This window comes from Dipteris shenzhenensis, chromosome 18 (assembly GCF_047967505.1).
Source record: "Dipteris shenzhenensis isolate YYH24624 ecotype China chromosome 18, Dip_SZ_1.0, whole genome shotgun sequence".
Classification (NCBI taxonomy): Eukaryota; Viridiplantae; Streptophyta; class Polypodiopsida; order Gleicheniales; family Dipteridaceae; genus Dipteris; species Dipteris shenzhenensis.
The window spans coordinates 32,879,841-32,951,929 of NC_141613.1; the positions used below are offsets into that span (position 1 = coordinate 32,879,841).

At 42.5% G+C, this 72,089-nt stretch overlaps 2 protein-coding genes across 2 annotated transcripts; one reads left to right on the top strand and one right to left on the bottom strand.

Moving 5' to 3' along the window:
• The first annotated feature begins 8,458 nt into the window (after nt 1-8,458).
• On the top strand, nt 8,459-38,613 carry LOC147891132 (AP-1 complex subunit mu-2). The gene is made up of 12 exons (XM_087389489.1): nt 8,459-8,608; nt 9,158-9,344; nt 19,049-19,195; nt 19,352-19,414; nt 19,573-19,749; nt 20,722-20,825; nt 32,311-32,418; nt 32,534-32,630; nt 32,931-33,028; nt 35,062-35,203; nt 35,313-35,435; nt 37,816-38,613. Exons 2-12 carry the CDS (start codon nt 9,216-9,218, stop codon nt 37,912-37,914), a joined length of 1,287 nt encoding a protein of 428 aa, XP_087245615.1. The 5' UTR covers nt 8,459-8,608; nt 9,158-9,215; the 3' UTR covers nt 37,915-38,613.
• On the bottom strand, nt 10,057-18,503 carry LOC147891133 (uncharacterized). The gene is made up of 3 exons (XM_087389759.1): nt 18,444-18,503; nt 15,930-16,443; nt 10,057-10,202 (listed from the first exon to the last, which is right to left on the bottom strand). The coding sequence occupies exons 1-3, from the start codon at nt 18,501-18,503 to the stop codon at nt 10,057-10,059; spliced, it is 720 nt and encodes a 239-aa protein (XP_087245885.1).
• Nucleotides 38,614-72,089: the final 33,476 nt, after the last annotated feature.

The following is a 72,089-nucleotide window of genomic DNA, read 5'->3' on the forward strand; positions in this document are numbered from 1 at the left end:
CGGGGGGGGGGGCACGAGGTCTGTTACAAATGCGTAGGAGCAGTTTTGCATGGCATCGCACAAAAGATGTGCAGGGGCAATTTTGCAGGTGCGGTCGACCAAAAGATGCATGGCACCACACAGAAGATGCCCAAGAGCGGTTTTACAGGCACAGTCGACCATAAGACACGTGGTGCCACACAGAAGATGTGTGTCGCCACACAAAAGATGCGCAAGAACCGCAAGTTGAAGGCACAGAAACTGAGAAGTTCTGTAGCTGTAGAGATGGAGAACTATGAGTAGAAGACACGCAGATTGGAGGCGCAGAAGCAAAGAACTGCACACGAGAGGTGCTGTAAAACTACACAGTCGTAGGAGTAACGAATTTTATGCAACTAGCCATGGAGATTTTGATCCCATCAACCACACCATTTCCATTAATTAGAAAAGAATTCAAGGCATGATGTTAGATGCGAGGCATGGTGACGCTTGAGGGCCATAGAGAAAAAGGGAACGTGAGGGAAGAAGCATTAACATAGGTGGGGAAAAAGGATTAAGAGGGGTGGGAATGAAGAGAGGGACTATGCCACAAGGGGGAAGAGAGGGGGGGAAGAGGAGCATGTACATGATGGGAGGTAGAATGTAGAGATGGAGACATCAAGGGAAGAGAGTCATGCTTTATTTGAAAGGGAAAATGGGGGGAAATCAAAGTACAAGCTAGGTGGCTTTACAAGAATGAGTGTGTTACATCAAGGAATAGGCCCCTCCTTTTATAGCCAAGAGAGAGGGTTTCTCCCAATAAATGCATCCTCCCACATGCATGGTGTGTGTGGAAAAGTCTACCATGTGGGCTAGGTGGGTACGTACTCTCAATTGTGTGCAACAACCCTTTGCCTCATTTTTTCACACAAATCAAACCCCATATCCCAAGTCTAAGATACTCCCTTGGTCTCCTCCCAATTTTATCATTCATTCAAACATCTAGGAGGACAAGTGGAGGGTTGGCACAAGAAGTCTTGCCACCTCATCCTACTTTCCCCATTATTTAACTTGCATACTTTGACTATCTACACCCCCCCCCACATGGACCTATCCTACATGGAGGGAATAATCCAAATATAATATCCATCTCCACCTATTTTATATTACTTCTCGCATGGTCCTTGGGCCATGGCTCACTAAATGCAGGCATGGGGCCACCTAGGTGGAGGGGTGGCACATGGAGGAACCATGCCACCTTACCATTTTATAATATAACTACCATGGATTATGTACAACACACCTTATGGGTCCTCTTACGTGGAAGGGTGGCACAAGGTCATGCCCTGCCACCTCAACCGTGGGCCCTATGCACACCATATTTTATTATACTATTGCCACACATACAAGCACACACATATATTTATGCCTTTTACCTCGGTCAAATTTATCCATAACAGTGCACACGCACACTCACAAAAAATATATAAAGGAAACCATAGGGGCATGGGGACAAGAGGGACACACACACATGCACACACATTACCTTAGAGGAGAGACATGGGTTTGGCGATTGGGGGTTTCTACGGGGGAGGGGGGGGGTAGATCTAGGAGGGAGGGAATCACAAGGTTGCAAAGAGAAGTGGAAAGGGGGGCACACATACTACAAACATACATAGATAGATACATACATACGTACATATGTACATACATACATACATTGCTTGACCTTTTATGAGCTTTTTTCTAGACTTAATGTCATTATCCTGCTTTTGTCCCACCTCTTATCTCCTAGCCTTAGTTACCCCCAATGTCACTTATTTAAGCACTTAATTTTGTCTTAATCATTTTTTTCTTTCCTTATTGATTTTAAATCTATAATTCTCTCACATTTATGGTCATTGATTATTAATCATGGTCGTTAATCATTTTCTTCTTTCTAAGTTAAATCAATTCCTAATCTAGTATAGTGATCTTTTATTCTTCATTAATTTGCTTTTTCCTTTATTAAAAAAAGTGCTTTATGCATTTAAATAATTGTTTTCCCTTATTAAAACAAGTGCTTTCCCCCTGCTTTCCCTTACTAAAACAAAATTTTTATTCAATTTTTAATCTTATGTGCATCTTCCTATACGAATGCAATTGATTATTTAAATCATGAATTGTTTAGAGTTAATTTCTTCATTTAAAAATGTGCAATGGTCTCCATCAAGAAGGTGGCCTCCTGAGGAAACACTTGTAGTCTATTAATGATGCTTTGGATATTCAGCATATCACACACATGTAAGTGCGCGCACACACACACTCACACAAATGAAAAAAAAGAAACCCTTGGGGCATGGGGACAAGAGAGACACACACACAAATACACACATGCACACACATTACCTTAGGGGGAGAGACAAGGGTTTGGCAGTTGAGGGTTTCTAGGAGGGGGGGCCGATCTAAGAGGGAGGGAAGCACAAGGTTGTAAAGAGAGGTGGAAAGGGGGGCACACATACTACATACATACGTACGTACATACATACATACATACATACATACATACATACATGATGTATGTATGTATGTAAATGTAAATGTAAATGTATATCTATATGTATATGTATATTTGTAGGTATGTGTGTGTATGTATGTATGTAAATGTATGTCTATATGTGTATGAATATGTGTATGTATGTGTGTGTGTGTGTGTGTGTGTGTGTGTGTGTGTGTGTGTGCACATGCATGCATGCATGTATGTATGTATGTATGTATGTATGTATGTGTATGTATGTATGTATATTTATTTATATTTATATTTATAAATACGATATTTATATAAAGTATTTAAAATGTTTAATATTTGGTACTTATATACAGGCTTGTGGAACTCTATAATTGACACATTGGAAGAGCAAATCCCAATCATAGTGGAGAAGCACTTGATGATTGCAAAGCGACAAACTTCATGAGTGTTGAAGTTCCAGAGAAAGTGTTGAAGTTCTAGATAATCAAGCTCGAGGTCAAGAGGAGTCTCAGGTGAAAGCAGCTAGATCCACACTCTCTCTACAAGAATGCCCAGAAATGAGCCAAAATCTAAGACCCAATCTAAGACACTAAGTGTAGTGGAGGCCACATGGAATCTAAGAGACAAGAACGCCACTATTACCAACCCCTCTACCTTTTTGTGACACAATGCTAGATGCAGTAGCAGGCCATGAAGTGTATAGATTTTTAGATGGATTCAATGGGTATAATCAGATCCAGATGACAGAGGAAGATAAAGAAAAAATGGCATTTGTGATGGAATGGGGGGTGTTTGAAAAATCCTCCACCCACATTCTAGGGATGGATGCAAAAGATTTTCACAGCATACCTCACCACTTTCATGAGAGTGTTTTTATATGACTTCAATGTGTTTGGAAAAAAAGAGAACACATTGAACAACTCCGTTTCTATTTTGAAAAATGTCAGGAGTCTTGCTTGAGCTTGAATCTGATGAAGTGTGCATTCGTAGTCCGCTATGTTTTCTTACTTGGACACATCATTTCAACTGAAGGGATGGCTACTGTTCGAAGGAAGGTTGCTGCAATCCAAGAGGTTAGAGAGCCCATAAATGTCAAAGAAATTATGTCAGTTCATTGGGCAAGTAAAATGGCACAATAGATTTCTCAAGTATCTTTCCTAGGTCTGCCACCCACTAGCAAGATTGTTTAATAAAAATGAACAATTCGTTTGGAGAGAGGAGAAGAAAAAATGCATTTGATCTATTAAAAAAAATGCTGATAGTACCACCTATCCTCATCCCACTAGATTGGACCTAGGCGTTTCATGTTTTTGTAGAAGCATCGGACATTGCCATAGGGGTAGTCTTAATACAAACCTTGAAAAAGGGGTGGTTTCAGCCAATCTACTATGCCATCCATACCTTATCACATTAGTTGAATGGAACTATTCAGTCACTAAAATGGAAGGCTTGGGTATGGTATATGCTTTACAGAAATTTTGGCATTATCTTTTGGGTAATGTAGTGGCCTTTCATGTTGATCACTAGGCATTACTCTATCTGGCCACCAATAAGCCACAACCATCCAAAAGAATATCAAGATGGATCCTCCTTTTACAACAATTCAACTCTAGAATAGTGAACACACTAGGAAGACTGCATCTCATTGCAGATTACATTAGCAGATTGGAGTCCGGGGAACATGAACACCTAGGACAAGGAATTTAGGATGACTTGCCTGATGCATCTTTGTTCCAAGTGGAAGCTATTTGTGGAACAGATTGGTATGATAAAATGTTGCAATTCCTGACAGATGGAGTGTTTCTTGAGAGTTTCACAAGGGATCAAAGGCATAAATTGGCTCTCAAAAATAGACCATTCATGATCATTGTATAACATAGAAATAGATCAAATACTCCAACAATGCATCCTGAACCATGAGCAGCATGTTGTGTTGCAGGAAGCCCATCAAGGGGCATTGGGTGGCCATTTTGTAGGTGATGTGATAGCAAAAAAGATTTTTCAAGCTGGATTGTGGTGGCCGATAGTAATATTCAAAGGCTCGCATGAATTTGCAAAGAAATGCTAGTACTACCAAAGAGATGGACAACCATCAGATGCCAATAGATTGCCACTCAACCCAATCTTATCATGTGAGCCATTCCAAAAAGGGGGTTCAGATTTTGTGGGGCCATTCAAACCAGCTACAAAACAACTAGGAACAAATTCATTTTGGTAGCCAACACAGATTATTTTACTAAGTGGGTAGAGGCACAAGCTGACACGACAATTCATCTGACACTACCGCAAAGTTCTTGTACTGCAATATCATTACATGGTTTGGATGTCCAATAGAGTTAGTATCGGATCAAACAAGGAGGAAACTTTCCAAATTGAACCATTAAAAAACTGACAAAAGCTCACATGATTATTCACAAAAGTTCTAACAAAATCATCAAGCGGATTCTGAAATTGACAATTTCAAAAAATAGAATGGACTAGGACACAAAGCTAGATTCAACATTTTGGGCATTCCAAACAACGTTCAAGGAATGACGCCCTTCAAGTTAGTTTGTGGAGTTGAGGTGGCAGTGCCCATGAAATTTGTGGCCGCAAGTTTATGGGTTTCAATAGCTGAGAAACTAGGTCTGGAGGAGTCGGTGGAATTCTAACGACAACAATCAAATCAATTGGAAGAAGATCGACCTGAAAGTTGACACACTGCACAAGACATCCAAGAGCGAAGAAAAGCATGGGTCGACAGAAACATCAAATTCAAATTGTTCAATGAAGGAGATTGGGTACTTATGTTTAATACAAACTTGGGGAAGCTCCTAGGTAATATATCATTCAAAGTAGTCAATGGGTTCCGATGGAAACCATTCGTCAGACTGAGGAACAAGGGTTTTGACTTTTGCAAGTAAATTTTTTTGCGAGTTTGTGAGTTTTTCAAGTATATTTATGTGTGAATTTTATTGCTAGTGGCTAGTTATAATTCTTGCATATCACCATGTAAGTATAAATAATAATAAAACCGGGCAATATATTTCATAAACATAGGAAACGCTCAATGGAAACCATGGAGCTAGTTCTATTAGAGGACAAGATCTCATCGTAAATACCTTGGATCAATAGATCACCATTAAGCTATAAAGGCAAGCAAGCAGTAGCCAAGCATCATTGCATTCGTGGTTGAGCCAACCATAAATAGCTTAAACAATAGCTTGTCGGCGAGCTATAAAGATAGGGTGCCAAAAACTTTTCTCCTGATGGCATTTTTGGGGTTTCATCTAAAGGTACCCATGTTTGCAGTGGTTTTCAAGGTTTTTGGTCCTTATGAGATCATTTCTAGTGTCAAAGAGGTCAAATTATGCATGTATCAAAAGTTTTGTTTCTTCCAAGGAGTTTATACCCCTCTGGCAACATAGTTCAAGTTTTGTTTTGTTCCAAGGAATTTGTACCAATGGAGCAGAGTAACGATGGTCATCCATGGGTCAAATATTTGAACATATATAATCTCTAGTTTTTTGGGAGATGTGTTTGTTTGCATTGGGTCATGTTTGTTTGCATTGAGTCCTCTACATGTAAGAATACAAGTTGTGCATAAAACAATATTCTAAATTTCAATCCTTGTAGCTAGAGATCAAGGTGGTTGTAAGAGTTCTACATGATACGATCTTTAATGGCATGCCATGAGCTATAGGAAAAATTCAATAAAAACTCACAAAAACTTACTCACGAAATGCATCGAGGTGGTTGTAAGAGTTCTACACCATACGATCTTTAATGGCATGCCATGAGCTGTAGAAAAAATTCAATAAAAACTCGCAAAAACTTACTCGCAAAATTCCAAGCCCCAGGAACAAGTATGATCCAACATTTGGTCAAACATCGGACTTTTGGTGATCCAACAGTCGGGTACATTGGGCCTTTAAATAGAGAAATTATACAAGGGAGTGATGACAGGGACACTTCACATGTGCAGGTATTGCAACACATGCAAAAATTGGCACTTCACTTCCTTCACAATAGTCATTCATCCTTTCCCATCATCCTTCTTGTGCTTCAACTGCCATAAAATCATCTCTTTGATTCCCATCGGTCCGTCAGCATGCAGACTATCCTTAAAACCATCACTGAAGAGCACGCAACTAGAGAAGAAGCTACTAGTAGTTCATCAAGCTTACAAGTAATGGAATCCTCGTTTAATCCCTTAACACAAAAGCGGTAGGGGTAGCAAGCATCGCGTTGGTCATAGCGTAGTCAAGTGAGTGCCAACGTTGACGACAAGACAGTGGAATCTCCTCACCCTATAAAGAAAAGGTTAGCTGATACTTCTACTTGTGATTTCCAAGACTTTAAGCATGATTTGGATACAACGAGTCCTTGTAATATTGCATGGCTGCACTTAGGCTTTGAGCTCAGAGCCTAAGTTAAATAGTTTTTTCTCTTTGAAGCAAAGGCAAACTACTTGATGTTGCTTGCATATCATCTTTGCCTCACTCAAAAGAGGATGCTTGGTCTTGAATTTGATTTACTAGGGAAAAGCCTTACACTGTCTTCCTACTAGCTATTACTATAAACAAAAAGAAATGGCTAAACTGCCAATGCATTTTCAAAAGGAAAAGCCAATGTGTGCAAAACATTTGAGATAGTCCTACTGCAGGGTAAACTACACTCTTCTGTCTCTCATTGTGCAGTGGAAAGGGAAAAGACATAAGACATTGCATCAAAAAATAGATATAGAAATGCAATATGTAGAATAGGTAATAGTTAGAGCTCTATTGTCATTCATTCATCATTAGAGAAGATATTATAAGAACTCACATTGCATATACTCTCCCAGCCATCACATAATTAAAATTTCCCCATAAAACAATGAAATAATAATATGAGGAGAATTCAATAGACATAGAAAACCAAACATGGGCACTCACAGAATTACTAAAAATAATGGCATCACAAAGAAAGTAAGTACAATTTACAATTCATAGCTAGATAGGATTTGGTGCAATGGATGTAAACATGTCATAGTTAGCACATTCTGACTTGGCCACGGTATAATTTTATTGTGCATTAAGTACATCACTCGATAACAACCTTAGTAGGGTTTGTGGCACGAGTGCCTTGTTTATGAATTGGTAAATGACAACAAATGGACAAACCACAATTTCTGTATAGGCAAAAAAACTCCCCCATACATACTCAAACAAGTAAAGGGTGCACTTTAGGTAAATAATGCCATTGAGGCTTGAACACCTGCAATTGCCCAAGTAGGCTAATGCGGATTCACAAACATCTAGATGTTTATGCTAAAGGGGTGTTCTTCCACATGACAATCTTTTATAGGCCTTCTTTAACGAAAAAGTTATTTGCTAGGAATTGATATTGGGTGACCTAGAAAGGTTATCCAAGTTGTGGACATGTGAAATAGTGGGCCCAAAACTTAGAACTGAGCCAATGGAAATCATTGTTTGTTTTAAATTGTCCAGTATGTGTGATTCAAATGATGTTTGAACGTTTCTGAACCGGCCATTGCTTTGGCAACTTGGGGGCTACCACGGCAAGGTTGGCCATACTCAGGGCTCCTAAAAACACCGGAGCCTTGTTCGCCCGCCTAACCAATAGCGCAGGGGCGACATGCGAGATGTCCAGCGAATCTCGCTGCTCGGACAAGTTTGGGTGGGCAAGACCCCTTGCCCAAGGGCTTGCAAGATGTCTAATGATCTCGCCGCTCGAACAAGTCTGGGCGGGCAAGACCTCTTGCCCAAGGGCTTGGTTGGGGGGGGGGATTCTTTTTTCAAGAGCGCGTCGGGCTGGTGGGGCTCAAACACAGGACTACTAGTCATCAGCATCGTCAACAACAAGCGATGGCGGTGTGTCGTTGTGACTGGTGGAGCCGGTAACATGATGATGGGGTAAGGGTGGCCCTTGGAAAGGTATGAGGGGGTGACTCGTTAGATGGATATGGTGAGGGCACACACATACATACATACATACTTATTTCTTCCCCTTTCCTATTCATCTTTTCATTCATTCCCTTACCATTTTTCATTTCGGTGCTGCTGTTGCTGCTGCTTCTTCTTCATGTGATCCTCCAATGGCTTCCCCTCACGCCCTCTCCTTCCTTCAGATTGCGCTCCTGCATTGGCCTCCCGCTTGGTATGTCGCCTTCTCTTGCATTTTTTCAATCCTTCTTCACTTTTTTCCACCGATGCGCTTTTAGCAGATCCATCAAATTACATCACGCACATACTTTCCTTACCACGATTCGCTTCGCCCTGGATCTGCTTTTGAGATTTCCCGGAGGAAGAGATCATTTTGTTCCGAGATCCGCAGGGCAGTAACGCGATCTGATCTCTTGGTTGAACTCTTTGCTGACTGTAATTGACACTTCTATTACGTATAGGGCAGAAGTATATATAGTCTGGAAGATAAAGCAACTTTGAAGTGGAGATGTTACGCTTAGAGCGTTGAATTGTTGATGGTGTAAGATATTTGGCGGTCTTACATTCGATAGTGTTCTTGTGTTTCCTTCTGCTAAGAGGACGCTTCCTTTGTAACAAACTTCTGTCGATATCAAATTTCAAGTTATGTACTTGGATGACCTACATTTCAAGAGAACTCAATCTGTAAAATGAGATCTATTGTGGTCTTGCGAATGGCTATACTATTTTTGCTGTGTGACCCAAGTCTTTTTTATTTGTTTAGGCACTTGATCCCATGAAACCAACTGCAATTCTATCGGCGGAACGAGCAACCATTCAGCATGGCTGGCGCAGCATCAGCTTTGTTTCTTTTAGATATGAAAGGTCGTGTATTGATTTGGAGGGATTACAGAGGAGACGTGTCTGCTGCTCAGGCAGAGCGTTTTTTTGCAAAACTTATTGAAGTAGAGGTAATGTCGTGTTTTCTCATCTATACTTATAATCAGAAGCTCCTTTCTTTTGTCCAACTATTTTTCAAAAAGCATTATTTGGAAATTTTCATTTTCCAGTGTAATTGAGTCGTCTTGGATTTTCTTATTGTTTGTTGCCGTTGTTAATTCTGACGTTGTAAATTTAATAGATGGGGTTGAGGAAATATAATTCTGTGATAAAGTTTACGTGAAAAGTTTTCAATTTATGCATACATTCATCATAATTTACAAATCCGCAAAACGTAGGTCAGGTTTTCAAATGGGGGTACTTGTGATAAAGGAATGAGATGGGCGGATGCCTCCTTCCAAGGGGTTACAATAAAGTGCATGTGCACTGCAATTATTTTAAGGGATGCTCTATCTTCATGTCTTATTTCCTTTCTAGGCCTCTTTGTTTGGCTTGTAGAATTTCCATTTCCTTTTGCAGCTTGCCCTAATTGCGCTAAGGCTCATTATCATGTTGGCCAAGCAGGTTTCACTATACTACATCGTTTGAGCATCATGAGTGGGCAATTAGTTTTAAGGGAGGACTCGGACAGCTTGTCTTGCAATTGGACACAAGTGTTTAACAATTGTAGTTCTTAAGGAGGCCTCTTGATCTTTTGACAACTCTAAGAGTGTATGGGTCTCGTTAGTTTCATATGGGAGACCCAGCTTGACATGCTAGGAGTTCTGCAAAAGCATTCCCCTTTTATGTCCAAGCCTTGGGATATTCTTCATGATTTTCACATATAATGAACCAGTGGGGTTGGCTTTTTACTTCCAAGCCTAAGTAATCATTTTGGCAACTGTACTGCTTTGATAAAATTGCAGTTATATGACCACCAATTACACAACCTATCAATACAATGTGACAAAACAGAAATCTAGATTAGATAGATAGACAGACAGACGGATAGATAGATAAGATAGATAGGGTCCAAATCAACAAAGATACCACTTCAGCATTTCAACAAAATTTGGTGTCACAAGAGTTGGGCTGAATGGATAGATAGATAGGGTCCAACACAACAAAGATACCACTTTTACAGGTCACAAGAGGTGTCTCAGCCCATGGGGAGGTTGGAGAAATCACTCATCTGCCAAACATTGGATCTTGTAAGCTAGTCCAGCTGATGTGTATGTAGCTCCAATCTATAATCATGCCAAAAACCTAGACACCGTACCTCGTACTTCAATGAATTTAATAAACAAACCTAGTGGTAAGCATGGTTGCATGATGGTGGTGGGATAGTAGTGAGGCACTGACTAATGGTTCTTGGCAAATAGGGCAGGCCAATGTGCCCATCATTCAAGGTTTTCTAATTGCAAGGACCACAAAATCCATCTTGGTTGCCTACTATTGGATGAAGTTGCACCATGTGCATCATATGAAAAGTGCATAAATTGGGACGATTCAGGTCATCTTAAATGCGTGATATGATTTTGACATAGGGACTTCCGAGAGAAGAGGCTTGGTTTGTGAGAAGAGCAGTGGGCAAAGAAAGAGTATATCCCTTAGAACAAAGAAAGAGCACAAGTAATGAAAGCTGATGGGAAATCTATATTCTAGACAGGCAAGAAAGGATGGCTAATTGCTTTCTTTTTCATTGATTGGCATATAAGAATGTGGTTGGCCTTTGGGTGAGAGCTTGAACGACACTTCTATCACTTGACTAGTGGTGTTTGGCCATGCACGCCATGCAGTCCACAGTTATAGAGAACAGCGGGCCCCGTAATGGCAGCCAAGGGTTCCCCCTCGTAGCGAACTTGGTCGCCCCTCATAGCGAACTTGGTTGCCCCTCATAGCGAACTTGGTTGCCCGTAGGACGAGTCAACTAGGTTCGAATTTGGCCTATTAGGATTTGGTTGGCCTTTGGTTTGGCATGGGCAACACCTTGATTGGTTGACTAGTGGTGGCCATGTTAGCCACCACTAGTTGACTTGGTTCAGCCTACAATGGATGTAGTAGGTTTGAGTGGGAGAATAGGATTTGATTATCCCTTAGATTGTGTTGAAAGTGCTTTGACTTGTTGACGAACCAGCCAACGGTGCTCCCAAGAGTGGGCTTGAGTCGACCCTGACAAGTCCCAAAATGCTAGTAGTTGGTAGTGAGTCTATTCAAAGCACAAGCTTGACACGTCCCAGCACTCCTGAAACCCCTGATCTGCAAACAAACCACACACAACATCAGATCTGAGCAGGCTGCTCACCACCCAACCATGACATCTACGGGATGTGATCCCGAATCAGAAGATGTCCCCTCCGAGCCACGAGCTGAGCTACTGGCACGAACTCCCAATCAGATCCAAACCAGCCTGGTGTCCCATACCATCAGGTGGCGCTGTGAAGCCCTGGATCTGCCACTGGGCCTTGGGCTACGCTAAGATGCAGGCGCGCGTCCGCGACTCAATCCAGGATCAGACCTGGCACCTGGGAACGAGACTTGCTCCCAACTGCACACTGAGAACTGAACCCCCTGGGCCTCTTTTATAGACTCGGGCCCTGAGCGCCAAAAATAGCGAAGACCTATAAATAGTTCGTACCCTTGCCACTCAACCCGAGAATCAAGCCTGCCTAGCTCTAAGCCTCCCCAGGCTAACCTGAGCTAGTTTTGTGTACCTAGTACACGTCAGATACCAATCCGTGCACATGACATACTCCCCCTCCTCTAAGAACTCACTCTTGAGTTCGGTAAAAAACCCGGAAATGTTCTTTGGAGGTTTTGTAACGTCTCCCATGTTGCATCCTCCTCAACACGATCCTTCCACTTAATCTTGTATTCCGTGATAGTATGATTACGAATCTGTCTTTCACGAAATTCAAGAATACACTCAGGTTCGTGAGGAATAAAAGTCAAATCTGTAACTTCTATAATCTCATGAGGAGAAACAAGCTGATCATCTGCACCCAAGACTTCTTTCAGTCTACTGACATGAAAGACTGGATGTACTTTAACATCAGGAGGCAATTCTAGTCGATATGCAACTGGTCCAATGGTTTTAATGACCTTGAATGGACCACAGTATCTGGGGGATAATTTCGGAACCAAACCAGTACTTAGGCTCTTGGATTCCTTAGGAATTCGCAAATATACCATCGTTCCTTCAGAGAACTCTCTAGGTGAACGATGTCTATTAGCATAAAATCTGTCCCGATCTTGGGCACTTCTAATAGACTCCTTGGCAAACTGCAACATTTCCTGCATATCTAGCAAGAAGTTCTTAGCAGCATCATTTTGAATCCCGTTTAATCCAACCATAACTGGTGACTTAGGTTGAAACCCGTACATAAGCATAAAAGGACTATAACCCGTACTAGAATGCTTTGCACTGTTGTAAGCAAATTCAATCATAGGTAGATAATCTTCCCATGAAGACTGTCTCTTAGATACATATGCCCGAAGCATGTCTTCAACCATCTGGTTGACCTTCTCTGTGGTGCCATCGGATTGTGCATGATCCGAGGAACTCATACTTAGAGTAGTTTCCAACTTCTCAAATACAAGTGTCCAAAAGTTACTTGTAAACTTTGAGTCCCTGTCGCTGACTATGTCAGATGGCAAACCATACAGCTTAAACAAGTGGTCCACAAACTCGTGAGCCAGCTGAACAGCTGAAATAGTTGTTCTAGTAGGTAAGAATCTAGCCATTTTTGTCAAATGGTCGACTATGACCCAAATGGAGTCATGACCCTTGCGCGTTCGAGGCAAACCAGTAATAAAATCCATGGAAATACTTTCCCATTTATTACCTGGAATCTGTAATGGCTGTAATAAGCCCGCGCTTCTAAGGCGTTCGGCCTTAGTAACCTGACAAACCCGGCAACCTACTACATAGTTCTCTATAAATGCACGCATCTTAGGCTAATAAAAGGTATGCTTTACAAGAGACAGAGTCCTATGTATACCCGGATGTCCAGCACTAGGAGCATCATGACACTCCCAGAGAATCTTGGATTTAAGGTCCAGAACATCAGGCACACAAATCTTTTCATTCCGGAACAGCAAGCCGTTCCTAATCATCCACTGACCTCCTGCCGCCTGTACCGTAGGTGGCACAATCCCTGAGTCCTGGTCAACCATGGAGCTCCCATCTTGGACTCTCTGCCAATAAGAACTGAAATGACTATCAGTTGCGTATAGCCCTCTCAAGGATTGAAATAGGTCTGAGGATATTTCCGTAAATGACAAAGCATTTACAAACTTAACTCGACTTAAGGCATCTGCCACACTATTCAACGAACCCTTACGATAACGTATTTCAAAATCAAAATCCTGCATTAATTCTGCCCATCTAGCTTTCCTTCCCCTCAATTCTGATCCATCACACACATACTTAATTGACTGATGATCAGTCAATACAAGGAACTTTGAACCATACAAGTAGTGTCTCCAAACCTTAAGAGCATACACTACAGCATAAAGTTCCTTCTCGAGTGTGGGCCAATGATATTGAGTGTCGTCTAGCTTCTTACTCTCGAAAGCTACAGGTCTGCCCTCTTGGAATAGAGCTGCCCCAATTGCATAATCACTCGCATCGGCCTCTAAAACATAAGGCCGGGTAGGATCGGGTAATGCAAGAACGGGTGCTTCCTTGATAGAAAACTTCAAGGTTTCAAAAGCCTTGTTCATTGCATCATTCCAAGAGATCGGCTGGGTAGACATGCGTCCACGACCCTTCAATATGTTGGTCAAGGGTGCCGTGATACGTGAATAATCACGCACTGATTTCCGAAGAAATACCGTAAATCCTAGGAAAGAACGAAGTTGTTTCACAGTCTGAGGGATAGGCCATTCTAAAACCTTCTGGATACGATCCAGATCAATGCTAATACCTTCAGAAGAAATTTTGTGTCCTAAGTAAATGATCTCCTTCATAAAGAAGTCACATTTACTCATCTTGGCATAAAGCTTATGCTGTCTTAGAACAACTAAGACAACCCGGAGGTGTCCTATGTGATCCTCAAGCGTTTTACTATATATCAAGATGTCATCTAAGAACACTACAACAAATTTGCCCAGAAAATCCCTGAACAAATCGTTCATCATCTGCTGAAACGTAGCAGGAGCATTGGTCAAACCAAAAGGTAATACGAGGAACTCGTAATGACCATACCTAGTCCGGAATGCGGTCCTATCTATGTGTTTAGCATAGATACGGATTTGATGATAACCTGTACGCAAATCAATCTTAGTGAAATACTTCGCTCCGGCCAAACGGTCTATCAAATCATCGAAACGAGGTAAAGGATAGCGGTTCTTAATTGTGACTTTATTTAATCGTTTATACTCTGTACACATTCTCCAGGAAGAATCTTTCTTCTTTCTTAAGAGGACAGGTGCACCCCAAGGTGATTTACTTGGGCGAATATAGCCCATATTCAGGTAATCCTGAAGCTGGATAGCTAACTCATCCTCCTCTACCTGGCTCATCCTATAAGGTGGTACACTGATAGGTTGAGCCCCTGGGACTAAGTCTATGCGATGATCTACTGCCCGTTCTGGAGGTAAACCTTCCGGCAGTTGAGCTGGGAATACGTTCTTAAAACTATCTAACAACATTCTCAATTCACGGTGTTCAAACACACTTAATTCATTTTTTTTAATTACAGAAACAACAAATGAAGAAAGTGGAATCAAAACACTGTGATAGACATCATAATGAGAATTGTTTAATATATTCCGTAGCTGCATCATAGATACAATAGGCCCCTGAGAAGAGGGAATTTTATCACATTGGATACAAAATTGGGTGTCCTTATCTACAAAAGAAAGCGTATGCTCCGTCCATCCGATCTGAATATTGTGGGTTTTAAACCACTCTATCCCGATCAACAAGTCTACATGCTCTAGATGCATAACATAACATGTAAGAGCTCCCGTGTAGGCTTGAATCCGGATAGGAAGCGCTTCAACCTTGCGATCCCAAAACTGCTTCCCAGCTGGAAGCTGCACCTCATAGGTGTGGTCGCTAGGTACTATGGACAGCCCCATCTTCAGCACAAATTTGTAATTAACAAAATTGTGAGAGCTGCCCGGATCAAAGAGAATGTGAACCTGTTGGTCCCTAACTTCTCCATAAACTCGGAAAAGATCATGGGAACCAAACAACGAAGTATTGAAAGTACAATTACAAGAGAGTGGGCAGGTAATGACATTTATTGAAATACCTGTCATCGCGACTTGGTTCGCTCCCTTGGCTGCGGTACGTGGACCCGCCTGGAGCTTCGGTCCTAGCACCAACTTTTGGTTCTTGCGCTTAGGACACTCATTCTTTGTGTGGCCCCGCTCCTCGCAATAGAAGCATCGTCCTTCTTTCTTGAGCCTTAGAGTGCGAAGGAAACGGGCTTTACCATTCTTGGCTGGAGTCAAGTTTTTCTTGGAGGCGTTGTGCGTAGACTTCGTCTCCCCAATACCAGTCGTATGTTGAAAGAACTTGCGTTTGTTCTTTCCACTCGTGTCGGTAACTGTGGTTGCTTTGGTACCGGCCATGGTATCATCGTATATGCGCGCATAAGTCATGGCCTCCTGCAACGTTGTGCATTTGTTGTTCTTTATGTGCAACTTGTAGGAGTCTGGCAAACCATCCACGAAGAAACCTAACAAGGTCACTGGATCCATCTTAGTGGCCCTGGTTTGCAGATCCCGAAATCTTTGAAGATACACTTCAAAGGTCAAGTTTAATTTTGACATATCGAGGGCTTTGAGCTTGCCAACGATATCGTAATCATCCTCCTCCTTCAGTAACTCCTTCCTGAAGACCCCTTCAAAATCTGTCCATGTATCGGGCTTAGGCTGGAGTTCCTTCCACCATAGCAATGCTTTACCTGACATGAACCCCGCTGCAAGCTGGATCTTCTTCTCATCTGGGTATGGGTGGAACTGGAAGTGTACCTGCCACTTGTGTAACCAAGTGTCAACTACCTCCTTCGTTCTCGACTTTTGGTCGCCCGGAAAAGGGTCTAGAGTTATATTCGGGTCTAGCACTGAAGCCATGGCATCCACATGCGTGAGTGCCTGCACAGTGCTAGCCAGAAGGGTGAGAGTTGCTTGAATCCCCTGGAGTTGCTGTGTCAACCCCGATTGATTTGCATTGACCTACTCAAATTTTCCATCTAGAGCAGTCGTAAATTCACTGAAGGCCTTTTTGGTTATCAGGTCATCATAGAGACCCTGATCCTCCTCTCCCACAGGAGTGTAATCCAAATCCTGCTCTCCCATGGTGAACTCGGGATTTGCAGCATCAGACATGACTGAAATCTGATTTGAATACGAACTGAGAGAAATAACTGACTGAAACAAAGCGCAAAGGAGAATGGAGCAGAGGAAAACCGTCCCAAGAGATGCCGACGGAAAGTTATGCTGGAAACTGGCGAACCGGAAGCCCACGAATCCCGAGACCTCGTTGAACCCGCTACCGGATGCACGTGAGAAATCCTGCAGCAACCGTGCTGCTGATGTGGCTGTACGGTCTGCTGACGGAGGCCGTACAGGTTCTGACGGAGGCCGTACAGGTGCTGACGTGGACTGTACGGCGTCCGTACAGTCTGCAGGTACCGGCTCGAAGCAGGAGGTGCTGATGCAGGCAGGGTTCGCTGCTGCGGGTACCGTACGGATGGTGCTGGCTGACGCAAGCAGTGTACGGCTGCTGATGCAGGCTGGCGCGGATTGTACGGTCCTGTTGCAGGGCTGGCGCAGGTACGGACAGGCTGAAACAGGCTGGCGCAGGCAGGCTCGCGATTCGAGGAGCTGCTTCAAGGCTCTAGGCAAGGCTGTGGGTAGGCTGGTACCCTGCCCCATCTATATAGGGAGCAGGGCAGCCTTATTTGGAAGCCCCACTTCCAAAAAAGGCCAAGCTCCCCTAGCTTTGGAGGGGGTGCTTTTTTCGAAAAAAGCACCCTCTACGCAGGCTGTACACAGCCTGTTCGCTGCCCTTTGAGCCTCTCCTTGCACCCGCCTGTTACCGTACTGCCGTGGGCGTCACCTCTACGCCTCCCTTGCAGCCTTTTCGCCTCTCTCTCCTACCTTTCTGCTCTCTCTCCACTTCCTACAGCCTTCTCTCACAGGCTCCTTCAGGAATCTCGAAATCTCTCCCTCCTTTCTTCTTCCTTTTCCCTCACATCTGTCCACCCTTGCTAACCCAGGTACCCAGCAGAAAACGCAGCAACAGATTTCGAAATTTAGGGCATACGTGGAGGGAAAATCCGTCAAAAATTCCCGCGTCAGAAGTTCCTACCTCAGGAGTTGGCTCTGATACCAACTGACACGTCCCAGCACTCCTGAAACCCCTGATCTGCAAACAAACCACACACAACATCAGATCTGAGCAGGCTGCTCACCACCCAACCATGACATCTACGGGATGTGATCCCGAATCAGAAGATGTGCCCTCCGAGCCACGAACTGAGCTACTGGCACGAACTCCCAATCAGATCCAAACCAGCCTGGTGTCCCATACCACCAGGTGGCGCTGTGAAGCCCTGGATCTGCCACTGGGCCTTGGGCTACGCTAAGATGCAGGCGCGCGTCCGCGACTATATCCAGGATCAGACCTGGCACCTGGGAACGAGACTTGCTCCCAATTGCACACTGAGAACTGAACCCCCTGGGCCTCTTTTATAGACTCGGGCCCTGAGCGCCAAAAAATAGCGAAGACCTATAAATAGTTCGTACCCTTGCCACTCAACCCGAGAATCAAGCCTGCCTAGCTCTAAGCCTCCCCAGGCTAACCTGAGCTAGTTCTGTGTACCTAGTACACGTCAGATACCAATCCGTGCACATGACAAAGCCCCTAACCTTTAGTAGCTAATGCTTCCTATTTAGGGGCTTACATGATCAAGCATATGGCCCTCGAGGTACATAGACAGGGCAAAATTTCACTTATAACATCCCACCCTCAAAGGTCAAGTTTATGGATTGATATGGGGTGTCTACACTAGGTAAAAGTATTAAAGAGACCATATTATTTTATGACGATGGCGTTGATTGACAAATAAACCTATATTTAGTGTCTCCTCTTCTAGGAGAGCAATAATCAATCATCTCCAAAGAATACATTAGAAAAGAGACATTTATGTATAGGGATATGATTTAAGTACCTTTCTATGACATGTCTCTTCTTTAGGACAATAGGTGTAGTTCATTGGTAGAAGAAACATCCGCGAAGGATAACACACTTTATCAAAGTCAATCTAGTGGAGGGACAATCAAATTTGTAGCAAGAACACATGATTAGAAATTATAGATCATGATTAAGGAAGGAATAAAACTATGTCAAGATAGAATACAAACTTGCTGTTGTTGTAACATGATATAATTTTCTTTAGGTGGCTCAAATATGAGAGGCAGGGTTTCACATGCTGGTGTCTATAAAAAAATGATTGGATTTCCTTTTAAGTTGGTCTAAGCTGTCTAATAGGCTTGGCATTGTTATTCTGGAAATGAAACTGAGAACATACATATTGACTTTCATGTATAGCTGGTTCTTTTGATGTTTATACGAAAATGTTTGGATTTCCTTTTAAGTTGGTCTAAGTTGTCTAATAGGCTTGGCATTGTTATTCTGGAAATGAAGCTGAGAACATATATATTGACTTTCATGTATAGTTGGTTCTTTTGATGGCTCATGTAAATGGCTGCTTTAGTTTCCATGGGGTGCGTCAGAATGAGTATCTTTTCTAAAAAAGAATAGTCTTTTATCCAGGGTGATCCAGGATCCCATGATCCTGTTGTCTATGATGATGGCATCACTTATATGTTCATCCAGTACAACAATGTATATGTTATGACGGCTTCCAGACAGAACTGCAATGCTGCAAGCCTTCTACTTTTTTTGCATCGGGTTGTTGAAGTAAGCTAACGATTTCCACGATCTCTTCTTTGTTAAGTACCTAAATTATTTATGAAATGAGTAGATGAATAATAAAAATCTTATTTAACTTGGTTGGGGGCAGATGTTGATGATTATTGATGTCTTGGTATCTTCTATGGATCTTTGCCTTTTCAGGTTTTCAAGCATTATTTTGAGGAGCTTGAAGAAGAATCTCTACGTGACAACTTTGTGGTTGTGGTGAGTTTTCATATACTGCTGTTTTGTCAATAAAGAACAGGTGCTTAGCATGTCAGTAGTGTGGGATGGCTCTCTTCCATGATCATTAGTAATAGTCAAAGCCTAGCATGTGTTGATAGGGTGCCATCATCATTGCTTTTTGCTGTTTTTTTTTGCAGTATGAACTGCTAGATGAGATAATGGACTTTGGCTATCCTCAATATACTGAAGCCAAGATTCTGAGTGAATTCATCAAGACAGATGCATACAAAATGGAAGTCACTCAGCGTCCGCCCATGGCTGTAACAAATGCAGTTTCTTGGCGAAGTGAAGGCATAAGATATAAGAAGAATGAGGTGTGAATCTAATACCCCAATTTTGTCCTCCTGGAGTAGAGTTATTTGGTTAATACCCTGTTCAGTCATGTGTCTTTCACAGATAACATTTGCAGACACAGATAGTTTGTATTGAAGGAGTTTGTGGCAGCAGTTTGTGATTTCTCACAAGTGATTACCTTTAATTATGTATGTCAGGATAATCTTCAAGATCGCCCCCCCCCCCCCCAAAAGTCTCATCTTTCTTGTTCCCTGAGCTTCACATATTCTGCTCTTGATCTTTTTCGGTCTTTGATACATTATCTGGGCTGCCAGATGGAAGGGCAAATGTAGTTGTGTCTACCACGTGCCTTTAGTACATTAATTTAATTTTCGGGGCTGCCAGATGGAAGGGCAAATGTAGTTTTGTCTACCACGAAGGTTCAATGGAAGAGTGATGTGAATCTTTTAAAATGATATCATACTCAGTTAACATGTTTTCTGAGCTAATATCTCCTGTAGTTCATCCAATATGGTGAGGTCTGTAGCTGAGCTGCAATCTCCTTTACCCCAGCACAGATGGTTTCAAACCTCATATAAGCTATATGATTTTTGGACTCTGTCTTTAGGCTTTCTAAGAGGAACATTTTTTAATAGTTCCAGTAGACCTGCTTTAAATTGTGTTATCTATAGGACCTATGCTGTTTGTTTTGATAAAAGTCTTTGCAATTTACCAAATTTTTTGGGGGGGAAAAACATTTTCTCATTTTTAAAGCCTTCTTGCTCTGAAACCACTATGTTAGAATAGTATCTGTGATCAAAATCCTGCACTATTCGCGAATCTTGAATCTTCCTGGTTTCGTTTGTAATTTAGTTAATAATTCTTCTCCCTTCAGGAGAACTGAGTTCTGGCCTCTCGTCTATTTACCTTCATTGGAAATATGGTATCTTGTGCAGCTCTCTGCTTGTTAGTACAATCATGTTTACATAGTTCATCCTGCTTGCTTCGAGCAGGTCTTTTTAGATGTGGTGGAGAGTGTCAATATATTGGTCAACAGCAATGGCCAAGTTGTTCGTTCTGATGTAGTTGGTGCATTGAAGATGCGGACTTATCTCAGGTAAGAATCCTTTGTTGAGATCATATCTTTTATCTTTTATTACTAAAATTTGACTTGCTAGCTGCCTTTTCCACCTTTTTTGTGGAGTTTTTCCTAGTAGATGTGCCGACTCTCTCTCTCTCTCTCTCTCTCTCTCTCTCTCTCTCTCTGTCAACAATGCTTGGTATTAAATAGTTTCCCAGCCAGCTGCTTCCTATCCATGTTTTTTAATTGGTTTTCTCCCTAGCGATCATGTTGAAGTAATGGCAATCCCTTTCAACAGTATTTGTAGCAGGTCTAGGATTTCATTTGATTCACTTTGCTTATTAATGCTGGCCTTGCTGTCACTTACATTATTATTTCAAGAGACTCCGCGGGTCTTTAGAAACTCAGTATAGCTGCTTATGCTTGGGCACTGATGACGACATAAGTGTTGCTTTGTTTGCTAAGTATGTCTTCCTTTTGTTTTTCATGAAAGTTCTGTTTACCTCTTTCTTCTTCTCTTTTGTTTTCTCTTTTATTTTCTGTGTAGATTTTGGTCTTTAGAACAACAAAAAATATAAATTTGTATGATTGGACATATTCTAGTCTTACAAAGGTATATATTGTTTGCCTCTAGTTCTTATGAAGGTATATATGAAATAGTAAAGCAAAAATAACTATATTAAAGGCTATTTTTTAAGGCTTATAAGATGATTAGTGATTCAATAGCGTGCACACTATTCTTGGGCAAAGTCATACATAGTAGTATAGGCCCTGGACCCCCCTGTGAAGGAAAATCTGGCCTTCATGTTGCTGTTGGAAGTATGGGGTCAATGCCCCACTTGCATGCCCTCAAATGAGGAAAACAACGGGGCTTGACACCTCCTGGTTGTTGGGTGTGGTCTCTGCCACATGTGCATGGGTAGGGGGAGTGAGGAGACTGCCACGTGGGCAATCCTCTTGTGTAGAGCTGCAGCCACGTGGGCTGCTGTGCAGGCCTGCGCAGGCGCCTGTACAGGCCCATGCAGTGGGCAGATGGGCCGGCATGCAGCCAGCACAAGGTGCCATCAGAAGGCCTCTGATAGGCCAGAAGAAGTGGGTTGGTGGATTGGCTGACTGGGTCCGTCAGTCAGTAGGTCTGGTCAGTTAGACAGAAGGGGCTATAAAAGGCCCCATTGTGGGGGGCAGTCCCTAGCTCAGCCCTGAGCTAGCATTGGGCTGTACATGTCACTTCTCTTCACAAAACACATATCCACTTGCTTGCTAATTCATATCTTTATGCTCTGAGATGTCAAGTTCTTTAAATTAGGATGTTTGCCAAAAGAATGCATGTTTTTTCCTATTGATCAATTAGGTATTAGTTGGCTAGGGTCCAGCATTTCCACCCCATTGAAAGGGTTACCGGCAGTAGTGTCCCAAAAGAATGCATGTTTTTTCCTATTGATCAATTAGGTATTAGTTGGCTAGGGTCCAGCATTTCCACCCCATTGAAAGGGTTACCGGCAGTAGTGTCCCACAAGTCATTTGAGTACACCCGTAATCAGCCAAGCACAGAGTGACTTATTATCAAGTGGTGTGCTAAATTGATTAATGAGGGCTTGCATTCTCAAAACAAGTCTTGGATGGACTCATTTTTTTTTGCTTCAGTCCTTGAGCTTTGTGCGAACATCTTCCTCATTGATCTCTTGTCTGAACTGTTGAGGAAAGCCTCGGACATCTGCTGTGCCAATCTGCGAAGTAACCAATTGGGGATTGGTTAAATGAGTGCTGAGTTGTCTTTGCCAAAAGTGCAAGGGAAGTACTCTTCCTTGGTTGTGGCCCAATTTATGTGGCATGCCCGTAGGAAATTCTGCAGATGACGATATGGGTCCTCATCATCATTAACACCCAAAAAATCCCTGAAAGTTGACTTTGATAGACTGAGCGGCCTTAGCTTTGATAACTGTTGGCTCGGGGCACTCTGCTGGATCAGGATCTATAGGATTGCATGGCCTTTGCCTCCGTCTGCCCAACATGTGCAGCAAATCCACTCCGTACAGGCTTCTTGCTTTAGTCCCTCGTGCAGTTGGAGCTAGACTCCTTGCTTTGGTTCTTCTTGCAGTCGGTGTGGGACTCCTTGCTTTGGTCCTTCTTGCTCCTTTGGACTTATGATTTGAACTCTCCTTACCCTAGTTGGGCTCTCCTGTTTGGGTCTTTTTATCCTAATTGGACTTTTGATTGCTTGAACCGGTGATCTTTGTGGTCGTGGTGGTGCTGCTCCCGATCGAACAGGATCCAGTAATCTAGTTCTAGCAGCTCAACGATCATTTGGAGCCGAGTATCCACACACTCCATGCCGGCGTTTGTCATTGTGTTTATGGTCTCTGTATGCTTGCCCTATGTTTGGAGCACTACTTGGCTGAACTTGCACATGAAATTGCTCCGGCTCCACTGTATTTGTTGATGGGCTCGTCTTCCTCTAGCCGGTTCGGTCGATGCTCCTTGCTCGTAATATTTCTGATTCCTAGGCTCTTCTAGCATGTTGACTTGTTTTGTGCCTCTTTTGTCCTCTTCTGGCCTCTTGACTTGATTGTGTCTTGTAGGTCAAGCACCATGCTCATGGCTCGGCTCGTGGTCGGATTCGCTGGACACCTCAAAGTCTTGACTTTCTGTGGAAGAATGCTTGGTTTCTAAATACCATCGTCTTGAGGGCTCTCCAATCTCAAGTTTCCAAGGTCGTCCTGGATGAAGCTTAGGAACAGAGTTCACTTTGGGTATCTGAGTAGTAGTCTGTGACCAACTCTCCAGGGCAAGGTTCCTCCAGCCTCAGGCTCTCCGATGCTAGTAGTCCCCTACCTGTCGACTGTCCATTCTTGGTTTCGATTCCATGCCAATGTTTTTGATTGGAATTTGCCAACCTCTACTGCCTCAGCTTAAGTACTCTTGTCAGGGCTTGAATTAACCTCTTAAATGCATGTATACAATCTTCTCCAGACACCAGTTGTCAGATATGTCTTCAAGCACCTTAACTTGTCTTCAGGCACTCGGATGAATCTATTATAGTAATATGCCAAGCTCAGCAAAATAAACTCTAGAGGCATGGTGGCGAGATGCTACCTTGCCAAGAGCTATTTGACGTAATGCTATCGTAGCTTGTTGCTAGACATTGGAAGTTGCTAACCTCAGTGTCTATGCACTCGTTTGTACTAAGCTCAATCCACTAAATTCTCCACTCAGACTTTTAGCACATAGCTCCCCAGCAAGATACGGTTTTCTCTTGATACCCCTCAATTGACTAGTGAACCCTTGCCTAAACGTTGCTCGTAATGCAGAATTAGACATCAAGTAAGAACTAGAACATGGGTTTGAGTTGCATGGGCTATATTGTGTAGAGATGGGTGATTGAGCGTATGCAGACGTAATATAAGTAATGCTGGAACAAAATGGAACTTGTAATTGAAAATCCACACACTAGTAAAATCAGAAGGACCCACTCGAAAGACAAATAGCCGTAACTTCAGACTCAAAACATAGACTTTTTCTCAAGTTCACCTTGGCTGAGGCTGAACACTCTGTAAGAGTAGCTAGACTCGACTCTTTCTAGCCCATGCAGATCTTAACAAGACAAAACAAGAGGATCCGAGCAAGTGAGTGAATCCGTTTTGACTCTAAGACAAAACAAGAGGATCCGAGCAAGCGAGTGAATCCATTCCGACTCGGACTCACCCTCTAAGTACCTATAGACTCAGATGGTTGAGATGTGCCGCCTTCCTATTCTAGACCTTTGAATTCGTTGGACCACTGCTATTGATTGGTTTCCCTGTGTTGGCCTAAGTTGGCTTTCCTTGTAACTCGGAGTCACACCGTTGTAACTGTCAGTGTTGAGTGCAACGCTATCCTAATGATCTTGATCTGAGTTAACTCTACTTAACTTGCATGATGGTCGCGACCCAGAGGAGTCGAGATAACCAAAGGTCAACACCGCAACATTCAGTTGTATGGGCTTTCCTCGCTCGATGTTTATTGTTCCTTTGGTTCCGTTCTGCTTCAGTCCCTTCTGGATAAACATTTTCTTGGAGATCTTCCTTTGGCCTAGCTTGAAGTATTCTATCATTGTTTTTAGTTTGAGTAGTAGCTTCTCCTCTCTGGACCAGCTATGAATGCATATTTTCTCTTTAAGTTTTTACTTTGAGCAGTAGTCGCTCTTGTCTGGAGCAGCTATGAATGTACATTTTTTATTCAATGAGATACTATTTTTAACCCCCCAAAAAAGTGTGTATGTGTGTGTGTGTGTTTGTACTACGTACCATGATGTCCTTTCTATGGAAGGCTCATGGAAGTTGCTTGGTGCAGAGTAGAGAATTTCGTTTGTGTTCCATAGAGCTAAGGTCAACGCATAGATGGTCCGATAGGCCTCGTACCCCCATTTATGAGAGGACAGGGCTCTGGTCCTACTACATAACTCTCCCTTGTTTTAGAGGATTGGGGATCCTGGTCTTGGATGGTAACTCTTCCATTGGTATAGATTGCCCACTTGCCTTGTGTTGGGTTCTATGGCCTTCTTGAGGCCTTATTTTTGTTGCTCTATTTGCAGGTGTTTGAGCAATCTTATGATTGGACTCAATTGTGAGTTTTCAATTTAAAGCTTTCCATGCATAAAGTCTTTGGTTGGGTCCAAAGGGCTGGTTGCATCATCTTTTTCCCAAATCATCTTGAGGTTGAATGCTTTGTTCTTCTTCTAACCTACTTCTCAAAGGTCTCTTTGATGACCTTGTGAAGTTCTTGTCCACTTACCACTTTGGACTAAGATTTGACCTCTTTGGTGTGAGCTTCCGTCTTGGCCTCTATCTTAGCCTCCATTTTCCTTGATTCCTCCTTGGCTTGCTCGTGGTGGGTCTTTCACATGTGCATTTTGTCTTCATCGTCAGTGGACGTGATCCTTGGTGTGAGGATGAGTTCTCTAGAGTGCAAGGGAGTCTTAGTTCTCTTTTCAGCAATGTTGACACGATAGAGACTAGACATCTTGGAGGTGACTATCTCCTTGTATTGGCAGCTCTTTTAGCAAGAGGAGGAGAACCAGCAAGTGCTGGCAGCTCAAGTGTTGTAGTTGACTCACCCTGCAGCCATGATGTCATCCATACGTTGTGAGTCGCTTGGGAGTAGGGTACGAAAGGGTTTGGGATGATTGTCGAAAGTGGTAGTATTTTGCGCAAGGCATGGTGTTCATGCACAGTCTCATGGATTGAGGAATCCACTGGTCCCACCTTGGTTGTTGGCACTTATTGTTGGGCAGCAAGGTGGAAGGGATTTGGACGGAAAGTCTACTTACGCTTGAGGTGGAGCACGCGGGCTCGAATCTAGAGATAACCGGCAGCTAGGAGGACCTTGTGGTAAGATCAGAGGACCACACCTTCGGTGGGACTCTGGATCTAATATATTATTTTGGTGGTTTGTCTATCTGGCTGGTTCATTGTCTATTGATGAGTTTGCACATCTATTCTATGCACATAAGTTAAAGAAGTTTATGATTCCACACCCCACACACACAATGTGAGCTCCTAGGCGATTCTATTAGTCTTTCGCTGTGCGTACCCTGTGTTGGTCGATTTATAACATGGTATCAGAGCCCAAGTAGGGGGCTTACAGGTGTGGGAGTCTGAAATCAGGGACCTTGCTGAAGGACGACCCTGATTCAGAAGCTCTTGGAAATCGACCTCCACGGTTGGAGGACAGTGCCCTTGCGAGAAGGAGGGTGACTCAGGTTTAATCAGGTGCGTTCAGAGTTTTGGTGTACTGAAGGTTGAGTTTGTTCGACTTTGCTGTGTGGTTAAGTAGCAGAGATGTCGACCTTTTTAGCCCCTGGTCTCCCTTCCTCTCCCCCCAGATTTCTTTCTTTCACTATCCCTAACTTTGGAGACTCTTGAAAACTAGATGGGACAAACTATCTGATTTGGAAGGTGAAGATCTGGAGTCATTTAGTGGCTTGGAAGCTATGGAGATTGACAACGGGAGTGGATGCGAAGCCGGAGGATATGGTGGATAGATAGGGTAATATACTCATGGCAGTAGACGGAGAGGAGCTCGAAGCTTGGGAAGGCAGAGATGCCCGCCCATGCCTTGGCATTGATCATAGGGACTACGGCGGACTCTGTGCTTTCTCACATCCAGATGGCTGAGACGTCAGTAGAGGCGTGGGTCACTCTGAAGGATCTGTACGAGACCAACACATCCCGGATCTTGCTTCTTCAGCATCAGCTCTACAATCTTGATATGGATGATGGAGATTCAGTACAAGACCACTTGATGAAGGTCAAGGTGGTGAGGGATCAACTAGCATCAGTGGGTCAGAAGGTGGACTCATGCCATTTGGCCTTAATGGCATTGAGGAGGCTACCCCGGAGTTTCAAAAGCTTTGTTACAATTGTGACAGCAGGACAGAGGTTCAAACCTCTGACATTTGAGGAGTTGGATCCATTACTGCTACAGGAAGAAGCTAGGGAGAAGCTCTATAACAACAACAAAGACGACAAGGCGTTGTTGGCGAAGGACTATGCTGGCAAAGAAAAGGGCAAGCCTAACGGTGGCAAGTCTAAGAAAGACAACTTTGATGACGAGGACACTTCCCAAGAGGCAGCGGAAGAAGAAGTGCTTCTATTGTGACACGCCAAGACATTTTGTGAAGGACTGCAGGAAGAAGAAGGCGGATCAGAAAAACAAAAGGAAGGAGTATGACTCATATTCAGAGGGTGATACAAAGGCCAAAGCAAATGTGGTAATCGAAGAGTTGTTCCTAGTGACATCTTCGAGTGTTACTGAGGTCAAATATGCCGACCTAGAAGCCACAGTGATGATGTTTGACATTGAGATGTGGGTCGACGAGAAGTCAGATGCCTTTGTGAAGGTAAAGGAAAGCATGGAGTGTTTGGTATCTTCCAAGTGCGTGGCTGTTGACACTGACACGGGTCTCATGTTCAGATGGATGTTGTACTTGAGAAGGGGACAGTACAGGATTACACAGGCTATTGGTGTGTGCTTCGATGAGGTGCATGGTTTGCTTTTAGAGCAAGCACATAGGCAGTATGATGATCTGGTATGTACTTGATGTTCTTCATTTGAGCCTTTATAGCATGTTTTGGAGAGACTCTGCTCTTCATTTGTCTTAGGTAATGTGAGATTGGAAGGAATTTTCCTTCTTTGAAGGTAGAAGGAGAAGTGTGGGTGCTTCTTAAAATCTCAGAGCCAGATTGCTGGAAGGTGATGGACAAGGTGTACTGAAGCCAAAAAAGTACTTGCTTGAGAACTCAGTGAGAGTTTGTGGTCCAGGTTATCTAGAGGTATTCATTGGTTGCGGACCTTGCCAAAGGAAGGATGGGTTGAAATGGATCCTCAGAGCATGGTGCTTGGAAGACTCCAGGTTTTTCACTCATTATGAGAGGGACAACTGCAAGATCGTGATGGTTGGATTGCTTGCAAGCTGAAGAAGAGTCTCTATGGTCTTAAGCAAGCGCCTAGAATGGCGGGAACGTGACTGAAGGGGGTGGTGTTAAGAGGTGCTACCAGAGATGGTCCTGTGTACCAGGATGGTGTGTGGAAGCGGAACCAGACCTGGTGGAGCAGGAGCCACTGGATGAAAAGCCAGGAGAAGATTTCGACATCAAAGTGTTCCAGAGGACTACGACCTGGGAGTCACTGGAGCATCATCATTGACGTGTTGGCATTGGGCCAAGATGTGTCGGTGAGAGGGGGTGTTGGAAAGGTCACCTCCCCATTTGTAAGCCCCCATAAGAGGAGAGCATGGGGGAGGGAGACCTAGGGCATTTGCCTAGAGGGAAAAGCCTGGAGAGGGGGTTGCCACATGGGCAACACCTCATAGCAAAGAAAAGAGAGATAGAGGGGCTGCAAACAGGTTGCATCAGTTCTGGGCAGAGTCGGGGCCTGCATCAGACCCCAGGCCGTACAGAGACGCAACCATGGCGCTGCAAACAGGGCAGGCTGGAGCCTGCAGGAAGGCCTGCAGTAGGGCGCATATGGCCTGGGCCAGTGTCGCAGTGCTATGCGGCCAGGTGGGTACAGGTGGGCCAGCAAGGAGAGCCCTTGTAGGGCTGGTTGGGCTGAGCCAACCATGTCAGTTGGCCAGCCAACCTAGCAGACCAGCCAGTCTGGTCGGTTGGTTCAAGGGGGCCTTGTGCCCTATATAAAGGGGCCCTTTGGGGCTCCATAACTCATCACTTGGAGTAGCAGAAAAGCCCCATCAGAAAGGAGCAGCAGGGAGCTTGTCTTGGGCCTCATCATTGGAGGAGAAGAGAGCATACAGTAGCTGCAGAATTAGCTGAGGGTGCTGCCCACCTATGCTGGTGCAAAGACAGCAAGGTGGAAGGGATTCTGACGGAAAGTCTACTTACGCTCGAGGTGGAGCATGCGGGCTCGAGTCTAGATATAACCCGCAGATAGGAGAAGGACCGTGTGGTAAGATCAGAGGACCACACCATTGGTGGGACTCTGGATCTCTCTCTTTTGTATTGTGTCTATAGCTTTGGACGGAAATATATTATTTTGGTGGTTTGTCTATCTGGCTGGTGCATTGTCTATTGATGAGTCTGCACATCTATTTAGTGCATATAAGTTAAAGAAGTTTGTGATTCCACACCCCACACACACAGTGTGAGCTCCTGGGCTATTCTATCAGTCTTCCGCTGTGCGTACCCTCTGTTGGTCGATTTCTAACATCAAGTGCTCCTTACAGCAAGTTTTTGCTGCCTATTTGTTGAGTCGGATTGTGCACTTGCTTGTGGGGCAGCCGTGTCTTCCAGATTGGAACTTTCTTGCAGGAAGCCAGCTACATCTACATTCAGACTTCCTCCCGTGGCAGGTTTTCCCTTGGGAGAAAAAGGGAGCTAGAATGATCCCTCAAAACTTGCTGCCTATTTGTTGAGTCGGATTGTGCACTTGCTTGTGGGGCAGCCATGTCTTCTTGCAGGAAGCCAGCTACATCTACATTCAGACTTCCTCCCGTGGCTGGTTTTCTCTTGGGAAAAAAAGGGAGCTCGAATGATCCCTCATTCATTCTATACTTTGGGCCCACTAGCATGGACACATGCTTGTGGTTAAGCACCACTAGATGGAATAAGAGCCGCTGCCTTACAATGCGGATTTGTATATGGGACATTACAAAGTAACATGTGGCATTACGCTACTCTACAACATATTTTGTTTGTGGGATAAAGCCATATGGCAGCAGCTAGTAGGACAATAGCCTAGAATACCCGAAAATGTGTAGCTGTAAGGCTTCAAATGATGAGCTTCTAGAGACTCTGCTATTTACTTTAGCTATCATAATTAAGATAAGTTACTAATGTGACTTGTTACAATATGCAAGGATAAGGACCATTGTTTGTACTAGATTGTATCTGTTTTAGAAAAAACACCTGTCCCTTCGATGGAGAGAATGAAGTTGCTAGAGAAGGTTTCAAATTTTTTCCTAACATGTCAGTTTTATGAATCCAAATGGTGTATATGTTAAATGGAATGTTTGACCTTTGTGTAATATGTGTAAACACTTCATGACACTCTTTCTAAGGTTAGATGCAGCAAGCCACCATACCTCCCCTTTTGTTTGACAAGAAAGTCTTGTTGGATGCTTTTTCCTTTTTTTTTTCTGCAAAAATTTGTTGGATGCTTTTACCCAGTGTTAAAACAACAATTGCCTATCTATTATGAAGTTGCTTAGTCTGTTCCTTTTGTGGCATTCAACAAGCTGGGCTTCATCCATTATGAAGACAAACATCAAATTGTTATTGGGTCTCTGTTATAAACCCTAGACCTATAAGTAAGCCTTTGAGGTGAAACTAGCTTGTCCACATTTCACAGATCCTCTCTCATTTCCTAGGAAGTCACTATCATAGTGTTTACTTTTTGTGAAGTCTAAAAGAGATTTGTAAAAGCATTCAGCTTTGTCTTTGAGGCCGAAACTAAACTCTGCTTTATTCATATCATGATGTGAAGTTTTTATTATGCCTACCTACTTAGGTACATAAGCTTGGTGGCTGACACCAACTACATCAGATGCTTTCAGTGTTTCCACAATGCCTCTAAAGTCTTTGTTGACCTTATGGGCAACTTGTCTCTGTATGCATTTGCAGATAGGATCTTGGGACCTACCCACACACATCCTCAGCACTATTGTGAAAGAAATTATAGAATAAATGACATGCAGACATAAAACAAGCATAGACACTAAAAAAGCTTGTGGAAAAAGAAAACAAATTTAAAAGATTGCAAGGATGACGAATTTTTGAGTGGAGTTCACAAACTGAGGCACCCCTATGGTGTTGTCCAAATTGTTCTCTGATGAGTATTACCTGTCCTTCGAAATAATTGTTGAGTTTCCATTCCAATGAATGTGACTCATCACATAGCTCCATGTCCACTGGCCCCACTTCTTCTACTATGTACCTCACATGGCCGAGGAGAAAATTCACATAAAGGACTGTAAGGATTGTGTGACCTCGACAAAGGATACATTACCCAAATAATGGAAAAGGTATGCACATCTATGACTAACATGTCCCTTCACTTTAGTTGTTTTTCTTTGGCCTTGAATTGTAGTTCCTTTATATGGTATCTTGTGAAATGCCCATCTTAATTCCCTTCTATTAGAGGGGGTGGAAGAGTAAAAACCCTTAGGATAAGTGGTGGGCCATCTTATCATACATTGTTGCTATTAAGCTAGAGTCTTAAGAGTCAGGATTGTGCCTGTCGCTAAGTTGATAACATCATTTTCCATGGCTTTGTTCAAGATAAGGATTGAATACATGCAATGTGATTTTTGAATGTGATACCAAAATCTTTTTCTGGTAATTTTTAGTGAACACAGATTTAGATGGTTGTTTGGGAGAGACTAAAATGAAATTGTTTAGACTTCACAAGTAGTTGTAGCTTGAACGAAGAGATTTTGGACTACTTTTCGATTGGCCTACTCTTTTAGTGCTAGCCTTCGTCATGGCTGAGTCTGCCCTTCACCTCCGGAGTGCTGACAGAAAGTCAGTACGAAAACTTTGTATAAAGATGCTCAAGTATGTGTGGGTGTGTGGATTTGTATGTGAGAGCATATTTTTATACTATGGTCTACACCCACTGTTGGGCGCTGATGACCTCAGTGGGGATGTCATAGTAGCTAGTCCCTGCTATGCGTGATGGAGTTTATGGTTTTCAATCTTATGAGTGAGATTGAAACTGCACTATGCTGTGTTTTTAGAGGATGAGTTTGGGAATGTTCCTGGATTCATCTAGGTATATAATTTTTAGTGAACACAGATACTAGTGCATGGCATTTTCATTATTTTCTTGGGAGATACACTGTGAATAATTTTGTTCTCCATTATGGCATTGGTTTATGTTGGCATTGGAGCTGCTCAAAGTTTAGTCTTGCAAAACATAGTTTCTGGAAGTCAACTCAAAAGAACGATAAACAAACCAATCACATGAGATTTTAGAGCTGTTTAGAGGTATTCATTCAGATTTCAATTCTTGTCCTCCTCCTTTTCAGTGGGATGCCAGAATGTAAGCTTGGGCTCAATGACAGAGTACTGTTGGAGGCTCAGGGGCGAGCTACAAAAGGAAAAGCGATTGACCTTGATGACATTAAGTTTCACCAGTATGTTATCATATTATAAATGGGTTATGCACTTTTATTTTGGAATAATAAATTTGAATTCCATAGTATTCATGGTCTGCATATAGCCCTATAGTCGTTATATGGATTGTGACAGGTGTGTTCGGCTTGCTCGTTTTGAAAATGATCGAACAATTTCCTTCATTCCTCCAGACGGAGCTTTTGACCTGATGACGTATCGCCTGAGCACACAGGTGAAGTTACGATGGAAGTTTGAAATGAAGACAGTTGCTATGTTTCCTTTTGCTAATGGTTTAATGGGAACATCTCTTAACCTTTTAAAGACCATTATGAACAGATGTATCCTCATTCTGCAGTGTTGTCTCATATGTAAGATGCTTGGAATTGCTTACTTTCAGTTTACACACTATTAAGCAAGGGCATCGCATCCATGTACATTGATTGTTGCTTACGGCAATTTACTAATGAATATTCAAAAGATGCAAACAGGATGATTCATTTGTTCATCTTGAGTACTGGTTTTACTTCTGCAGGTAAGGCCTCTTGTTTGGGTTGAGGCCCAAGTTGAACGACATTCAAGAAGTCGTGTGGAGTACACTGTGAAGGCACGTAGTCAATTCAAAGAGCGAAGGTAGATTGAAAGATTTCAAGTTTTGTGTTTGAGTTAAGCTATATGAGTACTTGAATGAAACAACATATTTTGGACTTCCTGCTGTTTATTTTGGTATAATTCTTAGCATTTCATGGAGATGTCTTTCTACTGTTGAGTTCTTCTTAGATGTGACATTCATGTACTTGTGTAGGGTTAAAAAAAAAAAATCGGACTCCTTATCTCACCTTAAATATAGCAAAAGGTCTCTTTCAAAGTCATTTTTTGGCATTTCCCTTTCGCATCTCTGTTCACTTTTCTAATCAAAATGATGCATAGCCTTTAGTGGAATGCATGTGTGTGTGTGTGTGTTTTGTATATCTGGTGTGCATGTATAGCACTCTGACTTTCATCCACAACCTTAATTAGTATATCTTATCTGGACAATCATGTTAGAGTTAAGGTCCTACCAAGAAATAACCCTACGCAGCAGAATAAAACTCAAACTCTCACGAATCTCTCTCACTGTTGGTGCACGCGTGCGAGCACACACACAGAACCCACACAGAAATGAAGCGGAAGGTAGAGAACAAAAACTCAGATTTTATTCATCCACAGGTGTGGGTAAACTGCTCATAAAGTGAGCAAGGGACATCCAGTAATGCACTGGGTGAAATGCAGCCAGAGGAGGGCTGCACAAATTCTGATGTGTGTGGTCCTGAAGGACTGACACCATTCATCTCCTGCGTGCCTTGTATCAGGGGATTCTGTGGGATAGAACTGAGCCAACAAAGGCCACCTTATATAGACAGCAATCACTGGACCAGGCCGAACTGGTCAGTAGAATAAACTGACCAGATCCATGCCAACCTGGATCTGTTGAACCCAACCAGAGTAACAGGTGTGCTGACCTGTTTTTGCCAACCTGCTCCCAGGCAAGACAAGACCTATAAATAGACCTTTCCTTGTGCTGCAAATCTACTGCACACCTGCGCAAAACACCTGCGAGCTGTTCCTGACAGCCACGGACTATAGCTGCCCATGCTGCAAGCCTGAAATCAGTAATCAGATGCTGCAGATAAACCCTACCCACTCTTGTGCTCCTCATATGGGGCTCATAGATTAGTGACCTCTTCTAACACCGCCTCTGAATGACTGATCTGTAGGTGAATACCCATGCGTCAAATGAGATGCTCCAACTGCTCTCTGGGAAGAGCCCTTGTGAAGATATCCTCTGTAGGGACGTAAAGCAGCTCCAGGACCTCATCCATAATCAACCCGTGGATGAAATGTTACTGAACCTCAATATTGTTAGAAAATATAGACGGAGGTTGCTTGCTGTCGTAGCCAACACTCCCGCAGCAGAAGATTGTGTAGAAACGTAGCCCAGAAATCACTTACTGCTAAATTCAAATCTCACTTGTTTTCCTTTGTGCACACGAGTGGATGCAACGTTATTGAACCATGCTCATCAGAGTAGAAACAGTAAAATAGATTGCCCAGATAGATGGAAAAGCTTCATATAAAGGTGCGCTCAGTGTGCCACCATCTAGCAGAAATGGAGCTGTCTAGATGAGCACCTCCAAGCTCTGACAGCCTGCGTGCTCCTACACAGCTTTAGTGGTCTGAGTAGATGCCGCACCTTGCTCCTCTGGATGCAGCCAATGGTAAGACACTGTTCACCCTCTCCTTGTGTGAGGCTCTCAGTGGATCCCTGTACTCCCTGCTGCTGGAACTGCAGCCGAAAGCTGAGGCACCCAAGCTGTTTCAGTTCTCGACTAAAGTGCGAGGCAGTGCTAACAAAATTTAGACGTTACAACAGATACCTTATAAAATAGAGACCTATATCAGATGAGAAATTCATAACTGCAGTATTAGATTGAAAAGCCACAAGTGTTTAACAAGTTCAAAGCTCCGTAAATTGACAATACTTTGTACTCTGTGAATTGGCGCTATGGAGGCAGGGATGGTGCTGAGAAAAGGCAACATCTCTGCTTCTTGCTTGATCTTCATTGGTTCTGAGGTTCGAGTGAATGACAGTTTCTTAACAACATTGTTAATTTTTTGTCTTGCAGTACAGCCACTAATGTGGAGATCGAAATTCCAGTCTCTTCAGATGCAACAACTCCTTCTGTTCGAACGTCGATGGGTTCTGCTGTATATGCGCCAGAAAGAGAGGCATTATTGTGGAAAATTAAGTCTTTTCCAGGAGGGAAGGTAGATGACATATATTTGTAAGAGCAAGAAGGCAAGATGTGCATCAATCAACGTCAAGATGTATTCAAAATTGTGTGTTCTTACATTAAGCATATGGTGTGTTCTGCAGGATTATATGCTGAGGGCTCAGTTTGGCCTTCCTAGCATTACTGCTGAAGAGTCTACTCCAGAAAAGCATCCACCTATACGAGTGAAATTTGAAATTCCGTATTTTACTGTATCAGGAATTCAGGTAGAGGTTCTGCGCCAAAAAGTGCATTATGGTACCAGCTTTCTATTAATAGTACTTCTAAAAAGTAGGGTCTTTGCTCAAAAAGCACATATTTGTAAATTATGCAGTGTATGTTTCTTTTTAAGTGGCATGCATCTGAAATCTTTCTTTTCCTTTCGTTCTGTAAGACGCATTGATTAGTCAAAGCAGCTTTGTTTAGATTTATACTTCTTGAAATTGCCCTGACAACTAGAAACTATGCGACACACTGGATTTGGGCAGACATATCACAAGGTTAAAACACCTTCATCAAACGAATATAGGTCAGGTGTGTTAGAACTTCGGAGACTCTACATTCTCTCGTTTCTCCGGGCTATAGGCAACAGTTGCACCAAAACTCTCCTTGACATCCCAGATGCTATGTACCTGGATGCTAATGCTCACTTAATCCAGCAGGGTTAGGGACCTTGTGGTTAAGGGAAGAAGGCTAAGGTGGATCTAGAGGACTTAGCCAAGAGGAAAGGGCTAGTTGGCTACATTTAGCTAGGGACGCTTTATGAAGTGGGATTTTTGTTAAGACTGGCCAAGGCTATTGTGGATTCATTCAGTGTTCACACTACTAGATGGTCTGGTTTGGAGCTATCCTGGTTTGGATCGATAGCTAAGGCTCCTACCCTCTACATGACCGACCACGAGATGCTGTGCTGAAGATTCCTTGGGAACAAGTTCTGGTGGTATGGGATGCGAGAATCTTGTGGGAGTCTGACCACTAGCCCGTGTGCTCGGGGTGTCTGGGAGTGAGTTGCCAGCTGGTTGTCTTGATGTTTGGCGATTGCTGTTTGGATACGTGTTTATGGTTAGATCCTAGTGGGCACAGAGAAGCCCTAGCAAATGAAGAATCATTGCAAGGTATGCTAGTGCGAGGTGCTAGGTATGTGGTACGTATATTGAAGATGTTCTTATGAATTTCTGTCATGTGTTGAGGAGAAGAGTTCTGGAAATTTGAGCTGATTGTGGATACGAACCCAAGGGGGTGATGAATTGGTAGAGGGGTTGCACCAGCCTGATTTCGAATCAGCTTAGACTGTGATTGTTACCCGGAAGGGACTGCTTATTTGTTGATCAGGGATAACCTCTGGAGGGCTGAACGACTGGTTGGAAACCAGTTCATGCAGCCATGGGGTGTTTTGTGAGGCAGACTGCTGTTGCAGAACCTGCCTGGACATATTGCGAATTATTGTTGTGCAGACCTGTGTGCCAGTAGATCGCGGGGTGGTGCAGGGGGATTTCATGATTGTTGATCGCTGCACAGCTGCCTGTGTGTTCGTCTGTTGAGTTCAGAATGTTTTGTTTGTTCTAGGAATGAAAAGGAATCTCATATTCATTTTATCCATTGCTACATCCAGATATAGAGATATCTTTGATGGTTCCCACTGTGCCGTCTTTGATTTCAGAAATGGCAACACCATTGTCAGTACTGGAACATCGTCTAGGTGTTTATATGGACTTGATCCCTGTGACAGAGAAACGGACACTGCAACACTTGCAGCAGTACAGGTTTCTATGGTTGCAGACACTCATTTGTGGCATGAGTGCTTTTGGCATCAAATTTATGGCAGCCTGGGCAGATTGCATCCACAGAAATGGTTGTTGATCAGCTAAAGATGCATGCATTATCCAAACATGTCTGTGAGGGATGCCTACTTGGGAAAATGCATCGGTTTAGTTCGCTGTGTTGGTGCAGCCCTTCAAGGAGGGTAGCAAGGAATGATAGGATTCACGCTAGCCAAAAACCGAGTTGAGCACAAGCTGCGAAGAGTCGCAAAGAGGCGAAGAGTTGAGTCTTGCAAGTCAAAAACTATCATGCCGATGTTGGACTGTCAAAAACAGCCAACTATTGTTGCTTCCGATGTCTTTGATACATTGCTGCCCTTGCTCAAGTCTGCATCAGACTTTTGGTGAATCGTGCCAGAAACACAGCTATGATCGTGAATAATGGTGATGGACCATGCAGAGCGATGTTAACATATGGTCTGCATGTGTTAGCCAATAGCCATTTGTATTCTAACAAACTACTGACACGCCTGGCCCAAAGAATTGCCCTCCACTATGAGGATATACCCAGGAGCTTATAGTCTGCAACACTGGCATAACGATCTAAACATAAATTTCTTTCTGGGTTTCCCATATATTGTTCTTCCTGTCCTTTCTATTATGTATTGTTAATGAATGTGCTTCTTAAATGTGTGCTTCAAGCGTTGCGAGTCCTGTCATGGGGTAATTAAGTAAAATGGCAAAATAACCAAAAAAGTCTAACAACATGGCAAATTAATTCATAATAATAACAATCTTTTGAGACTGGGCCCTGAATTGTAATTGACAAATATTATTAATGTTGCAGGTCCGGTACTTGAAAATTATTGAGAAAAGTGGCTACCAAGCGTTACCGTGGGTCCGATATATCACCACAGCTGGTGAATATGAGTTACGGATGATCTGATGTGACATTCTACGTAAGCTTTTAAGAGTTAAAGAGGGGGAAAAGTTGAACTGTTTGCTCGGCAAACTGATGGATACAAAAGCCTGGATATTGGACAAAGTATTTTCTGCCATATCCCCAACCAGGATTTCACTAGATTTATCTTTTCAACCATCAGTGGTGGATATGTACGTTATTTCTGCAGTCTTAAGGTTGCAACGGTTTTGAACAGGCTGAGAGAAGACAAGCTTTCTGCGTATGCAAGTGTCTGGGAGCTTTTAAGCCTTCTCCCACCTAATCTTATTATTATGTACCATTGAACTGTATGAATCATTCAAGTCTGCAGCAAGCAGTTTTTACAGATTGAAGTCCTACTGCTCTACTTCTCAAGGTTGCAATTGCAGCTCTTTTGCAGATGATGGAAACCTTTTGCAGCTTTTGAAGGTAACAGTTCAGTTGTGAATTGAGGAACTTCATCTTTCTAAGTTTGCATTCTCAAGCCATTGTTAGGAGATATAAGGCTGATGCTTTTTGGAATCATGCCAAGTGCTGCTGTTGTATGAAATGGCACACTGTCATTTTGCTTAGGGTCACATAGGGTGTCTTTCAACCATGTTAATAACATGTCCTCTCTATCAAAGCAATTTGTAGCCAATAATATACATGTGAGAGAACCCTAACTGAAGTTTTGCTCCAATGACAAAGTATCTTCTGGTTCCATTTGTCTGCGTCTGGCATTCTGTTGTGGGTTTAGCTCATGGTTTTCTGATTAGATCCAATGCTGAAGAAAAATTTCATTCCAATACTGTTCCGAAAAATTTTAAGTCAATGTATAGTGTGAGCTTGTGGCTATGGATATATCAGGGGTGACATGATTTTATAGGACTTCTGTCTTTGAGGCCTAGAATTTATTGGGCATTGAAAACTTCTCCACCCAAGAATTTATTTGGAATGTGAAAGTGTCGCCTAATGGTCTTGAGACTCTTGGAAGAAGATTACGAATCGACACAGAATTTCAGTGTTTTTCAGACTATTGAAGAACACTTTGTAGGCTGCTATTATGTTAGCTTTACTAGGGGATCCTAATGTTGTGCTTAAGTTTTTTAATGTGATTAATGTATGGAGCGCATATCATTCACCATAGTGCTTGGGGCAGGATATTCCTTTAGTAGCAAAGGCTGCACTATCTGGCAATGCTACATTCCCTGTAAGCTTCTTTCATCACATCTACCATCACAAACTTCCTTAGAGAAGTTTGCAAGTACCCTGATAACATAGGGGACAGTGGCACTGAAGCTGAGTCCCCTTTACAAGCATCGCATGAAGGTAATCTGATTCCCTTCAGCCACATGGTATTGCCCATCATTCTTTAAGACTCCTCTTCCCTTCACATTCATATTTACAATTTCTATCTACCGAACTTCAATCCTTAACTCCTGCAAATTGCAAAGAGGTCACAATAATTGCTAATGCCCCCTCCTCCCCATCTTTTCTTTTGAATTGTGTTTCAAGCATATTTTTTCCCAATTTCACAAAGTGTCTTTTTATGTAACTTGTATTTGTCCAAACATTACGTATTTTTACACGTAACTTGTATTTGTCCAATTATTACGTTGTTGATAAAGACACTTCCTTTCTCTTAGCATTTCGAGTTTCGCCATGTTTCAAAGAAACTACACTAAAAGAGTTTATGCCTATGCAGTCACAAATTCACCTAAATTAGATGTGCTCTCTCACCCTCAAATAACCATCAACAATCAATTGTGTGACGACCGATTTCAACAACTAAAGCAAACATAACATTACAAGGGTATGGCGCTTGAGCAACTCAGAGTCAACAACCAGAGCAAACACTAGACTTTCAAAAGAATAGCTAGAAGGGTTAGTAGAACTGGACAAATTAATTGTGATAGAAGGTGCACAAACAATGGGGTCCCTTAGTGTGAATGCAACTCTCACAAGTTATAGATATGGCATGTTTATATCAATCCTAGTTGGTTAGATACAAGAGGAAGGAGAGGTTTCAAAAAGCATTCTAAAAGAATAACAACAGCAAGTTGGCATTCAAGAAGCAAGGCATTTGTTTGCAAAAGTTCATATGGAAAGTAGCAAAGTTGTGCCACCAAATTTACTCCATCAATGGAGTCCTAAAAAAGAGTTGATGGATTCTTTTGTTAGGTAATTCCCAAGTCTCATCTGTTGGGTTCTGGAGGGGCTTGATGGATCTCAATTAAAAAAATTATATTGAGGATTGTTAAGAACATCCCCCTATAACGTTGAAAAGATGTATTACATGTGATGTGTCCTCCAAGCAACTTCGAAATGCACATACATTGGAGTGCAAAAATATAATGCGGGTACTTGCAAGAAGGGATACTTGGATGTTGTACATACTCCAATGGCATGCATGAGTTAGTTTGTTGTGTTAATGTGGAAGGTAAAGTACCAGGAAATACGGTATGCAAAATTATGTTGTGCACAATGAAGAGGATGCCACGATATCGATGCATAACTAGCCTTAGATGATGCGCCAATTGTTCTTTGCACGGCACTAATGTTGTCAAAGATGCATGGCACAAACGTTGTCAAAGAGTTGTGACCATTCAGTATTGTTAAGAAAGCTATAGTGGAAATTCATGGGCTTACCCTACAGATAAATTGCAATCTTTAGATGTGTTGATCTACAAATCCTTGAAGCAACACTTCGAAAGGTCTAAAGAGGGTAACATTAGCTTCTCAGTGCAATGCATAGTTCAATAAAAATGAATTTGGCATAAAGTGCATCTAGGATGCTTACAATTGCATACTCCAAATCCAATTGTTTGTTCCAAACTGTGGAATATGGTTCCAAAATCTATTATGATGGAATGCCAGGCCAAAACATCAATGTCCCAATTGTTGAAAGTAGCAATAGTGATGATGCCAAGCAAGCAATTGTGATGCATAAGAGAATGGGTTGAGAAAGGACTTTCTTAGGAGGAAAGCTCCCAGTAAATGGTGAATGGCATGTAGGCCACAAGGCATTTACTAGGATCTTTTTGACCAAAATTTTTGACCTGGTTCATTCCTTTGTGTGGGCTGCCCAAGAGGTAAGTAAAAATTTTGGAGGGTTTGAACCATATGAAATTGGTGGTGAAGGGCACTATTTACAAGGAGCTAAAGGAATGATGATTTATCTATGTCATGATTGCTGTCATGATTTAGCTATGTCTTTAGTATTTACCTTCAGAGAATATAATAACTATTGTGAGAGCAGAGGCCCAATTCCATCTGAAAGTGTCAAGGACAGATGGTTGAGATCCATCCTCTACCATCCTTTGCACTTCACTGTGATAGCACAAGCTTAGACACTCAAGTTCTTACAATCTCAAGTTCTCATTGTGATAGTGCAAGCTTAGACAGTCAATTTCTTACAATCTAAAAGTTGAATCTAATGCCATGGAGACCCTTAATATGTTGCAAGCCATGATGCTTATGATGTCAAATAAGAAATCACTCTTTTGCAACCATAGTATTACCAATATCACTGAAGAGGTTTTGAATGACCAAAAAGTACCTATTGAAAATCACATGGTATGTGCCAATAACATTGCCCAAGCACACCAACAAACATTCCTCACCAGCACAACCTCAAGTTCCTTTGATTGGACACTTATACATGTCCAAGGCTGTTGTGGTGTATACAGATCACAACTCTATAGGCATACACGTACACTTCACTAGGTAATCATTAAAATCAATGAGCCTATGATCTCACCCAAATCTCCTGTTTCAATCCACCCCAATGGCTCACAACCAATCCCGTGCCTCCAATCCATGATCAATGGTTCCCAACATTTCGCCTTTCATACCCATGCTAAAATCCCCAACATTTTGCCTCTCAAGTCCCCAATATTTTACCTTCTCACATGCTAACATCTCTGCAAGTACAAAGGGATTCTTCCATAAGTCACATCCTTGCAATTTGCACGTACAATAAGTGGCCTAACCTACTCCTCTATTTTCCATGTCCAACCTGCATTAGCTTGCACCATTCCCCAAGCTTTGGTTAAGCTTGTGGGTGAGATCTAAGAGTGCAAACATTGCCTTGTTGAGCAGTCTCCTTTGGTAATATGGAGGGGATAACGTAGGGGGGGGGGGGGGGGGGGGCAGGAGAGGAGAGGAGAGATGGATGGATATAGGGGAAAGAGGGGATATGGGACTGGGAGAAGAGGATTGGAGAGATGGAGGAATGGAAGAGGAAACCTAAAAACGAACCCACATCTTTTTGAAAGGAAATAAGAAAGCAACGTGAAAAAAACAATATAAATAAGCTACTTACTTAGAGTTTAGGATTGATAGTGTGAAGCCTAGAAAGCAAAGAAATAATGCTTTGTGAGGATCAAAGGAGTGCAACGAAGCATAGAAAGGACCAAACAAATCTGGGAAAAAAATAATTATGATTCGTGGAGTTTTCAATAGCATCTCCCCAAATTCTATGCATGGTAAAATTAGACTAGAGTTGGAAAAGTTTAAAGCACAATGCACATCCTAAAAAATTTATCAATGTGGAAGGAAAGGTTATGAAACTTACCTAGAACAATAAAATCAAATATAGACAATCATAAAACTAAAAAATGTCCTTACTTCCAAACTCAAAGAAATGCTTCAAAAAGTTGAAAAGAGATCAGAGAGTGTTGCGCAGGGCTGGGGGAGTGAAAAATATAGGTGGATGGAGGTAGTGGAATGAAGGTTTAAAATTTGCATCCAATCATGGAAAGAAGTGTACAATTTCAAGAGAGCGTGTAGCTTGAAGTAATCCTATTGAAGCTAACAAGGCTTGAAACTCCCTTTGTTGCAACCATTTAATCGACATATATGATGACTAATTTTGGAAGAGCTCCTGATAAGTCCTTAAACCAAAGGTCTTACCCCAACCAAGCTTCCTTAGCACAATCAACAATATTGTATGCAAATGATTGGGTACATATCTCCCTTGAGACTACCTTTTTGCATGCTAGCTTTGAATACGGAACCAAACAAAGGGGGATGCATTAATTTTACGAGGAAAAACCTATATTTTATTTTCATTAGAACTAGATCCCTTTATCATAAAAATATACAGACTAGTCACTTATTCATTTTTACATAATATAAATCTTGTTATTATCTTAAAAAAGTATTGAAAAATAATTCATTTAAGAAACGTCCCTCATAATCACTCTCAATATAATAATATTATACATAAATAATTACTTATATAACACATTTATATCATATGGCAATATCTTTCAAGTGTTTTTATAGTATTAGTAACAAGATATTTATGGACATGTTTCTACAGAAGTTTAAATTACTGTAAATAAGTATTAACTTGGGCTTATATATCCCTCTCATAAAATACATGTAATATTTAATACTATATATGCAAGGTTTTTCAAAATATAACCCTATAGATGTGCTCAAATGGGGTTTTCCGATCAATTTGAGTGGCTGAATGACTATATTTGGACATTGGATGTGAAAGTTATGTCACTTTTAAAAGTGCTGTCCAAGGTAGTTTGGATGTGAAAGTTATGTCACCTTGTTCAAAGGGGTTTCGCTGGCGAAACTACCTTGATGGCTTGCTTCAATGAGTTTTCTTTGGAGAAACCCTTTCATGAAGATAGGTTGAGAGAGGTTTTTCAATGTCACCCCCTATTAAGTAAAAAGTTGTAAGAAGGGTCATAAGGGAATTTTCATAGAGAAGTCTACTCTACATGTGGGTTTCTTCAAAAGCCATCCCATTATGTTCTCACCATTCCCAAAGATTCACATAAATATTCGTGTATAAAATAGGCATTCCTATAATACTTTTCATATTTCTAAGTGAAACTATGTTTTCTTCTGATCCATTTTTGTCATATTTTTGCATAGTTGGAAGCTTTTTTTTTCCTTCGCTCAGACGCTCGGAAGATTTCGCTCGGAAAATGCTCGTCCCCAAACAAAGGGCAAAAAGCAGCCTACAACACCATTGAGATACAAAGTTGTTGAGGCATTCCAAATAGCACAAAGGTAGACGCAAACCCCGATGAACAAGAATAGCATCAATACAATCCCATTTTATGTGGTCGTATGACTTGTCTAAATCAAACAACAATGATGATTTTGATCTCTATCCACCATTGCATGCAGAAAAGCGCAAACCAAGAGCTTTGGCACTAACTTGATAAGAGGTATTCAACATAGTTATAGGATGCAAGTCCACAACCCTCAACTAATTTTGTCTCTTCAAAACATCTTCATTAGGCTTGCATTAACATCTTTCAAAAGGAACCCGAGCATTCACCATGACAACTAGGTCGAATTTTAGCTACGAAGAACTCAATAGTTGGACCATCTAGGCATAAAGATCTATCCCATAGTGAGAAAATTTGAGTTGGCCTTAGTCTATCGAATTCTAGCACCCACACTGGCACTTCCATTCCTCATAAAAAAACAGTATGGCACTCAACTCTGATGCAAATATATTACTCAACAGAATTGTGTTACAAAATGCAAAAAAAAAGTCATTGTAGAAGCTACTCGATATTTCATGGGATGAGAAAATTTTGTCACACTCTCATTGGGTAAAAGCTTGCAAGAACAAGATTTATTTCATGTAATATCGTACTTCTCATGTCAAAACTTTGGTTCATTAGAATATTTTCATGTGCTAGTTGAACTCAAAAGAACACTTGATGCCAAGGCACAAGTGTGCTTATGGGATATAGTGAGGAAAGCAAGCTTATTGATTATGGGATCTTACTAAAAGGCAATTCATTCTTTTGTGATGTCATTGTTGATGAAAATACTTGTTGTTATAATCAACATAACAGTTGTTCAAATACCTACTAGGAGCTTTGGGACCATTCCATAAGGTTTCTATGAGAGGCCTAAGCGTTGTAAGAAATCCATGATGGCTCATCAGCCAATAACTCATGCTCCATTCAATCAAACTCCAATAAGCACAGCCAATATTAGGAAAGGCAAAGCTATTATACAACTACTGAATATGACACAAATTAGAAAGCTCTTTAGCTATAGCTCAATTATGCATTTACAGACAAAGTGATGAAGATTCATGTGCCAACATCACATCAAGAAGTTATAGAAATCTAAAATGGAAAGTGACTATGGATGAGGAATATCAAGCCATCTTGGATAATAAGACATGGAAACTTGAAGAGCTAGCCAAAAATAGGAATAGTATTGGATGCAAGTGGGACTACAAAGTTAGGCTCACTTTTGATGCTTAATTCGACAAAAACAAAGCCCAAATTTTTTGCCAATGAATAGTCATAAGAGTATGAAAAGAATTATGATCAGAATTTTTTTATGGTTGCCAAAATGACAATAGCTAGAAGAATGATGAACATAGGTGCACACTTTAATCTACCCACTATTAGGTGTATTTGAAGGATGTAAGTCATCTCCTTGGAATAGAGAAGTGTGCATATTATACAGAGATGTCCAACTTGTGGAGGCTATGTATTCCCTCCTCCATCTTCTCTGCTCCCACCATCACTTCTCTTAGTAGTTTAGTCATTGGCCCTTGGGTGTGCAAGACCCCCAGTAAGGATTGTAGGAAGATTCATGCAAGGTTTAACCACCACAAGATCCCACTTGCTCCATTGAATGCCCATGAAAATGCTACTTTAATTTTTCACATCACTCCATAAATAATTAGTTTAGAGTGGACTAACATATTTAATCAACCATAGCAAGGAAATAGTAAATTGTAAGAAGAAGGTTTTTGCAAGGCCGAATCACAACGGTCATGGTTTTTGACCAAATAACCATTCCCTTACAATGTCCATAAAAGTGCCAACAATGTTTACATCAAGCCGAGCAATTCTCAATATTTTTTTGTAAGATTGAATTACAAGAGGAGCCCATATGTCCCATGAAAATGCCAAATCGAGAGTTTGCATCTTGGTAAGAAATTCTCAATAAATGATTGCTTTAGAGTATTCTAACAAGGCTTGAGCCCTTCAATGCCATGAAAATGCCACTTTCGACAGTTTTCATAACATGTCAAGACATTTTAAATAAATGATTAGCTTAGAGTGGGCTAATGAGTTTCCTTTTGCTAGTGCCTAAGAAATTTACTTCACTCAAGGACTTGGCCAAGGGCATGCAAGTCCTTATTGAATGGTAGGAACAAGCCTTTTCGAAGAATCATTGGAGGGATTCCATGTTCCCCTTCAATGTCCATGAACATGCCCTTTTAGCACATTTTACACCTTGGTGGGGGGACTGATAAGGGATTGGCTTAGGGAATGGTGGTATGAAGTCTTGTGTGAACCACCGTGCAATTCCAATTCCTATTTTTAATGCCCACGAATTACATTATTTGGTAGTTTTTACACCATAGTGAACAAATTTTAATAAATGATTGGTTTAAAGTGGGCTAGTAGATTCCAAGTGTCCCATGCGTGTGCAAGATCGTAGACGATTTTCCATAAATGATTGCTTTAAAGTGAAATAATGGGGTCCCATTGGCATTAATAAGTTGCAGAATAAGATAGTATTTTGCTTTATAATTTAAAATAATTAAATAATTGAATAAATAATTCTAAAATAATAGATACATATAAAGAATTTGCATAATTGCATAAATACTAAGGAGAAACAAGGGGATCTCGATGTCTCATGAGAGTGATACATGAAAATAAATTCAATAGACTATTAATTGGAACTAATGCCACTTAATTTACAATCATGCAAAGTTTATTAGAATAACTCCATCCAATGTAGTAAAAGAACATATCCTAGGTAATTATTAATAACTAGTATGAACATGAATCAAACTAAGTGTATTATCATACCAAAGTAGCTACTCTAGCTATTACCAAAAAACTAGGATGAATTATCAATGCAAAAGAAAAACAAGCTAAGCTTAGTCCTTTGGAAAGGGACCACGTTTGGGTTGATGTGGACCTCCCCTTTCTTTCTTTTGCCTCATCAAATTAGAAGAGAAAAAACGAGCTAAGAATAGTCAAGTGGCAAGGGAACACCTTTGGGTCGATATGAGCCTCCCTTTCTTGCTTTTGCTTCATGTCAAAATTCTAGAATGTTGATGATGTGTTAATAAATATAGCAAGCCCCTTGAATTGTGCAAATTTAGAGACAATTTTGTTTCAAACACAAACATCAAGTAATGCATCCATAATCAAATATGAGCTACCTCCTCTTGGGACTGGACTTATGAATTGAAATGGCTACTAGATAGCCAATGGGATGGTTGAAGGGGGGTGAGGCAGGTGGGAAGGAATAAGAGATTTAATGATTGGAGGGTTGGGCATTATGGAAGTTGAGGTAGACAAATAGCAAAAAGCGATTTTGGGAAGGCCTTTATGCATAGCCTCTCCTACCTTATAGATGTACAAAGATCTCTATTCCCCATCTTTATCCCCTATTCCCCATCCATCCTTCTCTTCTATCTCTATCGCATCCATATCATTGGTCTCCTTTTCCCTCTATATCCCATATCTCTCCTATCATATCTCTATCCCATCAATATTAGTCATCAGCATTGAACTTTATCTTATATCCCCTATCCATCCTTCTCTCTTATCATATATATATGCCCTCCATATAATCAATCTCCCTTCCCCTCTTTATCTCATATCTCATACGATATCTTCTATCCATCCAATGTCCTCCTATCCTATCCATCCATCTCTTCTATCATATTCCCACCCCACTATCTTCTCTCAAATCCCCTATCCTCTCCCATATATTCTCTCAAATACCCTATCTTCTACCCTATCCCCTTGCCTATCTCCTCTCCAATTCCCTATCCTATTCCATATAACATTCCCTATCTCCTAGTATCCATCCCCTCTATATCCCCTATCCCATCCATGTTCAACCCATCCCTTTCCCACCTCCATCCCTTCCATGCCCCCATTGCCATTCCCACCTTCATATCTCCTATCCCCTTGACTATCCTTTTTCTCCATCCCTTCCTACCCTCTTCCTCTACCCCTTTCCCTATCCCATCTCAATTGAGGAGGGTATATGGGCGTTGAGGACATCTATCTAGAAATTTGTCTAGTTGTGACCACTCCACTGTAAGGAATAGATGGGAGAATGCATTTTTGATTGAGGTGCTTAAGGAAATGTGTTGTGGGCTTACCACAATAGCTGAAACAACTATCTAGCCTACAATAGGAACTACATGACAAGCGGTTGATGAGGCCTTGCTACGTGCACTCCTAGCAAAATGGATACTCTCACTCATGGCATGCATTGTAGCCCAATACTCCAACACCCACTATGACATTGTGAGATCTATGCACTGCGTAGGGCTCATTTGTAAAGTCCTCAATGAAATGGGGTGTAGGGTGCAAAAAAATTAGGGATAGGGAGGTGATGGGGAGGGGATAGGTTGGATGTTGAGGAGATAAAGGGGATGGGGAGGGAAGATGGAGGAGATAGACAAGAGATGAAGGGAAGGGGATGAAGGAGATCCGGAATATGGAATAGGAATGGGATAAAAAGAGGAGAGAATGGGATATAAAGGCATAGGGACAGGAATGGAGAAGGGATAGGGGATGGAGAGGAGATAGGAAGTGGGGATAGAGTATATGAAGGGGATAGGGGACATAGGATAAGAGAGGGGACTAATATGGGATATGGGATAGGAGAAGAAATAAATAAGGAGATAGTGGATGGGGAATGGAGTAATAGGTCAAATAAGGGATGGGAGGGAATAGGATAGAAGGTGATAAGGGAAGGGGATGAGATGAATATGATATACAAGGAAAGAGAGGAAGAAGAACATCGTGAGGTGAATATGATACATGGGATTAGAGGGGATGGGGATGGGGACGGGGATGGATTGTATAGGGAGGGATAGGATGGGATTAAATGTCTTCAAAATTGATATGAGTTAATTATGCATACTTTTTATGAATTTAAATCCAATTTCCAATCATGCATGTAGAACATGTTTTTGTATATGCACTTAATGCCCACTTAATGCTTTTGTTATGTCTTATGGTATTCATATATTTGGCGATACTTATTTCAGGATCATATGTACTTATTGTCAAGGATGGTTCTCTACAATGTCTCGTAATGCAATTGACAATGGAAACAAGGGAAGTTTGAGAACTTATTGCTTTATAAGGGAGGGGCATAATGAAAAATGACAAGGAATAGCTAAAATTCAAGGCAAAAACAAATGATAGTCTTACACAAGTTAGCTAGTGCTAAGACACTAGCCAAGGAGAGTAAAAGTTTATAGGGGGACAAGTAAGGGAGCCTTAAAGGTGATGGGAGGAAGAGACTCGAGGAGAACGGAAGTGGTAGAAAGATTGCTATACACTTAATGCTTAAAAGTCAAAGTTGGAACGAAGATAACGGTGTACTTTGCTAAAGGGCTTAGCACATGGGAAGAAATAGGATGGGAATGGGAAAAGGTGGTCCCATGCATATTTCTATCCTATTCTTATCCCACATGTACTAACAAAAAAAAACTAGTTTCGATGATTTAATGAACAACCTCGCTCGGAAGTCGCTTGAGAGTGCTCGTCGATGTCACCAGCGTTTGCATCATCTGGCAAGAAAATTTTCTGTGCAGTAGAGAGTAACACGATCATTCTGTGGGTTATTCGGAAAATTTCTCCAATCTCGGATTCTACAGAGGTGTGACAATCCGTTTCGATTTCTGTGAATACCTTACCTGATTTCACCACGGTTCACGTTCCTGGCGCCAGCTATCAAGGTCTTGCAGTGGCCTTCACTTGCAGAACTACGTCCTTATAGGAATAGCCGAAGGAAACTGAACGCGTTTGTCGAAAATTTTATGACATAGAGAAGAAATAGGCAAAGATCTCGTCAGATTATGTACAATTTTGCAGGATTTAGCTTCCAAAAGGTCAGAAAGGGAACAAACACATACAGGAGTACTCTTCAATCGTAGGAGACACTGAAAACCATCGTCCTTAGATATTTCTTCCTCAACGCATCGTAAACACCTTCATGCATAGTAAGATTTTAGAGCACCACAATAAAGTGTGAACCGCACTTGAAATAGAAAGTTCGCAGCTCTGCCAGGGCTAACCTTGTTCCATCCAATCGATTAATCTTCTTGACTCAATATCTAAGGGGACTAGCCGCTTCGTCTTCATTTCTGCGTCACTTGCACAAGGCAGACACTAAATCACTCTATCGGTTCCATAGTTGGATAAGAAATGGTGGAGGCGATTTCATTCATGCTTGCAAACTCAATCCAGATAAATTTCACTTAAGGATCAGGATCGCGCCTGCAGAGTTACGTCCAGGAAAAAGCTGTCTGATGAAGCTGATATTGAAAATCGCGAGACGATGGAGATTTCTGGTCTGAACTCAAAAACGAGAGCTGCATTAGATACTTCTGAACGAAATGTGTGCAAACGCTTTGAACGCATATGCTTCATACCGCTCGCTGTTACTGAAAATCAACAAGCTCTACTTGTATTCTCCCACATATTTTGTAACACCATCAAGAGTTCTGAGATTACCAATTGCAGCGACTGCTGCTCCGTTATCGGTCCGACCTCTTTCATTGTCTGCGCTTGTTTCGCACTAACCCCTACCTGGCAGAGAGTTTGACACTAGAAACGCTAAAGACACACGCGAGCCTCTCTTAAACAGTTTCAAAATTCATCGAAATTCTGTGCGTATTTAAACAGTTTCACAATTCACCGAAATTCTGTGCGTCTCCACATCGCAGTCTCGAAAGACCGGGTCGATTTTTACAACGCGAAACAGCTTCAAAATTCATCGAAATTTTGTGCGTCTTCACATCGCAGTCTCGGCAGAACGGATTGATTTTCACAACGTAAGGGATGATCACGAATCCGGAAATATATCGATCCTTGAAAGAGTCCAAAAACATACTCTGGTTGCATTCAAACGATGAAATCGAAGAAAAAGAGGCGTGATCTTACCATCGTCGTCTCGTGGAGAGCAGCAATGAGCTCACAGACTATGCTTCCAGCTTAACCTAAACACAGCATTCTGCTCGACGGCCAATCCTATCCTGTCCTGTTTATCTTTGAATTTGCCATAGCAATTATCTGACCTGCCTTAATCCATTTGCGCCCAGGATAGAATCTATAGGATGTTAAGGTATGAGGGAATAAAGAAGTGAGGCAAGATTTAAGGAAATCTAGTGCAAGGGGTATGTGGGTAAATTGAGTTTCATTCTCTTGAAAATTGCCAAGGAGTAAGAGCCAAGCTGGCTAAGAAGTTCCAAATTAATCGAGTGTGTGGGCTCTATGGGAGAGCAATGGAACATATTAATCATCTATTTTGGCATCGCCCTCTTTCGAGGTGTCACTTGGCTACGATTTGAGGCTACCATTAGAGGACATTCCCGTGTAGTGGAAGCTCCTTGTGAAGTTTTTGGCGTAATTCATGCCATGAAAATTTGGCGACCATTCCCTCGTCTTTACCATTCGAGGATTATCTCCATCTCCTTCGTTGTTGTAATGCTCTACTGCAAAATCCTAGCCACACAACCACCTTCGGATCTTTAGGGCCTCCTACAATCCTGCCTAATATTGACCAAATACCCGATGTTAGTGGAGGCCTCCAAGGATACTACAAGCACGGCGAAGTCCAAGGTTCTTGACGGGGGAACGACTCAGAACTTCCATTGCATAGAAATAAGGAGACGATTTGTTGGGAATGCCCTCTTAGGCTCGGGGAATTCACTCTTCATGAAAGGGGGACGTCACCTACGTGCATGAACTTCAAGAAAACCCCCTATTTAAGATCCATGTAGGATGATAAAACACCCCTATTTAAGCTTATAAGATACTACCAAAATTCTATTATGTCCCCCCTTTCCTTAAATCTACATTCTTTCTCAAGCATTTAGATCACACAATAAGCAAATTTAGATTACTTTCCCTATGACGATTTAAAACCATACACAAAACCAAACTTGTTTGGACTAGTCACCCAAGGTAGCCTATACTATGTCCCCCCCTCTTAAATATGGCATGGCCCCCCTAACTTAAATTCAATATTGGGAAAAAATAAAAGGCCCCCCACCCCTAATGTATAAGCTTATGCCTCATTAAAAAAAACCCCCCTATTATACACACACGTGATATCATAAGTTTCCTCTTGTGAATCCCCCGGGCTCTTAGGCGGTCTGGTTTGATGGCTACCTTCCGAATAGCCAATAATTGGAAATTGGTGCTGCTAGTGGATGCTTACGCACTTCCGTCTACTCTACACGCGTGCTGGCCCTTCGTGAGAGGGGTTGTTTATTACTCCATATGGTCTATCAAAAATCAACTGGCCTTTCGTGCCAACCCAGGGACAGGATCCAAATAGCTTGTGGTAATGAAGACGGCCAGGTGTACCCTGTTGGATACAACAAGGATTTTAGAGACTTCCCACTCTCTAGTCAGCAGTCAGTGCCGCACTGACATAGGGAGAGCACTGGTCTTAAGTTTTGAATGAGTGATTCCACAGTCCAAGCATAGGCATAGGGCCCCACTCTATTGTTTGGCCTCAGTTTTGTAATGGGTCTCCTTGGGACTGACCCCCCCTTTCTTAATATGGTCTCCCTGCATTGTACACCTCTAAGTGGATGTCAAGAATGAGTATGGTCCAAATATGAAGGCACATTTTTATATATCACCATTTTAAATTATAACTATATTCTTTTAATCTTAAACATGCAATCTTGATAAGAATGCTATTTGTGGATGAATGTAGCTATATATTATGGAGATGAGGAATTTGAAGCTCCACTTGCTCATTTGTTTGAGAAAAAACTTTCACAAAGGACTATCCTACACCAATCAAATGTGGAAAGGTACTCATTTACCCCTTAAATATGCAACTTGTCCTTATGATAACATTTCAAAATTATAATCATAATGTCATTTGTATATTAGTTAAACATTTGAACCTTATGTAAAATGGCAAGTTGGAGATTAAGTTTGATATGGAACATCAAGTTAAATATTCTTCTTGATATAAAACATCAAGATCTACTGTTGTTGGACCAGGTAACATGTTGAACTATCAAGCTGATGTTGGACATCAGGTTGAATTTTCAACCCAATGTTGGACATTGAGTTCAAGCTTCAGTTCGATGTTGGACATCGAGTTCAAGTTTCAACTCGATGCTGGACATCAAGTTCAAGCGTCAACTCAATGTCCAACATCGAGTTGTCACTTGACCTCGATGCTTATGCTTGACATTAAGTTCAAGCTTTAAGTTGATGTCCGACATCAAACAAAATCTTCAACTCGATGTCCAACATTAAGTTCAAGCTTAATCTGGATGTTGCACATTAAGTTCATAGTTGCACATTAAGTTCATAGTTTAACGTCAAGTCCTTAAATGAATTCATGGTGTGAAGCATCTTTAATTTCTACTTTTGAGTAAAGTTAACCTCCAACTCAAAGTTTTTCATTGAGATGGTGTTTTAAGAGCCATTTTTTCCCTTATCACCCTTCAAATTTAGCCATCCTCACTCCTCTTTGCTCTTTGCTCTTTGCTCCTTCTCCTTGTTGTACTTTTACCCTCACCATTGCCATTTCTTGTTTGCTTCCTTGTTTGACCACCATCGTTTCCCTCATGGCAGTTCATTGATGTGAGCATTTGCTACTTCCTCCACCTCCAAGAATGAGATCCATAGATGATTCCAAATCTTCACATGCGAACTCTTGTAATGTGATTCCCACTTTGCAAAAATGTGGTTGCTCTCATTTGGAAAAAGTGTTTTCAAGAGTATGAATCGTTTTTTATTCTTCCCTTTAATGGCCATCCCAAAAATAATGTCTAGGAAATGTGTGCACATTTCCTATTGAGGACAATAGAGCAACCTTTCCACTTCAAGCTAAAGCTGGTGCTTTTCACTCCTTCAAGAGTTAGCTAGCCAACAAGGTATGTTTATAACGAGAAACTAGATGTGTGACAAAATATAGTCTCCAAGGAAAGGGAAATCACATATTACATCTCTCATAGAAATCATTTTCCTACCAAACCCAACATAATATCTTCTTACATCTCCATTTTCTGCTAGTCTAAAACAATCAGATATCCCATTGTTCCAATAGTAGAAGGGATGGAGCCTTGAACTGGATTGCTTCTCAATGTCAAAATATACAACCTACTTAGATTTCCAACTTCAAGATGGATTTCACCACTGAGGTTGTTGGCACTCATGTCAATAATGTGTGCAAAAGAAAAGTTGCCAGACATGTATCCTATAATTGAGAGTATGTTGTTAACTGGCTTAGCATTTGGAGCCAATGGGATTTTTTATTGCTAGAACTTGGGAGGTACACCTCTGAGATCACTGTAGCTCCATGCAAAGTCTCTTCATTTTCTTTATTTGAGCAACTATCTCATTCTGAATTACCTTTATTGTTCAAAATTCTTCCTCGATGCCTAATTGAGTTTGCTCAAGGACTAAGTTGCCAAGTCGACTTATTGTCACCTTGGGCTCAGCTAATTTTCTTTCTCTTGTTACATCCTTAGAACAGTGCTTAGGGTAGAGGTCTTCCTGCTCTACTAATGGTTTCGCTTTATTGCACTCCTCTCCTTTTGGAGTTATTGTGAAGAGTTTGATGTGCTCGTGCCATAGCTAGCACTGCGCCTTGACATAGCCCTCTTCTTCAATGAAGTAACATTTGACCCTTTTCTTCCCTTTGTCTTGATCTCATCTGGGTTTTCATCTCAATATCCTTGGCCTCTTCTTAAACCTCTTCCTCTTCCTTAGTCAAGACATGGTGACCTGTCACCCCTTGGTGTGGCTTCTTGGGTAACTTGATTGACATAGGTTTTTTGCTTGCTACTATACGAACACTCAGAGCTGACATGGCTATGTTATACACATGCCTGGCCATACTTGGTCTGGCACTATGATTTTGTGTGATTGTCATGTGAACATTTATTGCATTGCTTCTCGATCTACCTCACATGACTAGTTGTTGCAGTGCTTTGTTGAGTTGTGGTATTAGTCTTTCTTATTGCACCACTTCTCGATCTTCCTCAAAATGACTAGATCTTGCAATGCATTGTTGAGTTATGGTATTAGTGTTTCTTATTATTGGAGATGGGTTGCCTACAACCCATCATTATCACTCTCCTTGATTCTAATTTAGCTTGATCATGCCACTCTTCTCCAGACAGATAACTACATTAAGAAGTTCATCGTAGGTTCTGGTGGAGTCCACAATAGCCAAATGTTGGAGAGAGGCGCCCCATGCAACCTGCTCAATTGATTAATGGGTTTTCATCCACAAGACAAAACGTTGACTTACTTCTCCATTCTTTACTTTCAAGTTGAGAAGCTTGATTCTAACATCCTCTTCTTTGTTGGCTTCTTGGTGGAAAACTCTCAAGAATGCTTTTGTGATGCTAGCATTAGGGTAGAAATGGGGTCTCAAAAGGGTTTCATAAGGAATGGATTAGTCGTAATGAAAGAGCCATGGTAGGGCCCAAAAAGTCCTAACCCCCCCTCATCTTGGTGGGTTAAGCTCACAAGTGACCCCAACTCTTACACCTCTTACACAACTCTTACTCCTAGGTTAGAGCCAGCAAATTCAAAATTCAACTTTCAAATTTTGAATTCCCTCCCTTCTTCTCTCTCCTCCCCCCCCCTCCCCCCTCCCTCCCTCCCCCTCCCCCTCCTCACTCCCTCCTCCCACTCTCTCCTCCTCCCCCTCCCTCCTCCTCCACGCCCTCCTCTTGCATGCCCTCTTGCTCCTCCCTCCTTCTCCCCCTCCACACCTACTAGTCCACCCTTCCCTCCTCCATGCTTGTTGGTCCTTCCCCTCCATCCCTCTTCTTCAAGTGTCGGTCCTCCCTCCTCCATCCCTCCTCCTCCTCGCCCTCCCCCTTCTTGCGTGCTGCTCTTTCAAGCCTGCTTCTTCACAACTTCTCCTTGCCCTCCCCCTTCCTGCATGCTGCTCCTTCAAGCTTGCTTCTTCACAACTTCTCCTTCTCTACACCTCCTCTATACTCCTTTACTCATGGAACCATTTGAGGACATACAAGTACCAGGTTCACTTAGAGTTGGAGGCTGAATATACAAGCAGGTGTAGTCTAGGATTGAGGGGAGCTTCCAACATCCATAGTGTTAGTTTACAAAAGGAAAGAAGATTTTGACCTTTGGGTAGAAGGATCTTTGTATTCTTTAGATCTTGCCAACCAAAGGACCCCTCTTTTTCATACAATGCATGACCTAGTTCAATTTTTTGGAAATGGTCATGCGGGGTTGCTTGGTTATTGCAATTGGTTGAACAACGCTTAGACAGTGGCTATGCAAGCAAGCGAGATGCCCAGAGCCCAAGTAGAGCAGCTAGCACATTTAGGAAATACACCATTGTTGCAATGCATAACTCTATGTAGGAGTTTCAAAGGTAGAACAAGGATCTTCATGATCAAGCCAAAGCATTGGACTTGGAGTGAAATGCATTGGGCTTGGAGCGACAGAACTTGCAAGAATCACTCTATAAGCTAGCTAAAACCAAAAAAGGCTTGGAAAGATCTATATATAACAAAGTTGAACGAGCCGTAGAGAAGGAATGAGAGAAGGTAGAAGAATGAGTGCAAAAGATGAAAGAAACACTTTTGGGATTGTAGGATAGGAAAAGAAGGTCCTTACATAACACGGATGCATGGGCACCCACTGGTGGTGCTAGAAAGAGGAAAATCCAGGCTACAAGGTTGGTTATCAAATGTTCCAATGAGCTTACTCTTTTGTGCTACAATGTTTGTGACTAAGTTTTGGTTGTGTTCTTCTTTAGGAACTTCATGGAAGATGTGATGGGAAGAATGTATGGGGATGATATTGACTATTCATATGCTCTACTAGTTATAGAAGTCAAGCGTGTCATTGGGATACTAAGGGACCCAAGACACAAGAACCTATGTGTGCAAGTTGCTGAAGAGGTGATGAAGGACTTCAAGGACATTGTGGATGCGAAAGAGATGCTTGCAGCTTGTGATATTGGCGATGTAAGTCGTGTAGCTTATACATCTATTTTCAAAATTTTCAAGTCTTCTATTCTGGGAAAGTATAAGAAGTCTATGGTGCCACTACCCACACCTTGGTCTGTGAGGCGTGCACAACAAGAAACAAACCAACGTGCAAGAGAAAGGGTTCCAGTGCGTAAGGGGCACAATGACTTGGAAGAGTAAAAAGAAATCTGGTTTGCAAACCTTTCAAATGAATGCTTTCAACAATGTCTACTTAGATGTTGAGAAACTACAACAAGCAATGGTCAAATTCTAAAGAGGAAATCCATTACAGCATTGCACTTTACTTAGTTCATTCCTATATTGTGTTTATCCTAACTATTTCTCTCTTTTGTTGTATAGAATGCAATGGCGAGCTCATATTTGTCATCAAAATGGATGAAGCTCAGTTGGTGAAAGAACACAAGTTAGAGAGATTGAGCATTTGCATTATGAACAAAGCCTTAGCTTTTGTTCAAAAGAACGAGCAAAAAGAGCAAGATTTCTCAATTCAACTAGAGAAAGATATATGGTGGCTTGTAGCATTTGAGATTCTAAAAGAGTGTCATGAGACATTGAAGTGGGTTCTAGACAGAACATGAATCCCATCAACGATCCAAAGACAAGAGGAAGGGAAAACACTGACAATAGATGGCCATGGAACATTTTGAGTTGAATGGCATCTTGCTGGTGATTTGAAAACCCTCAAGTGCTTACATGGTTGTGATACAGGGGCAAATGCAATGTTCGAATGCCTTCCGAAGACAAGAGGAAGGGAAAACGCTGACAATAGATGGCCATGGAACATTTTGAGTTGAATGGCATCTTGTTGGTGATTTGAAAACCCTCAAGTGCTTACATACATGGTTGTGATACAGGGGAAAATGCAATGTTCACATGCCTTTATTGCATGTGTTCTCAATGTTAGCAAAAGGTTGGATTACAATGGGAGAATGGCATTCTCTCTTGTAGCCAAATGCAAGCTCCCAATCATGATAAGAAGGATCCAAATTGGGATCCCATCTTGCCCATCCCGATGGAGAGAGTACACATATGTACTTTACATGCATAATTACGCGTACTTGATAAGTTGTATTTGCATCTTGTTTATGCTTGGAATTTAATTTCGCAAGAAGTATCTGCATGGTGCATTGCAGAAGATGAGAAGTTGCACTCAGAGATGGGATTCCATGGAGGACATTTCAAACTTAAAAAGGACAAAAAAATGTATGGGGCAACATAGAATCTTCCTACCAAAGTGTCCATGGGTAGAGCGAAAGGAGATTCCTATCCAAGCATAATCTCACCAAAGACATACATTGTCTCAAAGCAGCTTAGGTTGGGAATACTGGAAAGCATTGTGTGAATTCATGACCAATAAGGCTTCTCGTCCTCAAGTAGAAAATTTGAGAGCTAAAGTATGGACAAAGGTAGATGCACTTATTAAATTGCTTCGCCAGGTTCAAATCAATGAGATGTATCATGAAAGGTTTAGGATGGTTGTGAAAGAGTTTAAGCAATTAATGGTGAAAGCACGAGGGGAGTCGCACATTATGCATTACATAGTGATCTTGCAACCATCATAATATTTGGCACTTGCTTCATTAAAGTTGTTTGTTGGCTGAAATGATGCTCGTCATATTTGCAACATATTCTCTTTGCACATGGACCATGGTTTGTACAGAATTGGGGCCCTTTATCTATTTGAGATACACAAGGGGTGGAGAAGTCACATTATAGAGCCAAGGCATACTACTTCAAGAACTCAAGACATGGTGGTGGTGTCACTCATAGCAATGCATTGCATGAGATGTTCAACCTATTTTTTAGATGTTTACTAGGTAGGACTTTGAAGCATGAAAAGGCAAAGGCATAAGAACTTGCAGAAGTAGTTCAAATTGTATCAAAGAATAGAAGGCGTAGTGCTTGGAAAGCATCCATAGGGAGTCGAGGAGTCACACGTTGGTTGCAAGCTAGAGTGAGAGAAGGGAGAAGATGGGTCCAACCAAAAACAAAAGCTATGGTGTAATTGTATACAGTTATGAAATGAATATCTTGCTTATGTTGACCACAATTTGTGTACTCACTCTTTGAGTCTGGGGTCTATGTGAGGAAAGGAGGTTGGGGAAGGTGGGGTCAGGGTGAGGGAGGGGGAAGAGAAGGGAGGGGTAGGGGGGGCCAAGGGTGGGGGGAGGAAGGGGGGCAATGGCGGGAGGGGGGGGAAAGGGGGGGTTGGGATGGCACAGGGTGAAACCCTAAACGTAATTAAAAGGGTTCTAAAAAGATGATGGGCCTATACAAAACGTTTTTAAAAACCCTAACTCTCATTATTCGATGGCACAAGTCAAGAACACTGCCAGACCCACAGGACGTTGCCTCCACCATTCCTCCTTCAGCTCCACGACCTCCATGGCATCTATGCACACAAACCCCTCTGGGTGTGGTGGCAGCTCCCCCAACTCTCGTGAGCCATCCCCCAACTCTTGTGAGCCCTCCCCAATCTCTTGTGAGCCCTCCCTTGACTCTCATGACCCCTCCCCCAAGTCTTGTGAGCCCTCTGCTAGGTCCCATGAGCCCTCCCCTCTACATTAGTTTTCTCCTCTGCATGAGCCTTCCCCTCCGCATGAACCTTCTCCCCCACATGAGCACTCCCCCAAGTCCCAAGAGCATGTGCCCTCCAACAACTCTCGTGATCCCTCCCCCAAATCCGAGGAGTGTCAAGATGAGTATCGTGGACCGTCAAACAACCACCTTCTTATCTTCTCCCCATGAGAGATAGGTCACCCCTCCCCATGATGAGAGGACTCCCCCAAATGAGTAGAATGTTTTCAAGACCTCCCCGATATCAAGACAATTTTGAAGAGGATTCAACAAGCTGCCAGGAAGAGTACCATCAATCCTGTCCGGGCTATACAGCCCGTCATGAACATAGTTCCTGTGCTCATGAAACAGCGGGGGGTTCGGACAAAGTAGACGTCGAGGAAGTCCCATCACAAGGACATCAAAAAAGGTGCCCAGGGGGGCCACTAAGAAATATGTAAGCTAGCACATGCGATCAACAGAAGGGGTTTTATATTTTTATGGAGTTATAGATAATATACATACATAAGGGGTTTTTTAGTTCAAAAAGTGAAAATTTCCTTATATAAGGGATACTTTAATCATCTCAAAATTTACAAAAGCGGTATATATAGGTTATAAAAATCCATAATTACGGGTTTTTTTTAATACCCCTTGATCGCACATGCTATATAGGGTTTTCACATATGGCCCTCCCCGGGAAAATGTGCAAGCTCAAGGCAACCACAAGAGGAGGATTTGGAGGAGGATCAGTGTTGAGAAGAGCAATGCAAGAAGTTCAAAGCCGACAAGAGGCCATGGATCCATGTTCAGGTACTTGTACAACCTCCACCAAGAGTTAAGAAGTCATACAAAGCAAAGCCAGGAGGGCCCTAAGGGAGATCATATAGCTATAGAAGAGCACCAACAACGTGATCCCCCAAATTTGTCCCATGTCAAGTTTAGGGCATTATGGGCTCCCTACGACGTCTCAAGCACTTTTGCCTTCTATGCCACAATGAAATTCCTCCATGATTTAACAAAAACGATCATCCGAACACCTAGAATTGGTAAAAATCATACTCAAGTTGGCTAGAAATGCATTAAATTAACATAATTAAAAGGATGGAACAAATATATAGCATAAAAAACTTTAAAAAATACAATGGAATAAATAGTATAAATTCATCAAGAGTAGTGACAATGACTTAAAACAAATAAGAAAGACATGTACCCATTAAAGTCATGTATCCATTGAAATATATGTTTATAGTTTAGAATGTATTACAAGAGGCCTCATAGGCTATATTTCTTCTTAGCTAGTCCTATTACATTGAGAATGGGGGTCTTTGAATCCCCTAGTGGACTCCTAGATGTAAACCTAGCTATAATAACACTAGATTTTCCTCTCCTACTACCAATAACATAGATGCTGTTGTTAATGCCCTGTTGTGAATGTTCGATTCAAAATCATTGACAACAGCCTGGTGGTGTAGCAAAATGACCTTGTCGGCATATTCCAAGTAATTTTTGGAGTACCAGATAGCACATTATAATGCCTTGCATTTTAGCAGCTCCATAGGCCCTCTAGGAGAAAACTTGTTGTGGAAGACCAGAGGTGTTCTGCGACTTCGCTGAGGTAATGGGCCAAAGAACAATCTCGCCCAAATGTGCTATGAACATGACCCCCTTGAGATGAGAATTCATTAATGTCAAATGCCTCCTGCAACAATACAACAAGCATTAGAAGACCAACAAAACAAATTATGCTGGAAGACCATCAAAATACAAAACATTGTTTTTGAACTTACCATTGTAGCATTGTCAGCTTCTATCCCTTCCTCATTTGCAATGTTGATGGATCCAGGTGCTATGTGATCCATTTGAGAGGTGGAAGCTTTCTCCTATTCTGTCTTGGAGGTGGAAGATTCTGCATGAGAGGGATGTGCATCATATATCGACATGTCTGCATGCCTCAATGAAACCAATGTCATCAGGAGAAAGTCTTCCATTGGTCTTTGAAACCTAAAAACCTGGGAACTTTTACACTTGCATCAACATTAAGCTTAGATAGGACTCCAAGTGCCTCATCCTCTCATAGTCCAAAAAGAACCTCTATGTCATGAAGGAATACATACTCTTCTCCATCAACAATGATAAGAGGGGGCAAGGACCATATGTCTCCTTTTAGGTCAGCGGTCTCCAATGAAGATTCTTGCTCTACTCTTGCTGGGGGCTCTTGGAGTAGGTCCAATGCTTGAGTTGCTTCCATCTCCTCTCTTACATGGTCAAGATTTTCCTTCGTGTACATGTCTGAGTCTAGTTTAGGGATGAGGATATTAGCAGTTCTACTAGGGGTGCTGGACAATGAGGCCTATTTCTCTAAATTTCCTTCTTGGAGAAAAAATGATCTATGTCAACAAGACAAGCTCAATGAAGTTTGATACCCAAATACACCAAGGTTAATGATTACAAGCAATGTGCACATAGAAGGAGTATAGCTCAAACTCAGGGAGTTTATCACCAAATACCCAAAGAAAGTCCAAGGATTCAAGGATCCCAGGCATAGGTTGTATGTTCCAGTTGCCCCACTCGGAACAAGGAGGTGTATACCAAGAACAAGGAGATGCACACTTCTGGACCACGAAGAGTGCATGCACCTTGCACTATTCAGCTCCACATCCACAGGAAATAGCGATGCCAATGAAAATAGCCACAAAAAGAGTATAGCTCAAACTCAGGGAGTTTGTTCCTCAAATATTCCGAAGAAAAGGCTTCCCGACAACATTCAGGGTTGCTGTGGGGTGTCTCACAGAAGCCTAGCATCGTCACTCCAGGTTTTGAGCCTAGTCTATGAGGTTCAAACCCCAAATAGGTGAAGGTGTGAGGGCGTTCAGGGAGTTTGAGCCCCAAATCACCCGAGCCTAGGAGTGGTGAGGCTAACACAAGTGCTATTTGTTGGGAACTGATTAGGATCACCTCCTAATACCAGGCTTGTCCCAAGCGCTTTAATATGGTTAACACAATCACTATTTTCGCTAGTAGGGAGAGTCAGTAAGAATAGCAATATGCCTTGGCACCCTACGAGCCTAAGAGCCCATGGTTGTAAAGTGAGGGAGAGTGCTAAAAAGGAAAAGGGTTGGCCCTCCCTTCAAAAGGTGTCTTGTAAGGCCAAATGGTTGACTTTGGTCTTCATTGTTGTTTGCACAAGTTTGAATACAAGCTCCCTCTTCTCTTCCAAGAGAGTGTTTTGGGTGTTCTCTTGTTTCTATTGTAGTGCCTTTGTGTTTTTCACTCTACCCCCCTTCACTGCCTTCTCGTTCTTCCCTTCCTCCTCCCTCCTTCTCCCCTCCTTCTCCCTCTCCCCTCCCCTCTTCCCTTCCCCCTTTCTCGCGTGAAACCACACTACAACAATCCGGAGGCCGCTTGAGTGACACTTGCATATGGATCATGCAATGCATTGCTCCCACAAGCAGTAGCTGGGAGTGGAGACTCTGTTGGCATATCTTCAACTACCCCATGACATGTGAGTCACTGCTGAGACCCACTACATTTTTGGCACCACTGCCGGGGATAAGAGGTATGCTTTTGCATTTGCACTTGTCTCCCTTCAATATATTCCCATTGCACAAGTTTTCACGCTTACCTTGGAGCTTGTTAGTGGAGTTGTAGGAGAGAAGAGAGGTGGAAAGAGAGAGAGAGAGAGAGAGAGAGAGAGAGAGAGAGAGAGAGAGAGAGAGAGAGAGAGAGAGAGAGAGAGAGAGAGAGAGAGAGGATGAAAATCTATTTTTTCATGTAGGAATGCCATTTGTGAGCTTGGGAAGCTTGTATTGGATGCTTTTTGGTGTTTCAAGTTGATAGGAACTTAGTGGGCTTGATTGCTAAGGTGTGTGTGTGGTCTAATCACCTCAAAAAACAACAAAACTAAGGATTTTTGTCAAGTTTTGGAGTAGTTTCATGTTCTAGAACTCCCCTTTTCTGAGTTTTTACATTTTGGCTTTCAAAAAGTGTTTGTTTTCAAGTTTTTTTCATTGAATATGTAAAATAAGTAGTGTAGCACCCCCCCATCACAAAAAATCATGAGCAAAAATTGCAAAATCTTCAGAAATCATCAAATCTCAGTCGATGAAACTGTGTATGACTATCCCATCGAGTCGGCACTGTAGTGTATCACACCGACTAGATTCCTCGCCGATCGATGCGTTAGCTGAATCCCTTCAGTCAACCTACATTGACCTGACACCATAATGCTTCCCCTCCCACCTAACCTCTTACTATGGTTTACCTCGTTGCTAGAAGTTAATGCATGGCAGAGTTACTTTTGCAATGATCTGACAAGTCGTTGACTGGTGCTGTAGTGGTTCCTCATCGACCAGTGTTGTAGTGGTTCCCTATCAACCGTTGCTATCTTACTTTCCCACCGTCGGTGCGGTGAAACTCACCCCCATGCCTGTAGTCATAATTGTTCCCCTCCGCCCATTGCGCTACTTCCTTCACACTGCCTGCATCATTGTGTTTCTCTGCCGTTTGGTGTCTTACGCTTACCTCGCCGTCATTGCTATATCCGTAGCCCATCGGCTGATGTGTAAGTTTTTGCTGATTTCCTATCCCACCACCCGCTATTATCCAGCATCCCTATGCCTGTGGGGATATCCCTTCTGACCAATCACACCAACCACATGGCACTCATCATCCCACCGATCATCGTGATACATTCATCACACTGACCGATGCTAATTCCTTATTCTACTGATCATCGTCGCTGAAAAGTTATGCCACCATCTGCCACCTAAACCATACTCCATCGCCCGTTGCTATACCCATAGCACACCGACAGGTGCTATAGAGTTATCTCATTGATTGGTGTGATACCTCTAGGGTAGCTAAGGAATTAACAAAAAATTATAGAACCTCAGTTTAGCTTGGGTGTCGACAAGCAGAGGCATCTCACATGCACTTGAGGTCTGGAAGGATTTTGCCAAAGGGTCCCATGCCAGAAGAAAGTGCTTTAAGTTATATTCAGCCCACCCTCTATCATAGTTGGAAGTCCAAAAGCTCGAGATCCCGAGCCACCACTCATTTGTAGGTCCCTGCCCAGAAACTCCCTCTAGTTCAAACGAAATAGAGAGCCTTGAAGGAGCGATGCAAGATTCCTCAGGTCCATGGGCATCAGCAGCCCCCGTCATGAGTATAGCCTCGCCCAACTCTCTTGCACCTTCAGTTGCATCTAGGATTAGAGGTACATTCTCTAACATGTTCGGCCACTTAGGACGAACAGAGTCGGCAGGCATGGAGAACCCCTTTGCTGGCATGTCTGTAGGAAGGGAAGGCCAGCAGCATGCAGTTCCTGAGCCATAGACCGAGACAGAAACTACCTTCATCAATCCAAGTTCCTCTGCCTACGCTAGACCCCCCCAGTGGGAGAGCATGGATGATGAAGATCCATGGATGAGGAAACTCCGTAGGATAAGGCCAAAAAGTCCATTGCTTTCTTTTCCAAAACTGCTCCCTAGATCCTGTTTGGCATAGAGTAAGATGTTTCTTGTCAACTGTCTGTCTACCCACTTTCTCTTTCTTGAAACTTCAATTTGTTATCTTGTTTACATTACTTTGCTGTTGTTATAGATTCACAAGGTCTCCATGGTGAATAAAAACCATGGCCGTTCTTGTGGAAGACGCTCTGTGGATGATAATGATATGAAGGCAGAATTATACCACACATCCTTACCCCATCGACCTGCTTCTTCTATTTCTTCAGTAGAGAATTCAACTACAGTCAAAACGGAAGGAACTTGGGAAAGGTTTAATGTTTCGAAAGGAGCATGGGTGCTCACGCAACCTAGCAAAAGAAAAAGACCCCAGACAAAAAACATTTTCTTGGCGTCATGGAAGGGAAGAGTACGAGATTTTAAAATCACCAGAGGGAAGATATCGGTGAAAGAAGTTTAGAAAAAGGGAAGGAGATTGAGGATAAAGAAGACCTACGGTAGGTACCAGCCCACTACAAGGCCTATACTATTCAGGATTGTAGGATCTTATACCAACAGGCCAAAAGATCTCGAGAGGATTGTTGTTCTCAAGGGTATGATGGACTAGTTCCAGTCAAGGAAGTAAACTTAGCCCTGGAAGGGAGGACCCACAACCCGTGTTTGTCATCGATGACCTAACTCCTAGTGAGGAGAAAGCCTTAATAGCTCTCCTACGGGAATATAAGGACTGCATGACTTGGAAATACATGAACATGAAAGGGGTACCTGCCGCAATAGTGTAGCATACAATCCCCATGATGGATGATGCCAGGCCACTATGACAACGCCCCTATCTTATGAATCCTAAATACGCACTCATAAAGAGGGAAGAAATCCAGAAACTCATAGATGTAGGATTCATCTATGAGATCGAGCATACAGACTGGGTATCATCCATTGTGATAGTCCTAAAGAAAAACGGAAAAATTAGAGTATGCATGGATTTGAAGAAGGTTAATGCAGCCACAAGACGTGACCACTACCCCTTGCCATTCACAGAACATGTTCTAGAAAGGGTAGTTGGAAGGGAAGTGTATAGCTTCCTAGATGGATTTTCAAATAACAACCAAGTCTCGATTGCCCCCAAGATCAACACAAGACCACCTTCGCAACCGAATGGGGTGTATATGTAGCCAGGGTTATGATATTCGGATTAACTAATGCCCTGGCTACCTTCCAATGTATGATGACCACGGTATTCAAGGAATACTTGAGGGACTTTGTGGAAGTCTTCTTGGATGATATTTGCTTGAACTCGAAATGGGATGACCACCTGAAGTATCTCAGGCTCGTCCTCAAGAAGTTCCACTTATACTGCATATCCCTCAACCCCCTTAAGTGCCAGTTTTGGGTCAAACATGGTGTCATCCTGGGTCACATAGTGTCCCAGAATGGAATGTCTAGATGGACCACAAGAAAATCAAACTCATCTTTGAGTTACCGCCTCCCACCAACGCTAAGGGAGTCCAATGATTTATTGGCCATATGGGCTACTACTACTGAATATTTATCTTGTTCTATGCCAACATAGCCCACCTGTTATACAAATTGCTAGTATCCTTTGAGTGGACCGAAGAATGCCAAACATCCTTTGAAACCCTCAAGCTAGCTCTAGCCACTGCCCAGTACTAAGGTCTCCCGACTGGAATTCGCAACCTTGTCTCTTCTAGCTTTTTGAGGTCGACTAGCCTTTTGGCTAGCACGTTTTCCATGAGTCTTTCTTTTATGGCAAGGCAGAGGCTAGGCACTACATACTCCATTGGAGGAGGCTAGGCACTACATACTCCATTGGCATTACTACCTCTATCCCAAAGGTTAACTTGAAGGGCATACAATGTGTTGCCTTTTTTTTTTTTTTTTGTTGCCACTTTGTAGGAGGTCCTCTAGGCACATAATGCTGCTATGAGCTTATGTGCCCAGTCGGTACGACTAGCTTCTAACATACATGTGATAATCTTATAGCAACTTTTGTTGGAGCTTTTGGCCAAGCCATTTGGTCTGGGGTAGTATGGCATTGACTTCCTATGAATGATCATAAACTCGCTCACATCTCAGGATTGCTATGGTTTCATTGAGGAAGTGAGTTCCTTGGTCACTGACTAACTCCAATAGGCATCCAAACAATGTGATGACTTGTTCATATAAGAACTTAGCAATGGATCTTGCATTCAACCCAGACACTCGAAGGTAATGGCACTACCCTACTCACACAAGCAGGGGCTAGCCCCATAGATAGATTCATGAAAGCTCGTTTCTCCAAGGAAGTCGGATCCCACAACAACAACCAAGTCTAACACAATAGTGCCTCTAGCATCCAATGTAAGGAACAAGCTAGATGCATACTCTACATGGTTCCACACTTGCTATGCTATAGTATGGTGCGCGCCTCCATCGCATTCATCATAATCATCACGTTTAGGTCTAGGTGAGTCAGTGCGGTAGGCATCTCACCTAATGCACCTGCAACCCATGACTCTCTGTTGAACACACTGCATGCGCACACACGGTCTCAGCACCATGTGATTAGAGTCCATGATTGCATTTTTACAAGTGTTCATGTTCTTGCATGCTAACCTCACTGTCACATTGCACAACACAAGTGCTCTCTGCTCAGTCTCTCTGCTCAGTCCACATTTTCCCCCACCCTACTCCTCTTTCCTTCTCTTTTCCCTATTTTTACACAAGCACTACCCCGCTGACCATCACCAAAACGTTCACTACTGACTATTGTTGAAACGTTTAGCACTGACTATCGTCGAAAGGTTCGTCGCCGATCGTCGCCAAGCCATTACACTACCAACCATCATCAAAAGGTTTGCCGTCGATCATCGCGATCATGATATCCAATCGGGTCATCGCCATCCAAAACAGCACCGACCCATCACCATTTGAGTACCACACCGACCACGGCCTAAGACACTCCATGCCGACTGTCACCATAAAATTCAGCACTGATCGTCGCCATACTAGTATCCCGTTGGTCGGGGGGATAGAAGTTTATAAAAGCAGGCCTACCCCACCATTGGGAGAAGCATGGTTCCAAGAGCTAGATGCTTGTGTGATCCACTCGTGCCTCACAAGGGTTGGGACTACACCCTCCACTACCACACAATAGCAACATATGCCGCTCTCCAGGACCCAACAGTTGTGGAGGCACTTAACTTTGCAGGCTTGGGAAGAGTAGCAGCCCATTTCTCATGCCACTTGGACATGACGTTACTGGCGGAATTCCTCAAGACATATGATAGCAACACCGACATTGGTGTCCTGCGTGATGCAACCAGTAATCCCCAACACTACCAGATCAATCAAGACATGGTGCAGGTAGTATTCAACCTACCAGTGGTGGCAGAGAAATACTCCAAGAAAAAAAAAAGCTCGGCTCCCTAAAGAGGTCTATCATTACTACAACTGCCATAAGTGCAAAGGCCACATCTAGTTCACCACCATCCACAAGCCCAAGGTAGAGTGCCCATCAAGAGCCCTACAATGGCTCACTCAAGTGAAGCACACAAACCATCATCAATCCATTGTGCCCAATATCTTGCTGAGAACGGTGAACTTCCAGGAGACAAACTAGGCTGACTACTACTGTAGTTAGATGAGAGATGATCTAAGCACCCATGGGGACGTCATCAACAATCCTATGTTGTACATGCTGGTCCTCTATTTTATTACCCAAAAAGTCAGCATCCGCTAGCTGGCTTCGGCCTCACTGAGAAATCCACCACCGGTCTCGTACAGATCGAGCAGGAAGAGACAGAAACAAGGCCCAAGAGAGCGAGGAAAATGCCAAGTGGCACTCCAGTCACTGAAGTGCAATTGGAAACAAGTCAGCCACTTAACCAATATGAGGAAAGCTAGTTGCATGAATTCATGCAATAACAGCTACGCCTGCAACGGTTAGGTCCTCAAGATGAGGGAAAATAAGTGCAAGGAGCGCCTATTCTCATTGAAGACCTCCAAGGCAACGACACCATCGATATCGGCATCCATACAGGAGTCGAAATTGCACTGACCACCCCACTGCTCCCTTCATCTTTGTCTCCACCACCCCTCAGGAGACAGCATCCTTCACCACCGGCACCTCTTCCATGCCATGGGAAGGCCTAGCAGAGGCCATACAATTTTGCAATACACCCCAGCACAGAGCAACAAGAGGCTATAGCCACATGACGGTAGAACAATTGTCATGCGCAGACATCATGGAGATGAATCTCTTTGAAGCCATGGCACAATTGCCGCAAGTCGCTTGCATGATCTTACGAAGGAGGTAGGAGCAAGCCTTACAACTCTCCTCCAATCTCATCCAAGCCCACCAGTTCTCGGAACATGAAAGCCAGTCGACGATGGTCGCAACTCAAGCAACGGGCCATGCCGCACTACATCGTGCTGAAGAATACTGGGCTAAGGTGGAAGAGCTCAAGCTCACTTTGACGAAAGTCAAGGATGACCTTGCCACCAGTGAATCCATGGCCCGGATGCTCATAGAATAGGTGGACATAGCAGAATCAACCCTGCGCACAATGCTGGAGCAGCAAGCACAGGCAGAGCAGCTGTATGCCCGCACACAAGAGTCCCTGACCAATAGATCTGCTACTTACAAGATCTCTTGGCACAAGAGAGGAACCTCATAGTCTTCCTCCAAGAAGAAATTGAAAGACAACACGCCACTGGCCACTCTGAGGAGTGGGTTGGAAGACCACGAGTAGCAGGAGTTCAGGATGTACAGGGAGGTGTCTACACAATTAGCCACATATAAATGACAAAGAGATAGGATGTGATTGCCACTAAGCCTAATGCACACAAGATCAATGGAAGAACTAAGGAGGCTCAAAGCACACTAAATAAGACATGAGAGGGAGATAGCAAATCTATATCTCTTGCAATGTGCTTGTGTTCTCAACAATACATGATAGGCCTCTTATATAGAGAGTGCCCTTTGAATAGGCAACATCTGTGGCATCCTCTGATCCACATCTCTCCTTGTGGATATCCTCAATCCACATCTCCACATCATGTAGTCCACATCCTAGGGTGGCTTCTTTAATACATTCCTTAGCACATACCTTTGCCCTTTAATCTATGTGCTCATGGCACCATATCTCTCAACACCTCCCCTTGGTGCCATGATCCTTTGGCTACTGCAAGGTGGTCAGATGTGAGTTACATTCCATCACCTCCACTTAGTGCATGCATTGCTATGTAAGGTGGTCAAGTGTGGTTTTTACATGTCCATACCTCCCTTGGGTGCTTTCATAGCTACTCTTTGGTGGTCAGGATTGATTTACAAAACATAGCCAAGGTTGGTAAGGTTTTTGCTTCTCAATGCTTCATGTTGATGGCGTTTGCATCTTTACTCGATGTAGCTTCATGCATGATGATTTGTTCTTCCATGTGCCTTGATGCTTTATGTGTGGATGCCATGCTCTGTGCTATGGTCATGTCATGCACTTGTGCTTTCAGGATGCTTATGACAATGATGTGTGCATACATGCATTGATTTGTCATTTGTTGCAAAGTTCTTACCAATTGATTTCTTTCAATATTGGCAGTTCCTAATTGCATACAATGATTTTGATTTAACAAGCGCGTAGAGCTCAAAAAGATGATCACTTTTCCTTTTTGGAGCGTGTCCAAATTCCTCCTAGATAGGGAGTTACGGCTTGTTGAAGATTTTGTGAAGAAGAGGGCCTTTGATGATGTGTCACAGGGATTCACATGCTGCACTCACATTATTGTGCTTAGCAAGAGGTTACTGTGCCTTGGTGAGGGACCCTATGCCACTTGGCAATCTTCTGACTGAATTGAATTTACCCAAGTTTAAGAAAACTTAGCCATGGTCCATGCAACTAAACCTAACCATGGTGATCATTAAACTAACCATAGTTAAATCCTATCTTGACACGTGTCCGTCAATGGAAGAAGCCTTTGGAATTTCTGATGGAGATTTTTGCCATTTGGAGATCTCTATTGTAGGCCACTGCCGTAGACCGTGATGCCATTCGAAGCTCTTTGGAGAGGAGTCTGAGTTGTTGCAAATCTAGAGTGTGGGCTGAGCAGGAGAGTTGGTTGACTGCAGGTCTGAAGCTTTGGAGAGCTAGGAGTTGAAATTGCTCTGGAGCTTCTATTGTGAAAGGGTTGCCGTTTTGGAGAGGCACGGCTTTAGCTGCTAGAGAGCGTTGAGGATGGTGCTACCCGGAGCCCTAGTTGTTGGATTCAGACCCTACTGTGTGGCCATCGCGATATGAGCCGCCATTAATGGAGTGCAATTCGATGGAGATCTGGCGTTGTGTAGTCGTTGCGAGAGCTTGGAGCCTTGGAGTTAGAGGAGAGTGTTTGTGGCGCTATAGATGGCTGGCGGTAGACTTTGGTTGTCGCTGAGGGCTATTGTAGGAGGCGAGGCTCGGAGTTGCTCGGGCTCTGGGAGCTACAAGTCGCTTGCTGGGGCTCTAGGAGCTATGAAGATGGAAGTCGGTTGTGGAACTGGTTGGCTAGCCATTTTCGGCTGTTGGAGTAGGCGATGTGTATGTAGTGGCCTTCGCTTCCTACAAGCATATCGAAGAACTCAAATGTTAAGCTTGACTCATGCCATTTACCTTTTCACCATCCTCACCCTACTCATTGGCTTTAGTGTGGAGGTCGGCACCCTCTCATTGCAGCATGGGAAGGCTGTCATTTTGAACCTTTTCGAGGTGTTTAGATGGTCACCTTGCAGTAAGCCTTCTTGAGCTCACTTAGCTTGTCTTTGATGAAGATATGGCAGTTGTAAAGCTTGCCCATGAGCCGATAGTTGAGGCTGTAGAGTATGTTGCAAGTCTAGAGCTGCTGTCTCACGTTGTTGCACTTGGACTGCCAATGCTATACTTTGAGATGCCGTCTCGTCAATGAGCAGGAGGAGATGTTTCTGAGAGAAACCGTATGATGTAGATTGACCTCCAAACAAGAAAACACAGAAATGCCTCAACCTTTTCCTAACATGTGTTGGAGATGCTTTGCTTGCATAAGTACAAGGAGAAATACACATGCGCATTGGTAGCGCAATTTGTTGTAGTCTTCCTTTCTTTGTAGTATCTTTTCTTCATAGGAGAAGTCAAGAGAAGTCGACTGCATGGGCAAAT

Coding starts and splice junctions, on each gene's coding strand:
- LOC147891133 (XM_087389759.1), bottom strand. CDS start 18,503: ATGTTTCTTCTACCAATGAACTACACCTATTGTCCTAAAGAAGAGACA. Junction 16,444..18,443: donor AAGAGACATGTCATAGAAAG/GTACTTAAATCA, acceptor AAATTTGAGTAG/GTCAATGCAAATCAATCGGG. Junction 10,203..15,929: donor GTTAGGTTTCTTCGTGGATG/GTTTGCCAGACT, acceptor TTGTATTGATAG/GTTGTGTAATTGGTGGTCAT.
- LOC147891132 (XM_087389489.1), top strand. CDS start 9,216: ATGGCTGGCGCAGCATCAGCTTTGTTTCTTTTAGATATGAAAGGTCGT. Junction 9,345..19,048: donor CAAAACTTATTGAAGTAGAG/GTAATGTCGTGT, acceptor TCTTTTATCCAG/GGTGATCCAGGATCCCATGA. Junction 20,826..32,310: donor AAGATGCGGACTTATCTCAG/GTAAGAATCCTT, acceptor CCTCCTTTTCAG/TGGGATGCCAGAATGTAAGC.